The sequence below is a fragment of the Rhodamnia argentea genome, chromosome 8 (assembly GCF_020921035.1).
Source record: "Rhodamnia argentea isolate NSW1041297 chromosome 8, ASM2092103v1, whole genome shotgun sequence".
NCBI lineage: Eukaryota > Viridiplantae > Streptophyta > Magnoliopsida > Myrtales > Myrtaceae > Rhodamnia > Rhodamnia argentea.
In genome coordinates, this window is record NC_063157.1 from 13,552,639 (window position 1) to 13,624,727 (window position 72,089).

General features: G+C 38.8%; 4 protein-coding genes and 1 non-coding gene across 7 annotated transcripts in view; 1 reads left to right on the top strand and 4 right to left on the bottom strand.

The window, feature by feature from the left end:
* Nucleotides 1-1,260: 1,260 nt before the first annotated feature.
* Nucleotides 1,261-9,429, bottom strand: LOC115752890 (SNF1-related protein kinase catalytic subunit alpha KIN10). Its single transcript, XM_048283885.1, has 11 exons — nucleotides 9,111-9,429; nucleotides 8,661-8,845; nucleotides 8,392-8,574; nucleotides 8,087-8,218; nucleotides 7,361-7,546; nucleotides 6,092-6,181; nucleotides 5,928-6,011; nucleotides 5,124-5,276; nucleotides 2,050-2,286; nucleotides 1,516-1,723; nucleotides 1,261-1,473 (listed from the first exon to the last, which is right to left on the bottom strand). Exons 1-10 carry the CDS (start codon nucleotides 9,295-9,297, stop codon nucleotides 1,610-1,612), a joined length of 1,551 nt encoding a protein of 516 aa, XP_048139842.1. The 5' UTR covers nucleotides 9,298-9,429; the 3' UTR covers nucleotides 1,261-1,473; nucleotides 1,516-1,609.
* A 3,227-nt stretch (nucleotides 9,430-12,656) lies between these two features.
* Nucleotides 12,657-15,131, bottom strand: LOC115730610 (transcription factor MYB106-like). The gene is made up of 3 exons (XM_030661219.2): nucleotides 14,866-15,131; nucleotides 14,501-14,630; nucleotides 12,657-13,993 (listed from the first exon to the last, which is right to left on the bottom strand). Exons 1-3 carry the CDS (start codon nucleotides 14,996-14,998, stop codon nucleotides 13,123-13,125), a joined length of 1,134 nt encoding a protein of 377 aa, XP_030517079.2. The 5' UTR covers nucleotides 14,999-15,131; the 3' UTR covers nucleotides 12,657-13,122.
* Nucleotides 15,132-28,635: 13,504 nt separating this feature from the next.
* Nucleotides 28,636-36,475, bottom strand: LOC115752885 (thyroid adenoma-associated protein homolog). 2 transcript variants are annotated; one of them, XM_030691293.2, is made up of 5 exons: nucleotides 35,638-35,775; nucleotides 33,152-35,275; nucleotides 32,796-33,055; nucleotides 31,965-32,561; nucleotides 28,636-31,237 (listed from the first exon to the last, which is right to left on the bottom strand). In XM_030691293.2, the coding sequence occupies exons 2-5, from the start codon at nucleotides 35,207-35,209 to the stop codon at nucleotides 28,795-28,797; spliced, it is 5,358 nt and encodes a 1,785-aa protein (XP_030547153.2). In that variant the 5' UTR covers nucleotides 35,210-35,275; nucleotides 35,638-35,775; the 3' UTR covers nucleotides 28,636-28,794. The 2 variants fall into 2 exon arrangements, with proteins under 2 accessions (XP_030547153.2, XP_030547152.2); XM_030691292.2 differs by having other exon boundaries at nucleotides 33,152-36,475.
* A 113-nt stretch (nucleotides 36,476-36,588) lies between these two features.
* Nucleotides 36,589-36,669, top strand: TRNAL-CAG. Its single transcript has one exon. It is a non-coding gene; the product is annotated as a tRNA-Leu (tRNA).
* Nucleotides 36,670-71,972: 35,303 nt separating this feature from the next.
* Nucleotides 71,973-72,089, bottom strand: part of LOC115752881 (KH domain-containing protein At4g18375) — a 6,937-nt gene continuing 6,820 nt past the window's right edge. The window contains exon 7 of one of the 2 annotated variants that reach the window (XM_048283880.1): nucleotides 71,973-72,089. This exon is cut by the window's right edge and continues 603 nt beyond it. The gene's annotated coding sequence lies outside the window, so the exon portion shown is untranslated. The other variant, XR_007199509.1, reaches the window with a different exon arrangement.

The following is a 72,089-nucleotide window of genomic DNA, read 5'->3' on the forward strand; positions in this document are numbered from 1 at the left end:
TATCATACATTTACTTTCTTCGTTCAATTTCCATCCTCACATACTCTAATATATTCTCACTTCTTTTCAACAATCACTTAAAACTCATTCGTCCACCTCACGCACCATCACCCACTAGCCTAGGGGTAGGGATTAAAAGCTTAAAGTTAAAGCCATCCCGACTTTGTCGATGAGAGCCAACAACCCTCGCTAGGGCCTCAAGGGTGGCGCTGCAAACCGTCTGCCTTTGCTTGTAGTTTTTTTCTTTTTCCACCTTTTCTTTGCTTTTCTTTTAGTTTTCTCATCCGCTTGAGATGCCTACACTTGGCACCACCAGACGTCATAAGTACACTGTACGTCCTTTTTATTTTGTTTGGTCGGAACACTATGCGTCCTTGGAAAATAATAAAAACATCACATTAATATTTTTTGAATTAGACAGAGCTAATGGAAGTATTTAATTACAAAGTTGGACAAACTTTAAGACTTAATCACACTATTTGAAAAGTTTAAGACTTATAATTACATTATCCCAAAAAGATTAACAAATTTTAGTGCAGCTATCCCTCTTATATTACACGAACATGTGCTATTCACCAGCTCGCATATATAAGGGAAGGATTTGAATAAGGACCAGCCTGAATTGATTTTGACTTGTTATTTGCTTAATCAAAATTATATGGGTTACACGCTTTAAATTTTTTTAATCCAAAGAGCTGAAACTTATATTAAATGCATATATTATCTATAGATTCAATTAATTTTCAATTATTTGTTTTGAATTTTAAATTTGGGAGGCTTTAGCTTAAACAGTCAGGCCCTAATTAGGTTTCCAGACTACTCTTCTGGTCAGAGCCCATACGAGAACAGACAAACAAGTGCTCTTGTTTTTTTTTTTTTTTTTTTTTTTTGGGGGAGGTGGTGAGAGCTCTTCTAGTTTGACCACCAATCAATTCGTCAAATTTGTTGATCTGAAATTGAGCCTTCAGCTCAAATTTGTTGATCAGTCTCTTGATAAACGTTGAACGCCTGAAGTAGTTCAAAAACATGAACACAAATAACTCATATGATTCCAACCCTTTTTTGTCATGTTCCAGATATGATGCTCAGCACGAAACTGTCTATGTTTGCGAAAATAAAAAATTAAAAAGTGATACATCTGACGCCAACAAAAGGAAGCATCATCGGACCAGATAGACTACGGAAAATCTAAGATACTGGTAAAAGTAGACTGACCAAAAGAAAGAAAATGCACTCCAATTCCAACAAAAAAATTTCTAATTTGACTAAAGAAGACGATTGAACTAAATACTTTTCATCTTAGCAGAAGGGAAAGAAGAAACTACATATAATAGAACTCCCGGGAATAGTCTAAACGCCGCTTGCATGACGATGTTACCAGTCTTAGGGATGGTCGATTCTTTCGACATAATTAGTAAATATCCACCTCAGTTGTGCAGAGACATTGGTCAACTACACATCCCACGAGTTGGGCTCCAATTTGAAAAAAGATCAAACTCAATACAAAGAACAGACAAGCTCAGGGGCAAAGCTATATATACACACCTCCAATGGTTATTCACAAGTTTTATCGGCAGGACTTGTCGTGGACACTTCCACCCTTCTCTTCCTAAAGGACCCGGAGTTGGGCAAGAAAAGCAGCACAGAGGTCCAAAAACAGAAACTGGGGTCCCTGGACCCTCTGCAAATCGAGTAGATATTTCTCCTCTGTCGTTTTATAAAGCTATCCAAGGGCAAATGCAGGTATTAGCTATATGTACAAGAACTCAAAGGAAAAAACAAAGAAATATCAAACCAAAAGATAAATGTGAAGCATGCTTAGACTGATCTACTAATTTGCACTCTCTATGACGTGGCAAATTTTTAACACACAACCCACTTATTTAAAGACGACAATCAGTCATATTACTTAGTATACCAATTCAGTTAAACTGGTCCTCGCATATCGATATAACCGATAAAAATCAACTACAAGCACTCATCTCCATATTTTGCTTTAATATTTTAGAAGCACGATCATAAAGATTCTCGTCGTTTAGTGGACTGTACCTGCACCTCAAACTTGACCACATTTCTGGACTTGGTTGCACCGTCATTCTCAATTATTGTAGATTCATCACCAAAATAATTACTCTGGACAGGATTGCCAACCATGCCTTCAGTACTTGGAACACAAGGATTCCACAAGCACTTCATGTTATAGTGCCCAATCTTCTTCCAGCACACATTTAGTTCTCGCAGTGCCTTAAGAACTTCAGTCATTATTTCCCGAGGATGGGCTCGAGACTGCATTGTATGAATTTATGAAATTTTTATCATGCAAAAGCATCAATAAATGCCCAATGAAGATAAACAAGAGGCCATTCATCTAAAAGCAAACTGACATGACGAGTTTCCCATGATATGAGTTTTTCCCATCAAACAGAAAGCACCAACAAACATCCAACTAAGACAATAACATGCCAGTCGACAAATGTATGGTGACAAAGCAAATTGACTCCACAAATACAGTCACACTATTACTTTTCTTAACTCGACACTCAGTCAGCTACATTTGTTTCAAGGTCTATTCTCTATGCTCCTACACCCAGATGGAGTCATCCCCATCTCTATTTTCAAGTTCTCTATTCATTCTAACTCACTGCTGCAAAAAAAAAAAAAAAAAAGGAAAAAAACACCCATCATAATCCTACACCCGGGTGGAGTCATCCCCATCTCCTACACCCGACAAGTTGAAAGCTTACAATAGGGTGAAATAGAATGCCCTAAACCAGATTCTGAGTAATAGCTACTAATGAGCAAGTTTGCCAGAGTGAGCAGACACATCTCGTCGGGAAATAAACACTACTACCAAGTGGAAGATGGTTTTGAACACCCACCCACCCCCCACCAAAAAAAAAAATGGAAGATGGTACCATAACTCCTACAAGGAGATCACATTAAGGCTGAAAAGTTGAAGCTTATGATAGGATGGAATGGACTGTTGAGTTAGGAATTGGTGATTAGAGGATGAGTAGAGCTCTTTTCTTTGTTAAAACAGGGGATAAATATCCTTTCCCTATTAAGTATGATATTAGAGGTTTCCCATGTGAATTATGTCTCTCATTTAGAAGTTTCCTCTTCATCTAGGAGTAGGCCTTTTTCAGATTAGTCTATGTATCGTTTTGTAATCTTTTCCTTCCAATAAACTAGCAAACATTGTTGAATTTCACCAGCTTTTGCTTCAAAACTGTCTGATGCAATTCTTCTTTTAAGTGTGAATGATGATGCTTAAGAAACCGCGAGGCATGATGCTTAGGAAGTTTTTTACATACGATGCCTAAAGGGATAAACTAGCTTTTGCTTATCATTCATCTTGATTGCCCCTTAAGTTGTCTATCAAATCAGCCTCACTGCAATGCAACTAATTGTCCCACGTTACGTCTTTGCTTATCCATCGCTATGGGGATTTTAGTCGAGCAATTCTAGTCCTAGAGAGGGGTCTAACTCTGTGATGTTCACACAACAATTTGTAATTGCACTTCTTTTTGCTGGAATGGCTAGAAATCATGGGTTGGAAGGGAGAGAAGAGGGGGCAGTGCTGTTAATTTAGACATGTACAGAGCGTACCATGTCAACCAAAAAAGATAAAATGAATGACAAATCAAAATATGGAATATGACTCCAACTTTAATAATGAGTAGCCGTCTGTTCCACGGTATTTTACTGTAGCACATTGACAAAAGCTGTCCATGCTGAACTATAAGAGCAACATCATACACATATGCCTACTATATATAAATCTAAAAGGTGCTTATGGCTAGGGGTGTCAAAACTAAACCACAAACTGAACCAAAAACTGAACCGAACTGAAATTTCGCACATTTTCAGTTCAGTTCGGTTTTCGATTCAGTAAATAGGAAAAACCAAAATTTTCTTAAAAGTTCAGATATTTTTGGTTCAGGTGCAGATCAGTTCAGCTAGTGAATTGCCTCTTGCCTCTTGTCTCTAAACTCAGACCTGTACCCCCTCTCTCCACTGTCACTTTCTCTCTCTCTCTTGCGGATGAGCAACAAGTGAGACGGGCTTCAAGTACGGACTATGTCGCAGCAACAGAACAAAGTTAACCCTAATTTTCCGGTCCAAACCCACAAAGGAAAAAAAGCTGCTGCTTTCCCTCATCCGCCATTGATGACCTCTGTGCCCCTTCATTCAAAGTGCGCACCGCTCATTTCCTCCTACTTCCATCCGGTTTCAAACGGCTCAAGCTTTGAATGCACCCTCCGGGATCGATTCCTGAATCTCTCCGTTACCTGACGAATCTCTCTCTCTCTCTCCTCTTTTTTAGCATCTGATTCAGTTTGCTAGTTCACACCTGTCCTCCACCTACTCCGCCTACTCCACCATGCTCGCCACGGCGCGAGGGCCAGGTTCCGAGACTTCCGCCTCCACCAGCTAGGCGACATCGGCACCATCTGCCTCTATCGCGTCAAAGGCCGCGACGGCACCAGCGTTGACCCGGCAGATGGGGGGCCGCTGTACCTGGTGGACAAGGATGTGGTGGGGAAGAAGCAGAACAGGGGTGTGACAGGTGCAGATATTGGAGAGGGTCTGCAGCGAGGAAATGGCAACAGCACGAGCTAGCAATGTTGAGCAAGAAAATGGAAAACGCCGTGGATGAGAGAAATCAGTGAGAGGCGTTCATGAGGTCGGTCTGGGCATTTCCCAAAATCAGGCTGTTTTTTGTGGCCATCATTTAGCAGTGAGCAGCAAAGGACCAAACAAAAAAAACTGAAAATAACTGAACCAAACAGGATTTGCAGTTCAGTTCATCTGCAGCTCAGGGTGAGAATGGTTCAGTTCAAATGCAAATCTTAATGGTTCAGTTCATTTCGGTTTTTCAAGAAAACTGAACTGATCTAAACCATTGACACCCCTACTTATGGCAATACCGGCTCATCTAAATCTTTTAAGGGTCCTACACCTCCTCATGTAAACCATAGACATCTAATGAGGAAAAAAAAAAAATAGCCTGTTGGCACATTCAAATTACTCGGACAATAAAACGAGTAGTTGCATTTAAGCAAATTTATGGGGCAATGTAATCGAACTTAACATTAAAAAAAGAGAACAAGTATCTTCACCTGGAGACCAAGAGCCCATTTCTTCTCAGCACTGTAATATGCAGGTTTTGAATTCACTCCCTGGTAATCCACATATCCAGGAAACGCATGGTAGCGAGGCCCCACCGTTGAAACGGAGAGCTCACCTGGATTTCCACGATTAAAGTTGCACTCCTACAGAGGAATTTTGAGATCTAACATTTTAGAAAGCCTCAAACACTTGCTCCAGATGGCAGTTCCTGAATAGCAAACTCTCTACTTAAAAAGAAAAGCAAACATATATGCAGCATAAAAGTCAGCCTCACTGATTAAAGTTGTGCTACCAGGGCGACACAGTTTAAAAGCCAACATTTTAGGGGCCTCATTCAAATCACACCAGAAAGCAGTCCAGAATATAATTTTGTGCTATGGACTGATAGAGCAAGTATATATGCAGCAAAAAATAAGAACTGGGTCCATTTAGAAGTTGAGAATAGGGCACACTAAAATTGATCGATAAAATAACCCTCATCTCATTAATGTCTCCAAAACATGTTCTTCTCACAAACCATAAAACAGTAATAATATTTCTCACTACCAAAAAGAAAAACCCACAACCAGATAAAGTGCTAGAGCAAAAAAAACAATTCCAAAGGAAAATGATATTGACGCGCCATTGTTTCTTGAAACTCATCTCCGAGGTATCTCATTAATGTCTCCAAAACATGTTCTTCTCACAAACCATAAAACAGTAATAATATTTCTCACTACCAAAAAGAAAAACCCACAACCAGATAAAGTGCTAGAGCAAAAAAACAATTCCAAAGGAAAATGATATTGACGCACCATTGTTTCTTGAAACTCATCTCCGAGGTAGCCATTGGAAGGTCGGAAACGGTTATCCAATAACAAGTAGTATGCAACGGTACCCTGAAACATCGTGCATTCAACATTTTTTCCAAAAGAAGCACAAAATCAATTACAAGAAGCAGAAGAAGAGAAGATCTAACCTCATTCTGAATTCGGTTGCGAAGTGATTCAACAAGTTGATTGCGGTCAAACCCCCTCTCAACCACTTCCTGGAGTATTTCCTCATCAATCTACAAGATAAACTCTGAGAGTAAGGTGGAAGCATTATGAAGACATAACAAGTTGAACAAAACTGAAATGCAGAGGTTTTAATATACAAAACCAAAACAAGCATCTACAAACTTGCAGCTCACATGAAAAAGGATTAATATCCTATAATTCATAGTAAACATATGCATTCAGCCATGAGCTTCATTTGACAGAGAAGTAAATAAAGGACCCATAGCTGAACAGGAATTCCATCAGCAGCCCCTTAGATGTCGGCAACACAGAAAACAAGTACTTCCTATTAAGTGATCATCCTATGAACAGATATACATGGAAATTTGAATAAATCCAATGGCCCTTCAGGAACAACTCTCCAAAATTTTGGCATTTTATTCGCTCCACTGAAGTAAGCACTGTTTTTCCTTCCTCCTAATTCAATGCCATATAATTTTATACATACTTTTCCTACATGCCTACACTGAGAACCAAGATCATTTCCTCCAGATCTACTATAAAGACGGAAAAAGAAAACCAATAAATAAGGAAACATCAGATTCATCCAGAGTCGGACATCACTTAGCAAAAGAACACATACAGAGAGAGCACTCAACAACTGGTAAAATTCGTATCATATAAGAAGGAAAATTGCAACAACCCATAATGTTACCAATGCTGTTAGCATCATTTTGCTCTCTTAGAATACATTCTTCTTTTTAAGCGGAGAATTTCGTTGTAATGTTTCTTATTTCTACTTATTTATCTGTCTAAAATCTTGTTTCATTATTTTTTATCTTCCTGTGAGAAGGAAGGGGACAAAATGCACAGATCAAACCAAGGATTATTGATAACCCATTGAAAAATTCAGAATCAAGGATACGGAACAATAAATGTGCAACTTCAATAGCTTCATTTACAGAACATTGTCTCATATGAAAGTATCTTTCAAAAGATCTGGATGTAGCATTTCCTGAAAGTTATGCATCAAACCTCTTTAAGACATTGCCTCATTGGTAGCGGCGCCAATTTTCACCTAATGCAAGGTATCAGAGAAATCCACACTACAATCTTCAAGTAATGGCAAAACAATATTTCTATAGTTCATGTAGGAGAATCCAAATGCTATCCAAGACAATCGAAGCTGAAAGAAAGTGTAAGTTTCCTTTTCAGAACTGTAACTCCAATCATCATTATACTAACCATACCTTTTTCGCTTGCTGCATAGTATCAGGTGGAGGCACGGCCAAGTAACGTGGAAGATGAGCTTGAAACCAAGGATGCTGACGGATCTCTGGAATGGTAATTCGTTTCATCGGATTAACTATGAGCATCCTTGGGATCAAGTCCTTTGAACCGGCCGATAAATGACTTGGAAGAGTGTACATCCCACCCTAGAGTACAATGTCAAATCCAAGCTAAGGTTCAAAGTTCAAGTTGCAAGATAAATTAACATGATTAATCTCTTCAATGTCCTACTATGATCAAAAGAAAATTTGATTTGTTTGAAGCACTTCATGGGTTCAGAGGGAATGTCATTTAAAATTATATAGAGATGAGTTCCCCCAACCCCCAAGCAAATTGCTATGTATTTGCAGGGTATTAGCTCACTCTGCATCAGAATGCTTATCACTCAAATATGACCACCTCCCTCATCCAACATGTCATGTTGTCCAAGAGAATAAGACTTGTATCATATGTCACCTCTGAGATATTGGACATTATCAATCGCAGCAGCATTATTGCTAGATTAAATCTAGAACTCTTTAAGTATTGGTTTTCGAATGATGCTGAATTACTTCCAAAGTAGGTTTGGTGAATAACAAACCAAAGACCAAAGATTCTTTGCACATAGAGTTTAAAGAGGTGAGAAACCTATTTGTATCACCTAATAAACTATCTGACATGGCAGTCTGATAAACCTGACAAAGTACCTTAATTTTCTTGAAAAGGTTCGGTATGTTTTCATCATCGAAAGGGAGGGTGCCACAAAGAAGAGCATATAATATAACTCCACAGCTCCATACATCTACTTCAGGCCCAGCATAAAGTTTACCAGAAATAACCTGCAGGGAAAGCAATGAAATACTATTCATAAACAGAGCCTGTAGTGACTACATATCATCCTATCACCAATACAAGCCAAAGACTTTCATTAGACAATATTGAATTAGAACAGCTATCCAAATCTCAAAAGTTTGAAACTTTCACTGCAGGTAAAAGAAGACAAATACTGAACCTCTGGGGCGGCATAGTTGGGGCTCCCACAACTTGTCTTCAAGAAATGCCCGTCACGCATTATATTGCTCAGACCAAAATCTGCGATCTTCACGTTCCATTTAGAATCCAACAGCAAGTTTTCAGGCTTTAGATCTCTATGAACGACCATATTCCTGTGGCAGTATTCCACACCAGAAATAATCTGACGAAAAGCAGGAGAAGAAAACTCGCATTATATAAACTGTTGCACAAGGGAGACCTCCTAGTACACGAGTCACACAATCCTACCTGCTGAAAAAAGTTACGAGCTTCATTTTCCTGCAACCTGCCCTTCTCAACAATGTAATCAAACAGCTCTCCAGACTTCACGTACTCCATCACGACATAAATATCCGAAGGCGTCTCAATGACTTCATAGAGTCGGATGATGTGTGGATGCATAAAGAGTCTCAGAATTTTTATTTCTCTCCTCACTGCACCACAAAGCGAAAAAAAAAAAAAAACATGCAAATAAATAAAATGATCGACTTCGCAAGTCTCCCACAAAGTCGCGCTACAAACCTACACGCGTCCAGGGCCAAGGTTCAAAGTAGAATTGGCAAATCCAACAGAAGGCAGTGCAGAAACAACTACCCAAATTCACATAAAACTACATGCCCGAAAATTGGCAGCGACAGAATTCGGATACTGGGCACTATCGGACTAACTAGATGGGAACTCAGAGACAAATCTCACTACCTTTCTCTTCCATCTCCATGTTCTTTATCTTGCGCCGGTTGAGGATCTTAATGGCGACCTTGTGCCCAGTCAACACATGTTCCGCTATCTTCACCTTACCAAACGAACCAATGCCCAGAGTCTTCCCAAGCTTATAATTCGGCAAATACATATCCGCATTATTGGCCCCTCGAGTCGATGCATCCATCTCTCTCCTCCTAATTCAACCGAACAGAAAACGATTTCAGCCGACCCCTCGAATGATCCACGGTTGCTCGGATAACCAGGGTCACAAGAAACCGCCGAGTCGCCCGGGCGACCTCCGATCTGGACAGGAAGTCCCAGATTCCGAACGATCCGGCATAAATTTAAAAGGAAAGGCCAAGAAAACAAAAAGCCAGTCGTTAATTACTGATTGCACCTGGGATTCTCCTATGGCGAGAGAGGTATCAATGGGGGAGAAGAGTCGCGCCCGTCTGCAAACCCTAGGCAAGAGAGAATGAGGATGACGAAAAAAGAGAACGAGGATGACGAAAAAAGAGAAGAAACGGGGCGATGGACCAAAAGTTACTTGCCTTGTGGCCTGGGCTTTTTTAAACTCGGGGCCTTGATGTAGACAAATTGCTGTACAAAATATTTTCTTGGGCCTTGATCTGGTCTTTATCTAGTTTATTTTTCGACCCAAAAAAAAAAAAAAGTCTAGTTTATTTTTTTATTTTTTTTTCATTTTGTGTTAAGAAATCATTATTATGAAAATAACCTAGGCACAAGTAAGAGGGAAAAGAATCGTCTACTAGTTTTGAACTTTTAATGAAAGCATTCGATTTTGTTATAACTTTATTATGTGTCATTACATTGTAATTTGTGTATTTTAACCGCTCGACTTTCGTCTTATTCGATGGATCTAATAGTTTGATTTTCATTTATTTTTAAACCGATTTTAGCACTATTTTATAAAAAAGATGTCTTTTTTAAAAAAGAAAATTAAACATATGACAGAATCAGCTACATTAAATGTTCTAAACATCCATTCTTATCAATACACATTCAAAAGAAAATGCTCCTTAAAACATTGTCATATGTAATATTATCTTTGCCTTAACAGTTAACTACATGAAATAATTAAGTTTTGATAAGATAATTGTTGCAATTGTAATTGCATTATAAGACAATCCATTCAAACCATTTGTGAAATACGGTTTTTTTTTTTTCTCAATTCTAAAGGCGTCAGAATTTTCATAGAGCCATTAGAGATAACAAAAGCATCTTCGAAGTAAAAATTTACTATGCTAATAACAAGTTGCATGTAAAGGCTACTCCCTTGGAACAAATTGTTTTACCTGAATCGGACAATTAAAGGTTTCAATCATATCGGTAAGAGTCGTCATTTACCGAAAAGCAAATGAATATCGGGGAATAATGTTAATTGTCATAGTGCGAGAAGCTCCAACCGTAGAGTATTTCTTTGAGGTTGAATTGTTGCACGCTTGAGTCGTCTCTGCCTATATTATCTCACCATCATGCCAATGGTCCTTGGATGTGTTGATTTGAGATTTTTGCCTTTTGCTTTACATGGCCGACTATTGTGTGGCTCTTCCCCTTTTCAACAATCTCAAATGCAAAAGGATCTCGTCATGTAAAAGTTGATTATCCTTTAACTTTTGAATTAAAAGAACGACTTGTATGAGATGTAGTACAAGATTCAAATAAGAAATGAAGCAGATGGTTCAAATAAGAAAGGATCGCTTGCTCATGCAAATTGCCCAATTTGCTTTGAAACAACTTCCTTTCTTGAAAATAACCATTCTTGATACTTCCTTTCCGCCTCATGAAACAGTTACACGAATGAACTTCTTCATTATTTTTAGCAATATCATGGTCAATAAAGGACCTTCCATCAGGCCTCTATTGTGAATTAAATAAATCTAGAGGCAAATCATAAGAATACCTAAATCTTATCTCATGCGCACCTAGAAGTCTCGTGGATTGCATAAAATGCTCAGTCCTAGCAGGTAGCTAAACCCAACTTTTAGCAATGTGATATTCAAGAACTTGTTTAAAGCAAATTTTGACATGCGAACAATCAAGTTCTTGAAAAAAAAAAAAAAAATATGAAGATGGTGAGGAACTCTTACCTTTTTATTTGACAATTTGGTTTTGATTTATTGAAACTGATTCTCTTACAAGGCATACTTTCTTTTTCTTCTCAATGGGGAACTTGTAGATATGCTTTTAAAATTGAATGTGGCCCTTGAAGTAACACATTCCCAAAATGCATGTGCAGGTATATCCAAGCTGACACAAAGAACTCTTTGAAAGGAAGCCATGTCTTTTGAATTAGGAAATGATACATGCTTTTTCCTATAATGTTTTTCAAATTACTAAATATATTCATCATATTCCGCTTCACTCTTCGAGTTCAAAACCTTGGACCAATCAAAAACATAAAAGAATCTCAATTTGTTCCTTCTTCAAACTAAGATTTAGATTTTACCACAATATCCTTTTCAATGTGCCAAATGCACAATAAGTTCGCACTTTTTGGAAAAATGAATGGGACTGCATTCATCAATGCCAACTATCTCTCAATGATGATAGTTAAAGGTTGACAATTAGCACCCAATAGTTGCCAAAATTGTCAACAGCCCAAATAACATGGTGGGGTTTCTTTACTGACAAATGAGAAAACATAACCTTTTGCTTCAAATCTACTTCTCAAAATATTAATTTAAATGGTGCCACACTAGTTGCCAATCAATAACTTTACATATGTGAAAACATTATTTAGACCATTAATCAAGCAATAGGGCTTCGAAATTGTCTTGTTGTGAAGATGAGGATTATTCATCATAAAACATCAACTTCTCTTACCCAATAACATCATGTTCCTTTCCAAATGCACACACTATATAAAACTAACCGTGCAGAATTTCTTTAATATCGTTTCAGCTGCCTCGACAAATTTCTATGTGCGGTTTAAAATATCTATGTCTTTCCTCATTATACAGTTTTAACTTTACCTACGTGAAATGGTCATTCCACCTCTCCGGTATTCGATCTCAGGACGTGCCCAACATGAAGGCATATGCCCAATTTTCATCCTCATCTCTCTATACTTCAAGTGTGATTTCGAACCATTTCTTTCGAAATTCGTTTGGAATTCAATGTCGCCTCTCTTTTTTTTCCCTGAAATTGATGATCGTGATTGTCTGTTCCCTGAGAACAAAGGAACAGCAATCGAGTTCTATCTCCTTGCATTAACACTCTTTTTGAGTCAGAATGTGACATATAACCAACCATCAGAGGCAGACTCCCATCATAAATTCTTATGGCAGATGGTCACTGCATGAACTTATAAAAAATGGAGCACATATTTATTAATGTGCAGTGAGCTGTTCCCGTCATACATCCCTACTTAGACAGCAAAAGTTTCTATGTGAAGCAGCTGGACCACGCACACCCTCAACCCATCACAAGCTAAGATATGGAGAATATGAGATCAAGAAATGAAACCCTTCTTTTTTCAAATGGATAATTGCCAAACCCGTAAAAAGAAAGTTGTAATAATGGTGAAGAATTTGCTGCTGAGTTCAGTTTTCTTGCCCAAAGAAGAAGCTGAGTCAAGTTTTCTTACATCGTTCTGAAGAGAAAAACAAGCAGTAGTGAAGGAAGGAGAGGCTGAACTTAAAACTATTAACATTTCGCTTGAGAGACAAACTTCCACAAGCAGCTTTTGGACTCAACTAAGAGCTTGTTGGCTACCAAATGATTTACCTTTCCTATGAACCTTTCTCACTTCACTGAAATTACAGCTTAAAAGTCACTTTTAGGGCTCTCGGCTGTGCAGGGGTTGAGGAAGGAAGGACCTGCACAGGAGTTTTCCCTCACACACACATCAGGGAGAAACTTGTGAAGCTTACTAACTTATGGTTTCTAGAACATTGGGGACTCGGATGGCGAAGAGTTCACCAAATTTAGAATGCTATTCCAGTAATTCTTGTTATCCTCATAGTAATCACTATGTTTGTCGGACTCACCGCTGCGCGCTGCCGTCGTCCGATAAACTCTGGTTGCCGGAGCTATTAAGCAAAAGACTAGTGAAACCCTCTTCCATGTCGTTATTTTCCATGTTACCATGCGAGTTAGTCGCCCTCAGCGACTCCGGAGTCCATGGACCTTCTAGGGGCAGTGTCATCTCATGGAATGTGGATGTGAATAAGACCGCGTTGTTCCCAATACCCTCTTTGAACTCTGGCAAATTAATCGAGCTTTCGAGGCCTTTCCACTCCTGTTCACCTTCTTCTTTGATCATCCCGGAGTCGGACGACCCCGACGCACCCACAAACTCGATCATTTGCTTGGGATTCTCGCAAAGCACATTCATAGGCTCGGAGAAAGTTAGTGTAGATGTAGGAGACTCGAGATCGCCAGCGATCCTGTTGGCTGAACCTCCGGTACCGCCACCACCTTCGCCGGACTTGGTCGACGGCCATGAGTTACCGGTCCAAGCTTTGAGGACGTCGAGAGACTGCGGCGACGATGGTTGCAGTGGGGTGGCGGCTTTTTTGACGAGGCTGGGCGGTGCAGCTGAAGCGGAAGCCTCGGGATAAACCTGGCTGCTGTTGCCGCTGCTGTGGTGATGCTGGAATGACTGCGAGCGTAATTTCGATTCTCTAGCCAATCTGGCTTCAGCTTCGAGCCGAGCGCTTTCCCACTGAGCCATGTGGCTGAGCTTAGCTGCGCTCTTGGATTGACCATCACTAGAGACTAGGGCATCATGTTTAGGCTTATGGGTCACTGGGTCGATTCCCATTTTCGCCAATCTTTTCTTCAGATGCGTGTTCCAGTAGTTCTTGATCTCATTGTCCGTTCGCTTCGGTAAATGGGTTGCTATGGCCGACCACCTGAAGAGAAACAGCCGCAGAAAGGACATTAATAAGCAAAAAGAGGGAAAAAAATAAAAATAAAGACACGACAATTTTGCTAGAAGCTGAAACAAATCATCTGAAGGATTTTTGTTAATTTTTTTTTCAAAACTTTAGTTTAAGAATGCTTATGAAAGAACAAAACCTTTTTTCCTTTCTTGGTGGAACAAATTTAGGCATCAGACTGAGAATCAGGGTCTTTATCATCAGAACATTCAGGCACCATACAAAATTGTTTTCTTCCACTCTTTTGGGACAAAAACAAAATTTGTTCGTTGGTAAAACAAATTTAGCAAGTTCTCTGGAAATCAAGAAGCTGATCTTTCCATGAGAGTTCGTGTAGGTCGCCATTCTGGTCGTGGGTAGCTGAGATTTACTGAGAGAGGATCAGGCTATCACATCCATCTCCACAAGTTGCAGTAAATAAACTGCTCATCAGCTCCCTTTTTGAAGAGGAGAGAGAGAGAGAGAGAGAGAGAGAGTTACCTGTTGCCAAGAAGGGCATGGAGTTGAATGATGGTCTGTTCCTCTTGTAAGCTGAACTTTCCTCTCTTAATGTCAGGTCTCAAATAATTAGTCCATCTTAGCCTACAGCTTTTCCCGCATCTCTGAAGACCTATGTTTTGTGCAGGACGAGGAGCAAGAGGAGGAGGAGGAGGAGGAGGAGGAGCAAGAAGAAGAAGAAGAAGAAGCAGCAGCTACTATCATTAGCAAAACCAGCAAACTTGGGGGTAAAAATGGAAAGAAAGAAACCCTAAAAGGAAGAAAGATGAAGAATTTCTGGGATTCTTTTATCTTTCATTTTCTGCCAGTAATTTGGAAGGAAAGACGGCGATGATGGCAGACAATACCAGCTTTGGAAGGCAAAGCACGCCAGCTTCCATGGCCGTGCTCTTCGATGTAAGCGAGGAGCTTCTGGTCTTCTTCAGGTGTCCACGGCCCTTTCTTCAATCCCACCTTGTCACAGCACGGGGATCTACCCATTTGCTCCTCCCCCTACCCCCAACCAAATCACCAAAAGCCGATTGAGCCACTTTTCTCTCTGTTTAATATAAATTGCAGCAATCACTCCCACAGAGAGAGAGAGAGAGAGAGAGAGAGAGAGAGAGATGAATAATGAAGGGGAATGGGCGTGGAAGAAAGGGCAGCGACATAAATGGGATAAAGATATTAATACGGTCGCAGAGGATACCGATGTTTTGTATGTACGCGCGGGTGTGTATATATATATTCCCCCAGCAAAAATGCTAAACCGTCTTCCTTCCGATCCTAAATTGTTTTCCGGGTTGGTCGTCCTTGGAAGCACCCCGTCAAACATGTCAGATCACTTCATCTCCACCATTGATAGCACGGGGACTCGAGTGAAACTCATGTAATGTAAAAGTACGCTGAAATTGGATTACATGCACGGATTCGTTTATTTCACGAAAAATAACCTTTAAGATACATATTTTTTGATTTTTCGGCATATGATTAACAAAAAATATATTTTCCTCGCCTTTCTTTGCTTAACTCCCTCACATTCATTTTCTTTTTATTTATTTCTTATTGTTTCTTCTTTTTTGTTTTTATTTTGAATTTTTAAATAATTTGTGCTATTACTTTATTTTCTAGTTTTTTTCTATTCTCTCTTCATCTGCCGATCGCTGGCCACGGCGACCGACAGAGCAAGAAAGAAAAAAAAAATAAAAAGAACAAATTAAAGAATTTAGAAATAAAAAATTTATTAAAAATTCAAAATTTTTTTAAATTACAAAATGTTAGAGCAGGTTGTACTACATAGGACGGTCGGGTCCGGGTCGGTAATTTTCTACCAAACGGCAATGCAGAAAATTAAATGATATTTTTCTTATTAAACGATGGAAAATATTTTCAAGCTCATTTTCAGGTCTCAGTCAAATACCGAAAAGTATTGTCTTTCCAAAAAATATTTTCTAAAAAACGTCATATTTTCCGCGAAAGCTTGCCCCAAAAGAATGAAACAGAGTGCTTCTGTCGCCACCAAAGTAACAAAACACTCTTTTGTTTCTTAGTTGGATGAGGTTAGCTAGTTTGCGAACTTATTTGGGATGAATTATACTTCTGACTATTTGCAAAATTCACACATTTCGTCAATTGAATTTTATTTAACACGAAAACATAGAAATGTAAAAATATGTAAATCCTCAAAAGTATGCTTGTATATTTTTTTTTTCATGATTTTCTTAGACTAAAAAACATTTCTTTATCAAAATTTGAAGAACATAAATATACTTCACAAGTAATTTGACTTCCAAACTCCAAATTACTTTTAGTACTTCCCCACCAAAATTACTTTTATTTAGGCTCCACGTTTTCCAAGTGGTTGATCGGGACGGAGCCCCATGATGTGGAAGTCTCACGTACGGTTCCCTGACCCAAACAACAAGGAGGAATCAACTACTAGTCTAGTCCAGTAGTTGTGTTTTTCTATTAGTTGCGATCGTTGATCGAATATGAAGTACGATGCGATCAAGTGGAAGTAGTGCCAGAGTGGGGATAGCATTTCTCTTCTACATGTCCATGGAGTATTGAAAATTCCAAACATCTCAGAGATAGAAAGAGAGGTAGGTGAATTTGTTCACGGTCCATAGGACCAACATCATTCGAAGGTGGGGAATAATATCAACCACTTGACGTTCATATGCATCATCCGATATGGTTAGCTATCGTTAAACCAGGTAGAATACTTTATGAAATGGGCAGAGTAGCGAAAAATATAGCCGGAGCAGAGCATGCAAAATCGAGCAATTGATCTTAGAAGAATTCAACTATCTTTAATAGAATATATCATTTCTTGCTACGAAAATAACTTTTATTTAGGTTTCGTTTGTTTCACGAAAAATATAGCATTTCTGAAAAATGTTTTCCAACAACTCATTTTTTGGGAAAATGACGGCATTTGGTTAAAATCTGAAAATGTACTAGAAAATATTTTCATCGGCTTGGTATGAAAAATCTGATTTGATTGTCCTCCATGCACTCATTTTAATAATTTTTTTACTTTTATTCTACTTTTGGTTTTTTATCTTGAATTTTCAATTTTTTTTTTAATTTTTTACATTTTTATTATTTTTTCTTTTCCCAACTCTTGCCGATCACCGGTCACGATGATGATCAGCAAGCATACATAGGGGAGCTCGAGCATTGCCGTAGGCCAACGAGGCTCGAGCTCGCCAATAAGGCCTAGCCTGGCCTCGCCAGGCTAGATCTCGTGAGGCTTAGCCTTGCTCGCCGGCGCTCACATGAGAAATTGATGTTGTCGTAGATGCAGAGAGCATATGATGGGATGCTCGGGCTCTCTACTTCTTCCCCGTTCTTTCGCAAATGAAGAACCTGTGTCGATAGCACGACTAGGCCATCTCCTTCCCTCTTTGAGCCGGCGTCATCCTTAATCATTGCGTCCGGCGGCTCCCCTCGCTGGAGGATGGTGACCTTCCCAACATAAGGCCGTCCCATTAACTTTATTGAAATAATGAGGAGATGTGATACTTGCCTTAAAATGAAAAACAACCTAACTCTAGGTGAGATCAACCTAACACCATCGCAATTTCTTGAGAGCAATTCGAGTGAGATGAAATGAAGATCAAGAGAGTGTGAGGGGGCTGAGAATTTCGGCCATCGGGGGTTAAAATGAAGAGGAAAAAGCTTGAGTGCAAGCTTTCATGTGTCATAAGATCCCATTGGACGTGAGGGATGGCAAGAATGACATTTCAATGAGGTGAAATCATGAGCTTACTTAAATAAAATTTGGGTACAAGTCCCTATAGTGGTCGGCCATAATTATGGGGGTAAAATATCTATTTTTCTCTCATTATCTTAATTATGTATGTTATGCACATTAAACTTTAAATTAGACTATAGTTTTCTTTATGATTACTTAGTGTTTTTGGTTAACATAAATATACAATATCAACTTCATTATCATATAATTAATCACATGACATGCTCTAATTATTAGAATACCAGATTAATCCTAATATCATATATTGTGCTCTTGATAATATTACTTTAGAAGTTAAATTTATACTATAGTCCTTTAATTGAATTCTTAATATAATTGATTTAGTAACAATTACTATCAAATTTATACCATGGTCGTACTTGATTGGCTAACTAACATTCCCGAGTGTCCCATTCATACAATGGTAACTTACTATTTCTCATCCGAGAAATTAAGCTAGCATAATCGACCCTCAATAATTACATGACATTAGTCAATTCTAAGTCGAGTAATTTGACTATAATATCTCAATCGCCTTTAACTAGCTAGACGACAATCAGGATGTCACATTAAGGTACCTTTATACATATTATACAAGAAAAAGATATATAAAAAAATCATACATGATGCAGAATGTGATCTTAACAATTACATAGATATATTCACATAGAATTATATCTCCAAAAGCTTTTATTTTGAAAATGTAAGAATCTCTAACACCCTACTCAAATTCAAGGTGATTGCCAAGAAATCACTTGGAATTTGGACGATAAATTAGAAAATAAGGTGGGATGGGGAGTATCCGTAAAACCGTTCGCGATAGCCGAAGAGACATGGACAAAATCAAGACTCCGGTGTTCCTCGATCAAGGTGTTCTACCAAAATAGGCATAAGGATACCTCAAATGCCAATAGTTGTATACGGCGCTCACTTTGATGCCAATATATATATATATATATATATATTTAATCTTTTAAGTGCCAAATAAAAAAAAATGATCATTTTAGTGCTAAAAGCAAGAAATTCCGGCTACCTCACCGGAGCTGGCACTTAAATAAACATTTTTCAAAATTTTTGGTACTTAAGTGATCCAAAAAAAATGATCACTTTAGTGACAAGTCAGAGAAAAAAACGACCATTTTAGTGCCAACAGCAAGAAATTCCGGCAACCTCATAGGAGGTGACACTTAAATAATTTCTTTTAAAAAAAAATTGATATTTAAGTGATCCAAAAAAAAAAAAATATTGACACCAAAGTGAGTGCTTTACACAAATATTATCACTTAAGGTGTCCTTTTGCCTAATAAAATATTTTCAAAGGCTTAATAGGGTTCTATGAAAAAGCATAAATGAAAAAAGTAACAACAACATTGTATTTTCTTAAAAATATGACATTACACTAAGATGATTATCTCAACATGTATGTCCCTTAATTTCAATGTCATAACTAAGAATACAACAATCGATGCACACAGCTCATGTTTGACACGTACAAGAAGTTGAAGAAGAACAAAGTGTGCCAATAAATTATAGAGAGAGAGAGAGAGAGAGAGAGAGAGAGAGAGAGAGAGATTAGATTAGTATGATTTGGAGGATTACATATAGTCGTTCAGCAGGAGATTGGTTATGAATAACCGATGGAGGACAGATTTCTTGGGATGGGCTAGCATGAATTAATGTGTAATAAGACCCTTTTTTCCACTAAATTGCGTAAGTTCTTCACTGGATGGATGTGTAATCATGCGTCAAATAACATTAATTACATGCTTCAAGTAACATTAACTTCAAGAGCTTGTGCTTTTATTTCGTAAATCAGTAATGACCACTAAAGTACTAATAAAGAGATTTTTAGGGATAAGTGCCTCAGATAAAACTTGTACCGAAAGTATAATCAATTCCTGAACTTATAAATAATTTAATTAAGCTCTATTATGTTTGCAAATAATAAATTCAAATCTCTTCGTTAATTCTTTTAATATTGGATGATGAAAAAAATTTAACATGGTATTTTTTATTTTCTATTATCCAGTTCTTATTAACTTGATGTGCTGCCAAATACATACAATTCACCCTCACAAAACTTATTTCGACTACCAAATTTATGGTGCGTTTGTTTGAATAAAAGTGTTTTTCAGAAATTGGTTTTTCGTATTTTCACCCATTTCGTTCGCCGAAGATAACTCAATCAACGGAAAACACTTTTCGGTCAATGGAAAATTCACACTTAGTGAAGTGAATACCAATTTGATAAAAAGAATTCCCAAATCTAAATATGCGAAAACACTTTTCGAAATTTCTCATCTCAAATTATTTATTATTTTATTATATCTTATATTTTCATCATACTTATTTTCTAGTTTTTTGTCTTCTTCCTCATCCCGTCACAGGGCCCCTCGGTGACGAAAAAGAACAATATAACATACAAAAAGTCATATAATATATATTTACAATTCGATTTTTTTTTACCTCCCATGAAGTCATGAAATTGAGATCATTTTGCAAATGATATGTTAGAAAATTTTTTGGGACACATATAACCAAACAAAAGAAAATAACCGTTTTTTTAGAAAACGATTTTTCGAAAATCTTTTTCCTTTTTCATGGGATTTTCGCCCAAATAAACATATCCATTGTGGCCGCACGAGTCCTAGTCACTACCACCACCATTACCACCGTTGACTGATGACTATCGCGAGGACCTCTGTTCTAGGGCGAAGACTACGAGCATGACGGGGTCGATTCTTGAGCAATGTTTACTCGTGGAAGCACTTTTTTGAACGCATTGGCCGAGCAATTTGGGCATTTAAGAAAACGAAGAAAACAACAAAGAAAAAAACGTCACGTTCGATTATCCTCTCATCGAAATTTAACATGTTTAAAAAATGAACACTGGATTGAACCATTTTTTTATCAGTTTTGAAAAATTAATTGTACTAGTTAAAGTTTACTTTCAGCACAAGCTATTATTCCCATGTGTCTCTTTCACTCATTAAGTACAAAGTTATTCAAGAGTCCTTGATCAACCGATCATAATAAACTAGAGCAATCAAAATGACTGACACGAGGTGGATCATATGATTATTTGATGAACTCCATTTACATCGATGACTTGTTTCTGACTCACGTTTGCACTATGACCGGTGCAAGTTTTTGACTTCCCACTAAACCAGTGTAGCCTTTCATTCATACTTTTACGACTTTTCCTGCGATGCCCTAATTCAAATTACACTTTTCCATATTCTATACCGATACAAAAAGGCAATATACATGTGACTTTTCGATCGATTCATAACGTTGCGCACACTTACGGTAAAAAGATGCGGATCACATCGATCCTAAACCATGCTAGAAGATCCTAATTCGGTGTCAGCTCCCACAACTTGATTTGGGTTTGACTTGCCACTGACCTCTTTAACTCTGAGCATTTCCCCCCTGCCAAGAAAGGTTGACAATTTATGGTGATGATGGAGACCATAGGCATCTTCCATTCAAGAGACTTCTCATTATAGAGAGAACATGGGGGGTGTAAATGGTGGTGCTGGAGGGAGGAGGAGGACGATAAGGGGGGAGAGAATTTATTATGGTGGTGTGGGGGGGAATCTTGATTGATTTGGTGCATGACAAAGACAAATTATAGGGACCCATAATTGGGAAAATAGAAATAAAATTATGGGTCATCATGGAAAAATATTCAACGTTGGCTGTCGGGGGTGTGATTGAGAAGAGAAGGCAAAGGGGCTCGTTGGTGTGAAGAATCGTATTGGGTAAAGGAGGACAATGGGGACGACAGTCTTAAATTCGCCTCTTGATGATTGCCAGCTCTGGCCTTGTGAATGGTCCAACATGGAGTTAATAACCCTATTGAATGGCCTCCTGTTTTTTTTTTTTTTTTTTGTGGGGGCGGGGGGTATTTTCAAAGGACAGTACACTTGTTCATCGTTCACAGATGTAACGTGTCCGCTTTCTCCTAGATGAACATTTACTTTGATTTCGACCTTTTCTCTTGATTGCAATGACCAATTAGATTGCACGATGGAACAATTTGTGACCTACAGGTATCAATGGACCAACAAGGGTTTTGAATATTCAACGGACAAAGAAGGGGTTTCGCAAGTATTACCTTCGATAGCATCCCGCCCGTCAATTTAGAAAATTGTGTATGACCATTTCGTATGGACTTAATCTTAAAATTTGGAGAAAATTACCAACTTAGTCCTAAATGTATTGTACATATGTCAATTCAGCCCTATACGTTTGTATTTTGCTAACGTAGTCCTAAACTTTTACCCAAAAATTCCGTGTAATTATTCTGACAAATTGCTGTTGGAAACCGATAACGTGCCACAAGTAAACTTATCAACGTCAGCATGCCACATATGACGATCGACAATGACTAAACGCCACGTCAGCAACTATGATTTTATATATTCCACAAACAAACAAGGGGTTTCATAAGAATTACCTTCGAAAATATCTTAGAAGTCACAAAAATTGCGTATGATCATTTCGTATGGGCTTAATTACAAACTTTGCTCAAAAGTACATCAAACTAAAGAATCGTTACATGTTTAAGTTTGGAAGACAAGGACACCACAACGGAAGCACATCATTTTACATAAAATTGCACCAGACATAGTAGACCTTATGTGTGAGTACAACTGAGTCATAAATATTTACTAAAAAATGCAATCAAGTTCTAAACCTTTTAATTGGTTAAAGAACTATGTTGTAAATGCAATTTAAGGATGCCACAGTCATGTAAGCAATTTTACATATTGTTCATTGAAATGAATTGATTGTACCTTTGAAGAAGGTTTAGAAATTGATTAAAGAAACTATGTTGTAAGTGCAATTAAGGATGCCACAGTCATGTAAGCAATTTTACATATTGTTCATTGAAATGAATTGATTGTACCTTTGAAGAAGGTTTAGAAATTGATTGAACCAATTAAAAGGTTTAGGACTCTATTGGATTCCGTACACAAGGTTTGGAAACTCCTATGCAATTCTCCCCTTCATGTTATTTCCAATTAAAGTGAAGCTCAAGCATTATTGCGAAAAGATTATCAAGTTTTTTATGTGTCAAAAAATATTAGTTGCAAGCAAATATGGGCTATTCAATGTCCGTATACTGCGGAGAATTCTAATAAAAAGTATCTCTATCTCTCCTATTTGTTATTAGTATTTTGCTAGCATAATGGTCTTTTCGATGACTGCGAGAATAACAATATATTGTAACCCACAAATTATTAAAAGAATAAATGGCCCATGATCAACGGAATCCCTTGTCATAATAAGTTGGTAAGCTCCAGAACCGGCGGAATCACCAAATCCTATCTTTCCTTGAAGGGACTAGTAGGAGATAGCTCTGATGGAGGAATTAGGCTTTTCTTCGCCAATGAATCGATTATATTATGTACCTTCACGAGATTCATTCACTAGTATAATGAAACTAAAATGGATACAATAAATTGAATACTAGCACATGGCGCATATGGGTGAGCGAGTAATGGTGTTTTCCTTTCAGATATAAGCTTTTCCTTCTCGAGTTAAAGTAAATAATTTCATATCAATGATTTATTAGGTGATAAAATACAAATAATGGATTTGCTATATTATATTTTGTCTTCGGCTTTATCTTTTTTTTTTCATAAAAAAAAATTAAAAAAGGACACAACTTTAATGCATTGAATTAAATGTCACAAAGAGATAATCAATGATTAGGTAAAAAGATATGGAGGAAGAAAAGAGAGAGAGAATGCAAAATATCATACGGAATTGACAAGATGAAAACAATATGGACCCGCCTAACTAAGCTTGTTGAGGAGCCATTCAAGCGTAGATAATAGATATTATTTCATTTCCCACGTTTACATTTAGGCTTCGTCTATTTCAAGAAAAAATAAATTATTTTAAAAATACTTTTTGACAAAAAAATGATTTAGAAAATGTTTTTCGAAAAAAATGAATTGTATCCCGTACAAAAATGGATGAACGCAAAATATTTTCTTTGTCTACGAAAATGTATAAATGCAAATTATTACCGATAATGCAAATTTTTTTCACGGACTACTTATTTTAAGCGATACAAGCGGTCATTTTTTCGAAAACATTTTTCAAAATCATTTATTTTTTGCGAAACAAATCGAGAGAAATTGGTTAGAGCTTTAGAGACCCGATATCCTTAGAGGAAGACAGCTCGTAACGTCAAACTCTACAAATAAATATAATCTTTCGGTGATTATCCTAGAAATAACTAACCATGAGAGTATGCATATAATGGAGTCGGATCAAGTAACAAGCAATATTTTATAGGATCACAACTAATTGTATAACATCTAAATAAGCTAAGATCAAGGCGATGGGCAATATTTCTTACTGGATAACTGCATTTGCTCTTGCCAAGAGAACCATTAAGACAGTAGGCAAGTTGCCTATATATCTCCACGCTACACGCATTATCAGGCGTCAGCAGACAACCATCAGGAGTTATGCACCAACACACCCCTTCTAGTCACCTAATGTTTTTACCAGGGTTTGACCAAATTTGGACGAAAAAAATCAACCTCATCTAACGACGCCCGATTTGACCATAAAATTTTGTCTACTTAGCTCCAGTTGTGCTAAGTAGGACGCTCGATGTCCAATTTAATGTTTTTTCGGCCAAAATTGACCTATTAGACTCAATTGATGAAATGTGAAAAGATTTAGAACTCAGTTGACAAAATAAAAAAATTTTAAGGCTGAATTAACAAAAGTCCAATAAATTTAGGACTTTTTGAATAATTTTTCGAGATCATGTAGAGCTGGTCGCAAGCCCAATGCCTCAAGAATCACTTCCATGGTATTTTTTTTTTTTTTTGGGTCGAACACTTCCATGGTAGATTCCTAAAAAAAAAAAAAAAACATCATAGCTTTTCATCAGGCTTGTTTTGCTCGGCCATACATAAATTTTGCAATCCCGACACTTCTTGGATAAACCGGTCGCGAGTCCGAAAAGTTTAGGCTGTGACCTTTCCAAGGGCAAAAGAGTTTGTCCAATCCAAAGCCTGACGGAAAAGTTATGATCGGTCAAAATTTTGTTAAAAAATCTAGGAAAATATTGTTATTTTCAATTTTTCTGATGAAAAAAAATTCTGATGTAGGCCCGCCACTGCGGCAGGGTATTACGTGACACTTTCCGGCGACGGGAGGACTTGTTAGAGCACAGGCCCGGCGAAGTCTCACGCGTCCAAGCAAAAGGCCTGGGCCGTACATGCCTAGTACAGGACAAGGCCCGACCGTTCGAGCTTGGGTCGTTAGTAGGCCCAAATCGCACGAGAACAGGCCCGTTTAGCCCGAGATAGGTTTTCCTCCCCACTTTGCATTATTTTGGGCCCATTTCGCATCATATACCTTTTACTATTCATCATTCCCCTCAAAATGTAAATCATTTCCCTTTTGAGCCAAGATTTTGCTAATACATAGGCTTCAAGTTTCTCCTTTCAAGCACGGTAAGTTTCATCAAAATTCTATCTTTTGTGACTTATCTCTCCTGAATAGAAAATCTCTCGGGTTCGCAGTTTGCTTGGTTTGTGGTACCTGTTTTACAAATGTTGAAGCTCTCGGGTGAAGGTATGCACAGGTCTCTATCCTTAAAATTAGAAAATTTGCATGCGCAAGTCATAGATATGTTGAAATAGTTTTCAAATAGCATTTTATACGGGAATATTGTCCAAAAACTTTTAAGCCTATTGCACTTTTATCAATTTAGTACTAAACCTTTTAATTGGCCAATTGAATCCTAAACAATTTTACTTTTTCCTAATTGAGTCCACTAGCCCAATTTTAATTGAAAATTTCTGACGTGGATGTTGATCATCTTATGTGACAAGATTGGTGCCGACATGGACAATTTTCTAGTTTTTTAATTCTTTTTCAAGTTTATTATTATTTTTATTCTCTTTTCCTTCATTTTTTTTTTCTTTTTACTATGGCAAGCAAGGGCAGCAAAGATCGCTGGCCTTGGGCGAGATCCGCCCTTTTCTTTGTCCAATTCAATACTGAACTTTTTTTTTTTATCAATTTAGTCATATACCTTTTACATTTGTGCCAACTTTGGCCGACCGACCACGATGTGGCATTGATGGGTAGACTTTTTGAAATAATATTTTAATCTTTTTTTAATTGTTTATATTTTTATATTTTATTTTTTATTTTCTTTTTTTTTCATTTCCCCTTCACTTAGGACGACCAACGGGGGCATCCCGACCCTCACTTGCCCTAAATTCAGGAGAAAAAGAAAAACTAAAGAAAACAAATTATAAAAATTATAGAAAGTTTAAAAAAAATATTTAAAAAGTTCACCTCAATGATGACAGTGCCATGTCAACGCTAACCGATCAAAATTGGTCGGATAGACTAAATTGGCACAAAAATTTAAGACTGAATTAGCACAAAAAAAAGTTTAGGACAAATTGATACAATTGCAATAGATTTATGACTTTTTAGTAATTCTTCCCCAAGAGAAGACCCAAGAAAATGAGGATAAGTGTGCTTAAACGAACATTGGTGACCATAGCAATAACGATAAATAGACCTTGAGACACTTGCTAAGAATACTAAAAACAAACATAATGCTCATCAATACACTTCGAAAATAGGAAAAAAAAAACTACATATTTCAGCAAATCTACCCATTTAAAGCTAGAAATTACATTTCGAAAGTGTAACAAACAAGGAGCCTCTTCCGAGTGCCCTAAGAGTACCTCAGAATGATTCGTGTGATATATCCCAGCGAATTCGTACTTTCGAATATGATAGATTAGAAAATTCCAATCTTTGCATGTTACCCCAAAACAGCTTCCATCTGCAAAAATCCCCACAGAAAGAGAAAGGTATTATTACACATAGTAACTGTCCTTGGAGAATCAAAGAAATTCCTACAGCAGCTAAAGAGAGAGAGAGAGAGAGAGAGAGAGAGAGAGAGAGAGAGAGAGAGAGAGAGAGAGAGAGAGAGAGAGAGAGAGAGAGAGAATCTACTCAGCTCTATGAGAAGAATCCTAGACGTTAGCATTCCTTATTTGATTTGTGAAGTCCATCTTCACCAAAACCTGGTAGAAAAACGTCACACTTTTAACAAATACCATCTTGCTCGAGACTCGCTAGCTGCATCATTCTCCCTTGGTCGGAGAAAACTCGTCCTCCTTGAGTTTCGAAGTGTCGAACAATTTGAGCTTTTTCCGGCTCATCCGCATCGTGCTAAGTCGTCCCTCGAGCCGGAAGAAGTTCAATTAGGGGGCGTTTTTGAAGAAAATTCATGATCATGCTTTTTTGTAATGATCAAAGTTGGATGGCGTCATGTAATTCATATCCTCAATTATACTTGTGCAATCTTCATAGCCACCTTGAACCATCCTCCTTTGCTTGATCCGTTTTTTAGTTTTTGATCTATTTGTGCAATCAACAACGTCATGTGATTCGAGTTCCACCTTCTTGATTTCGGAATCTTGAAAGGCCTTTAGTATTTTCATGTGAGATAATTGTCTAAAAGATTCTAAACCTATTATATAATGACCAATTCAGTTCTAAACTTTTCAATTATGTCAATCTAGTCCCAAATCTATTGTACTTTGGCCAATCCAATACCAACTGTTCGATTATACCAATTTAGTCCTAAATCTTTTGAAATTTGTCATAAATCTTTGAACGATTTGCCAGCATAGTTCTTCCGACTAATTTTACCTTGAAATCGTTGATGTGATGGTTCGATCAGTGTCGACCATTATACGTGGCATGACCAATACTAATGGGATGTTTTTTTCTATAATTCGTACAAATTTTCTAATTTCTCTTTTTTCCTTCCTTCTTTTTTTTGGGCTTTCTTTTCTCTTTTCCCCCTTGGAAACATAAGGAAAAAAGTTTTTTTACAAAATTACAAAAAATCGTCCACGTCAATGCCAATCATGCCGCGTAGGAGAGCCGACGCCGATTAGATAACCACATTAGCAAATTTTGTTTTTTCAAAATTAACCGAAATGACTACATTAGCAAATCATTAAAATGTTTTGTACTAAATTGGTAAATTGTCAAAATGTTTAGAACTCAATTAGTAGAATTGAAAGATTTAGAGCTAAATTGGCAGCCGTATAAGAGGTTTGCGATTTTTGTGACAATTTCTATTTTCAGGTTATGGAGGGACTTGATTGACAATAATTTCCGTTGGCTGCACTCGTGGGGCTATAAACGACTCCTTTACTTGCTCAAAGAGTCCATCAATCTTTTTTTTTTTTTTTTTGGTTGCTTTAAAGAACGGTCGCGATCTTGGTCAGCACTGTGGGAGAAAGCGTGGGAAAAAGTCCCACAACGAAAAAATAAAAATAAAAATCTTTTGGCTCCCCACCCCACAGCTTCGTGAGCATCGCGTCTAAGATTTCTTAAGCATCATGCCTAAGAGAAGAAAAAATAAAATAGAAGAGAGAGATATAATGTCCAACTTCGAATAAAAAGAAACTCAACGAATTTCTCATAATAATCAAATCCTAAATTATCTATGAGAAGAATTTTATTAATCCCTCAGGTACAAACATCAGTATTTGAACAAATATCATCTTGCAAACTGTCGGCTACGTCATGCTTGCTTTCTTTCGAGAAAAACCAGGCGAAGAACTTTTATTTTTGACATTTTTTAAGGTTCAAAACCGCAAAATCTATGCACAAAACATGGAAAGATACTAAGAATTAATATGTTAAGGATCCCATGATTTCACCAAGATATAGCCTTACAAAGCAATCCTCTTTGCGGTATTCGCTGATACTGCTTCCACCTGAAAGGTTACATCTCAGGCAGTGTTTTGACCCTATTCATTGGCAATGGGAGAAGAGATGAAGAGATATTAACTAGCAAACTAGATTGAGATCCTTTACATGGCCCAGTACAAGTGTTTCCTTACACCTGCCCAAATAATATATTACAACAAAAAATATATATAGCAAACCAATTTGCACCAACTCATTTGGAGTCTGGTGCTTTAACTTGTCTGTTACTACTTTTCAGTTATCACTTGAGAAGAAAGTAAGGATCAAAACTATCCCACAGCAAATCATCAGTCCTACCCGTAAGAAGAGAGATATCAGCAGAGAGGTTGAGCTTTCTGTCATGTAATTCAACCACCAAACAGAACAGGTTGAGAATCAAAGGGTTCCTAAGAAACAAAGAGAGAGCTTTCGCAAGTTTAACCACATCCGATGCTAACTCCGGATCACTAGGAAAACCATCCTCACTTAAAAGGCACTTGGAGAGGGCATAAAAGCCAAGAAGATTAGCATACAGCGGCAAAAAGGCGTCCTTGTGGTTACCGACCCCACCAATCCAGAAAACATCATCTTCTTTGGTCATATGATCCTCGCCAAACATTATCAACTGAGTGAAGAATCTCATTCTCCAGGCATATAGATTCTTCTTGATACTGTCTTCTTCAGTCAAGTTCAGTGCCCAGGAACTAGATATGAACAGTTTCTCCATATGTAAGCAGCAGATTTGACAAATCAGCAGTTTTTCTTCGTGATGGTTGTCAATTTCTTTGTCGAAAACACGTCTGACTAGATCCCCTCTTGACTTTTCATATTTTTCCACATCAAGCACCCACAGGGCAAGATAATTAAAATATTCGACCCAGTGACCAAAAATAGATGAGAGATGCTCGAAGCTCGATTTGAGTACTTTTTCCACTTGCGTAGGAACACTGAAAGCACTAGATCTTCCCAACAATTGTCTCGTCGCAAAACTTTTTTGGACATTCGAAGCCAGCTTCTGCCTGATCCCATCATCTTCATCCTCCAACAGTCTTACACAAGTAAACCACATCTTGAGTACTTGATGAGCATACATAATTGCAATTTCTTTTGTATCCAAAAAGGAAGGTCTACTTTCTGCTGGCATTTCGTTGCGGAACAGAGGACCAATAACCTCAGCTTGTCCCAGCATACCAGATGCTATGATGGATTCAGCGGCTGCACTGCGCATGCTTACGGGTTCAGATGAGGTACTGTGCAGTTCAATTAGCTTGTTGAACATAGAGATGCATCCGTATAGTTGGTTCTGTCTCTCCAGTTGAACCAAACACTCATTTATGGTCTTCCCTAGACCATCAAAAATAGAGTTTGCAAGTAGACCTGCCAACCGCTTTATACATACACCCATGCAGCATATAAGGGTACCCCTCGTTTTAGCATGTCTTACAATGTTGTACAAGGAAAGTAATCTGCCCCAGATTTGCAGCACGGTATCACAGTCCATCACACCCACGAACTTAGTACCTACGTCTGTTTCACTGCCAACTTGGTTATATTGCTGTAAATTCCAAGTGAAGAAAATTCGTAATATGTAATTTGTGCACTTGTGGTTCTTCTCCAAGGACAGAAGCTTCATTAGTGTATCCTGGAGGTTAACATTCATCCACTGTTGAACAGATGCAATCTCTCTGCGTGAGAAATAATGGCCATGACAGCCAGATTCCATAATCCTCAGGAACTTCAGCAGCCACTTCAATGTTGCAAGCCGAACTTCATATAATGAATCTGAAAGGCAGCAGACTAGCTTTTCCTGGAGCTGGCAAGAAGCAGCAAGTGTTTCGGGTTCCAATAAATTGATGTCAGATGGGCCATTTTTCTGGGACAAATGAATATTTTCTCCAGTCTTCTCATTAGATACTTGGAAGAAACAGCTGAAATATGAGGTAGCTGACTGTTCGCGCAATTCAGGAACAGCTGGATCATAGTAAGGAAGCACACAAGAACCGTCCAAATCTAAGCATTCTGCTGTCAGCTCCAAAAGTAAATTTCGGATGTCAAAAATGGTTTCACCTGATCGGCATCCCCTGGCAACACAGAGCATGTGATCCAGGACCCTTAAGAAAGTAGTGTTGACAGGAGGACAAGGACACCATCTAGGGCTTCCAATCCATGAACATTTGGCCAAAAGTTGGATTAGATCACTGAGAATTTGCTCCTTCTTTGAGACATCAACGAGGTTTTTACAATTTGTATCCAGAAGACTACACAACTGCAATAGCATTCCATGAATTAAATTGAACGGAGTGTGCTGTGCTTCATTGGTGCTGCTGAACATATGGGGAATAGCAATTCCAGAGCAATGGTTCTCTAAACAAGACAACTCAGTGGCTATGTTCACTATGACACCAAGCAACTTCTCATTAGATACCAAGCCTGTTAAAGCTCTAGAAGCAAGAACACGAATCCTCATATTTCGCTGGGTTGAGCACCTTCTAATAAACGGCATGAACAGGAAAGGATCCAGGTCATCGCCAATCTCACTCGCTATGGCTGATGGCTTAAGCCTGGAAAGAAGGATCAGGACTGGACACAAGCTTGGGTGCACAACTTTGGCTAAGCTGGATTCCGAATGTCTGGTGGATCCATCGTCAAGCAATTCCGTTGCAACTTTAAGTTCCTCTAATAAGAAGAAATGCAAAGAGGGATACCTAGAGCATGAAGACTTATTATTAATGGTTACTCAAAGACTAATAAAATCAGCAAGCATGCATGATTAACAGGAAGTTGCAATGACACAGCATGTAACATGAGGGATTTCATGGTAATGTTGATAAAAAAAACTCATACCACATGGGAACTTTCGAATGATGAAGAATACCTCCTAGGAGAAGAATTGATCTCCCAACTTCAATAAAGCTATATAAGTGGAAAATGAAAGAAAAATGGGTTGAAGTAGCGAGTGAACAAAAAAAGTTTTAAATTAAATGAACTAGAAATGACATGTCAGTTAAAGCATGCATTAGGAATTGAATACTGTTGCCAACAATCAGCATCACATTTTGGAGTGATAAATCACATATATCTCATTAATGAACAAAATGTGCAACTATTCCATGTCGCATTTACGTACAGAGCCTGCAACCCATTCTATTGAACACGATTCTTACCATCCAGGCAGAATTTGTTTGCTTTTGGCCAAAAGGCTCAAACTGACCAGAATTTATGTTTAAATTTTGTGACCTGAACCATGCCAGCGTAAACAGGAAGTATTTAAATTAGTCGAACTGCCAGTTTAGTTCCATTTTGGTTCACAAAAATTTCCTTACCTTATACATTTTACAGTAGAGCAAAGGATTATGTGAGCAACAATCAACTTAAAACAACAAAAAACATCAAGTAAAGAGAGAGCATATTGTCTGCTATAATACACTGTACCTGTGAAAAAATTCTAGCCCTGTTAAGGAACGTCGGGCAGATTCACGTTTGTGTACATTTAAGAATCCAATCATCCTTCGCATCAGAGCAGTATATGCTAGACAAGCACTGTTTCGAACCTCCCAATAGGTCGAAGAGAAAGCGCGGATGGAAACAATCAACGCTTCAGCAGAAAAACCAGATGTATCAGTGGCAAGGTTGGTGTCATTGAAAGCAGTCCTAAGAACATTGAAAGCATGAACAGTTGGGATAACGCCCTCATCTCGAATTTTCGATGTCCTTTCATTTGCATTTGAATCAACGGGTAATGCTGACTCAGCCTTATGGTCTATTTTTTCTGGCGAAGAGATACAGGGGCCACCAATGGCAATGTTGGATGCCTTAAGATCCTGCAGGGACTGGTTAGCTACATCAATTAACCATCGCAGAGCACATGGGAGAAGCTTCTTCGGTGCTCCTTCTGGCTCTGAGAGGAACAGAGCAATAAATGCAGCAGGAATGCCTGCACTTCTCCTCAGCAAATCATCAACTACTTGTCCTTTCGCCACAGTCCTTTCCATAAGCAATTCCATCCAAGATTCAGTTAACCTGCAGAGTCTGACATGACAAGCAGTGCTCAGACTTCAGCTTTTGGAATACGCATCAGGCTTCTCCTACAGACATGATTAAACCGGTGCAGTAAAAGACAAAGAAAAAAGCCACATTCTCTTCATACAATTTTTAAATAAAAAGTTAACAAAGGACACAGTCATTCATATGTTGAGTGCATTTAAAAGTTTTGTTTTCAAAGGCTTTAGTACAATAACTCCTTGGTTGAAAAAATGTACATACTCTGGATCATTGGAACAGAGCAAACGATTGCAAAGAGCAGTAAATCCAGCCCTTGTCTTGTCAATTGCACCATTATGCTTCATTTTCAAGAGGACTTCCAAAAAGTGAGAGCCCATGGCTTCAAGTTGCTTCAAGTCAAGTACTGCCTCAGGTATTTTCACAGCCGAAATATCAGCACCATCATTAGGCTCTAGAGAGTCAGAACATGTACTTGTTGGTAAAGGAATTTTCCTGATGATGGTACCAAGCAGAAGACTCACCTGAAAAACAGCATGCCATATGGTTGTCCTTGAACTAAGGGCTAGTCTTACCTAAATTAAGTAAGAAGGGACTATCAGAGAAAAGCAGAAGATTACCTCTTTCATGGCCAACCAGCAACCAACCATTACTACCTGCTCCAGACCTACTTTTGAACATTTATCCGACTCTGATGGAGGTGCTAAATCATTCACTTCCACAGGAAAATCTAGGCCAAAATTATCGTCATCAACAATCTCATCCATGTCTTCTGGCAGATACCAAGCATCGGCAGATACCACCCAAAGTGCCAAAGAAGTAATTTCCAAAACAAGGTCCAAGAGCTTGTTCAATGCACGTCTCATCTCTGACATACTAAACACAACAGCATCAGAATTCCAGTCCAATTCCTCAAAAGTGTACCGTAGAGAAAGCAGTATACCATGCACAAAGCTGTTCTTGCAAGCTTCAGAAAGATCCCTCTTGCCATCCTCTACAGCCACATCCAACCAATAGATGAGAGACCATACATAGTCCATCACAGGATGCATCGACTCACTTGGTTGAGAATGCGAGTCACACATGACATTTACAGATGCTCTCACTATCCATCTTTGTTCTAATACATACTTTCTGAATATAAGTCGCAGCATCAGAGCTCCAGCATCACTCTCCCTCACACGTGGACTACAAACTAATGTTTTGGCCCATTCAATTATATTCACCACCATTTCATCACTTGAAAGCCCAGGAAGGGGGGTGGGGAAATGTAGCAATATGCGGAAGGAATTCTCCCTCAGCCGGTCCCAACTATCGATAATTGATCCAACTAGTAGGAATGTCGAATCTGGAGATGTAATTCCTCTACTGTAAGGATGAAGACTTTCAGGAGACAAAACATGGTTCTCTTGAGAAGGAGCAACGGCCCAAACATCCATCATTATCACTATGAGCTCCATTGCCATTATCTTTCTCTTGTATGGAGCAGATGGATAGCAGGAGAAGAACAGAAAAGCACTCAACCATCTCATAAAACAAAATAGATCATCGGCTCTGCTGAATGAGGTGTCCTCACTCCTAACGGAAAGACAGATTTGTGTGCCTTTATAATGCAGTCGAGGTCGCCATGCCTGCTGCTTTAACTGCCTCTCCAGAGCTGTTCGAACCCGAGCAAAGAACTTTCTGAACAGACTACACCATTTCATCTGAAAAGCTGTTGAGGAACACCTCATGTTCAATGGAATTGCTTCTTTCATCAAAACCAGTTCCAAATGCGAAGGAAGGCTAGCCGTCTTGGGGTTCAAGAAAAGGAACTCCGCAGCATCTACACGCAGTGAATCATCAACATGGGTCAATGCCTGCACAAGCCATTCAACAAGGATTTTCATCCTTATTCCCTTTATGCACACAAGAGCATAGTCACTGACATATTCTGCTTCTAGCCCATCCACTGTTCGATCAAAGCAGGCTTTTTGAAGCCAATCAATGTCCCCTTCAATCAAAGCAAGCAGACGAGATACTTTGAGCAAGGATACCACAACTGCAACTTTTTGCTCAATTGACAAGTCTGCTCGTGCGCCATTAAGCCCCAAATGCGAGAAACCATCGTCCTCTCCAGTTGGTGTAACCGAAATAAAAGCAAGCATTGGAAAGATACTATCTATGTCAACTTCTAATAAAACAGGCAAAGCGTAAGTGTTTAAATTTGACCGGAGCTTTGAGGCCCCAGATGCAAGACCATACAAAAACGGGTGCAGGCAATGCTCTCTATACAGTATGTATCCCCTCTCAATACCATCAGTCTTCCAACAATCATCCCGCAGATTCTCAAGAAAACATTTCAAAAATGATGTTGCAGCACAGCACACATCATCGTCAATGTAGGCCTGTACCGTTTCAGATAGCAGACCTGGACTCATGCCTAACAGAGCTCTCGCTCCCAACCTCTTGGTCAGGGAAGCTAAGGGAACATACCTTCCCTTGCAGCGTGGCCCTAAATGGAGAAGATCTGAAGCAATCTTCCTCAAGAATAATTTTATTTTGTCACTACTATCTCCCCAGTGAAGGGTGGACTGGATGTCTAAGAAGAGATCAAAAATCAGGTGAACTTGTTTGACAGTTTGACTAAGTGGATCCTCCAAGTTTTTCCATAAAAGTCTCAGTATCCTGGTCCCCATTTCCTCCTTCAGTGGATCATAATCCTCCGAAAAGTTGGCAAGCTTAGCGAGCAACGATGTCTTTATCTGTTGCAAACAAATTTGCATAACCGTCAATGCATGAAAGTTGAAGTGGCTGTCGGTGGGATTCTCGCAAAAGTTACAGAGCTCAGGCAAAATTCCATCATAAAGTATAGTCTTAACAACTTTATTGGCAGCCTTAAAACCGTCACATCCATTGAACTTATCACTTGCTACAACAAAATGCATGTTAAGTACATTCCTGGAAACCGCAGTAAGAATTCCTCTGATCAAGCAAATTCTACTGAGAGCAGAAAAGCTACAAATTTCATGATACAAATTCCCTCTATACTGTATCTTCAGAATAATCTCACTAATCTCACTTTCACAAATAGCACCAGAACAACAAGGATTTCCTTGAAAAATACCTTCTACGATAAACAACCCGAGTTCTTCAGCACTAAGACACACTTGCAAAGCCGCACAGAAGCTGACTCCAGCAGCCACAAGACAATCCCGTGAAAAAGACGACTGCTTCAGTATGCTCAAGACTACATGAACAATCATCTCCATAACACCTTTATCATCTAAATCATTAAACTGAGATGGGAACTTTTGCAGCAAATAATACAAGCAGGACAAGGCTTCTTGGCATTGATCCATCACAATGGGCGAAGGCCGCGCCCACCCAGTAGTCTCCAAAACCACACTGCTCAACCCGTAAGCTATATCGCGAGCCACCACAACCGCACAATCTTCCACAACACCCATCAAATATCCCAACTTGGGCATACCCATTATCGACAAGGCAGCACGCGACACGCAGAACCGCTTCCCTTTGCCCCGGGAACCTCCATACTCCTCACAGAGAGCTCCAAAGCACCTACAGATCAAGTCCTGGTGATTGCGCGCCTTGGCTAAAGCGGAGACGAGAGTCCTGTGCAACGGCGCGGAGTTCTCGAAGAACATGATCTCCAGGTAGAGACGCGCCGCTTTGGAGAGGGAGTGGTCGTTGGGGGCCAACGAGAGGACGTCGCCGAAAGAAGAAGCGACCCGCTTGACATGGTTGACCTGGGAATAGGTCGAGTTGAGGGAGGTCAGTTCTTGGAGTTCGGCGTAGAATCTGGGATGGCTCGAGGATTGGTCGGCCAAGGAGTCGACGAAGGGCTGCGGGAAGACGACGGCGCTGTAAGTGTAGCGATGGCGGTGCTGCAGAGCGCGCCATTTCGCGGACATGGTTGGGGATAGAAGCGCGCAAGTGTAGATGAGAAGGTTTTCTGCGAGGGTTTAAGAAAGAATTGCTGCTACTGATCCGAGAGTACTCTCAAGGAACACATTTCTTTCAATAAGTAAAATCGTGGTAAAACGATAAGCCAAAGGTCAAGATGGCCGAGTTGGTCTAAGGCGCCAGTTTCAGGTACTGGTCCGAAAGGGCATGGGTTCGAATCCCATTCTTGACAAGTCATTCTTTTTCGCTGTTTCCTTTTCCTCCTTTTTTTTGTTTTTTGGCCCCTCTCTTGTGCTATGTAAATTCTAGTCTTGTTTGTGCTACTTCAAAATATTTTCAGGGGAAAACACCACCAAAACTTATAAATTTGTCCACTATGACATATTTACCCTAAACTTTTTCTTGTGACACCAAAAATAAAAAACTTGTACTCGTGTGACAAATTTACCCCAAACATTTTTTTTATTACACAAAAAATTTCAAACTTATATTCATGTAACACATTTACTCCAAATTATCTTTTTGTAACACAAAAACCCCAAACTTGTAGGCTTATGACATATTTACCTTAAATTTAGAGGTAAATATGTCACACTGATACAAGTTTAGGATTTTTAGCATCATAAATAAAATTTTAAGGTAAATGTAGCACATTAGTATAAGTTTTGAGTAAATATGTCACATGGATAAAAGCTTGGGTTTTTTTGTGACATAAAGAAAAGTCTATAATAAATGTGTCACAATGGATATAGTTTGGAGTTTTTTTGTGTTTTTTTTTTCTATTTCTAATGACAAAATTACATGTAGGAGAATCGAAATTAACAGTTTCAAGGGCATTCGACAGTGGAATATTTGACACAATAAGGTAAAAAAGATAAGTAATAAGATGGAACTATTTTCGGCGTAAGGGGTGGTGCTTTAAAGTGTGAATTCTAACTCAGTCGTACCCTTTGAGATTTTAAGAAGAATAAATCTTTGAAGAGCACACTACAATGCAAGTTGTAAGCTGTGTTTGGGGGGAGTTTGCTCTCATTTTCCTCATGCAATTTGGAATACTCGAAGGGTCGATTTTTTTTCCCAAATGACAACAAAGAAATATCTCATTCATTATGACTTGGAATGCGTTTATCCATCTCATAAATGGAAGAAAGGGGGGAAAAAAGCAAGGAATAAATTCGTAGCAATCCAAGGAATTGGTTTACTTTTGGATATGCTTCATTTGCTCTGCTCTTCTTCTTCGGACACATTTGGCATGGTGCTAGAACCTCCCTTTTTTTAAATGGGCCATGTTGTGGAAGGGTCAATTTTTTTTTTCGCCCCAATCCTACCCATCACCTATGCATGTACAAATAGCATAACATCCATTTATTATATCCACATACCTTATTCCATTTAATTTCCTCCCTAGTTTGAGTGCCCAAGATCTGCCAAGGAAACCCGTAAAAAAAAAAAAAAATGTCAGAAAACCTGTTAACTGAAGATGCACAGAAGGTGGCAAAAGAAAATGGACGATGTGATTAACACGATAAGTTTCTACCATGAAATGAAGAAAACGGAATCTAAATGCCTAAACTTACAGCTAACTATATGTCGCACTTACTTTGATCATCTCCACCAACCGGTCAACTCCACTCTCACTCAGGAAAGAGAGGCTGAAAGAAAATGTCACGCATTTGAGATTACCATACACCAAAACATTAGTGCCATGCAGAGGATTCTCTAGAGCATGCCATGAGTTTGCAGTCCATCGGGCCTTTGAACCAACTACATTCTATTTTTCATGTTTTAGTTGCAAGAGATTTTTTTTTAGTTTAGAAATTCATTTTTTTTATAAGGTGACAGGAGCAAAGCCAAATAAGGGTGCATTTACTTGGGAGAGAGTGTTTTTTAGGGAATTGGTATCTTGGACTTTCATACGTTTAGTTCGTCAAAAATGGCCGATCAATCGAAAACAATTTTCAATCAACCAAACGTTCATGCATAAAATTAGGAAAATGAGTTCCTAAATCTAAACAGGCGAAAACACTTTCTAGAATTGTATCTCTCGAATATTTGAGTATTTTTACACTTAATTTTTTATTTTTATTTTTATGAAAATCAATTTTTAAATATTTTTATATTAATTTTCTTTTATTTTTAAAAATTTTCTTTTATTTTATTTTCTTTTTCTTTTTCCTTCTACCTCGGTCAATGGCAGGCTACGATGACTGCCGGTGGCCGACACAGGTGAGGGATGAGCTCCCCCAAGGCTCGGAAACTCAAGCCTCGTCAAAGGTCGATGACTCCGCCGAGCACGCTCCTCCAACTCGCCTTCTTCTCCATTGCATCCATAGACTCGCTCGGCGCTCGTAATCCAGCTCAAGTCGGACCGTCTCCGATAAGAGTTGGCCGATCGAGACGTCATCGCAACTTGGAGGAGCGTGCTCGCCCGAGTAGCCGACCTTTAGCTAAGCCTCAAAGCTCAACCTAGCTGGCCACAACCATGGCCACGGCCGGCCATCGACCATAGGTGAGGGATGAGCTCGCCGGCCTTGGGCGAATTCCTCCCTCTCCTATGGTCGTTCCTCGGCCGAGGAAGAAAAAAATAAAAATAAAAAACATAACAAAAATAAAATATCTAAAATTTTGATTTTTTTTTTTGCTTAAAATAAAGTCATGTGAAATCATTTTCCAAATAAAAACCAAACATCGAAAAACTTTTTCTGTCACATATCACCAAGCATAAAAAAACTAACAATTTTCGTGAAATGTAATTTCCTAGAAAGCATTTTCCTCTATCATGGAGTTCGCCCCCAACCAAACGCAACCTAGGTTGGCTTCTATTTTCTACAACTTTTAGATATTAGATTTAAGAAAGCGAGCATTTTATTCGTACTTGTTGATAATTTGCAAATTTTATGAATAAAAACAAATAAAACGGAATCTTTGCATTTGATTATATTTATCATTTGATTTTAACTTAAAATTATGCTAAAATCAATTACATACACTGTAACATTCTTCTTAAATGTTAAACTACATTTAATTTATGCATATGATCCAAAATTTAAAGAGGAATCATAGTCATATTATGTACATGTTATTATTGGAACTTAAAATTCTTTTTCTATACTCTTTTAAAAAAACAAGAATAATGAATATACTAAAATAAATATTTTTTAATCACGAAAATGGAATCTTACTTAGTTTGCATTAGGGATGTGTAAAGGAACCGGCACTTGCCCAATCACCCGTAACCGAACCATACCGACCCTGAATAAGCGGGTCCCAAGAGAATCGGTGGGTAAGGGTTCGCTTCCCTGTTCCACACCCGGAATCGCCCCCCACCCACTTGGCCTATATATATATATATATATATTGAAATCCTAAATCCCTAAACACTTTATAACGCCCTAGATTAACTCATTATGGTATTGTCCGCTTTGCCCCATCCATACAGAGCCTCACAGCTTTGTCTTTTAGCATACATGTGGGCACCTTCCGTTGAGGAAAACGCTAAGAGATGCGCAAATTCAAGCGTGAAATAGCGAAGAATGAAAGTAAAATAAAAACGCACGAGACACCATATACATGGAAAACCCACAACGGGAAAAATCACGGGAGAGAGAGGGGTTTCACTATCTTCAATAAAGAGTACAAGTGTACAATTAAAGATCTAAAGATCTAATAAGAAAAAGTGAAAAACAAAAGTTTTCGAAGCATAAGCGAAAAGCTCGAGGCTAAAGTGAAAACAAGTGTTACAATATAATATGCAACATATTCTTTTTATAGGCCCCTCTAAAAAATCTTAAAATAAAGTGAATAGTCCAAAATAACCTTATCACTAATTTGAAAGTCAAAATATAATAAAATCTCTACCTTGACTTCAAATCTCCGTAAGAACGTTTAACCAAATGCTATAAGACCTCTCTCCCTCACTACCAAGAGTGAACACACAAGGCCACCTGCCAAACGGCGGAATCAATGACGCACACCCCTAAGCTTACGTGAGCATACTCGATGTAGGAAACTAGAGATGAATCGCCATCAACACCACCTAAGCAACTCAAACGGTAAGAGCACCAACCAAATTCAAACAATTCTTGAACTTGGTCAAAGGAATTAATTTGGTCAACATATCTATCGGATTATCAATTGTAGGTACTTTCTTCCTTGTAACTGTACCTTTAGCAACCTCATCACGCGCAAAGTCATAATGAATATCGATGTGTTTCGTTCTCTCGTGATACATCACGTTCTCGGTCAACTGGATTGCACTTTGGTTATCGCAAAAGATAATAGAGGTCCCCTCCTACGTTACCCCAAGTTCTGTAACCAAACGCTTCAACCAAAGAGCTTCCTTTGCTTATTTCGTTGTTGCCATGAACTCTGCTTCGGTGGTAGACAAAGTAATTGTGTCCTGTAAAGCTGCTCTCCAACTAACCGCGGAACCATCAAGTGTAAAAACATAACCTATCAAAAATTTCCTTTTATCGAGATTACCTACATAGTTGGAATCAATGAAGCCAATGGCTAAATGCCATATATCACAACATCTATCAAAGATCAAACCAACATATGAGGTACTCCGAATATACCAAAGAATCCACTTCACTGCTTGCCGGTGAGCTTTACTTGAATTTGCTATATACCTGCTCACAACATTAATTGCCTGGGAAATGTCCGGACAAGTGCATACCATAGCATACATAAGACTATCCAAAGCACTAGAATATGGAACTCGGGATATCTCATCTTCCTCTTCTTTGGTTTTAGGTGACAAAGAAGCAAAAAATCTAAAATGGGATGCCAAAAGAGTACTTACTAGTTTAGCATTCTACATGTCGAAATGTTCAAGTACTTTCTCAATATACCTTTTTTTGCAAAATGTATAACTTCCAAACCTGTCTATTTTTGCGAATCTCCATACCTAGAATTTTCTTGATAGTTCAAAAATCCTTCAACTCAAATTCCCTACTAAGTGCCTCTTTAACAATTATATATCTGACATGTCATTCACTACAATAAGCATGTCATCCACATACATTAGCAAATAAATAAAAGAACTATCACTTGATCTCTTATAGTATGCTTAATCGTCATGCGCACTTCGCGAGTAGCCATGACTTAACATAAAATTATCAAATCTCTTATACCATTGCCATAGAGATTGCTTGAGACTATAGAAAGAGTGTTTTAACCTACAAACATTATCTTCCGTACTCTTAACAACAAATCCCTCATGTTGAGACATATAGATTGTCTCTTCAAGCTCGCCATGTAGAAAAGTGGCCTTGATATCAAGTTACTCAAGTTATAGTTCATAAAGGGCCGCTAATGCGAGCAACACACGAATGGAATTATGTTTCACAACCGGAGGGAACACTTCATTGAAGTTTATCCCCTCCTTCTGACCAAAATCCTTCGCTACCAAACGTGCATTGAATCTTTCATCTTCAACCCCCGGAATTCTCTCTTTTCTTTTGAAGATCCATTTACATCCAACAGCTCTTTTGCCCTTAGGTAATTTCACAAGATCCCAAGTTTGGTTCTCATAAAGAGACCATATCTCTTCATTCATCGCAACCAGCCACTTCTCAGATTTAGAACAAATAGTAGTTTCACGGAATGTAGAATGTTCTTCAATACCAAGCTCTTCAGCAATCGTAATAGCATATGCTACCGAATCATTAAAACCATATCTTTAGAGAGGCTTAATTTGCCTTTTAGCTCTCCTTGTAGCCAAAGTTTGAGGTTGTTCAACTTCTTGTACTTCATCTTAAATCGAATCGGAGTCTTGTTGTTTCTTGTTACTTTTCGGCTAAATAGGAATGTTTTCAAAGGTTTTCCGTGGATATTCTACACTAAATTCTACCTCTTTCGCTATATTCTTTTCCTAAATATTTGTAGACTCAATAAATTTTCTCTAATCAAGTATAGAATTTTCATCAAAAGTAACATCCCTACCGATTATAAACTTTGATGACTAAGGGTCAGAACACGACAATCTATATCCCTTAACTCCATCTGCATAACCAACGAAAATATCTTTTTTAGCTCTAGGTTTAAGCTACCATCTTTTGTAAGATAATAAGCGAGACATCCAAGTACTTTCAAAACAGAATAATCAGAAGGTTTACCAAACCATATCTCGTTTGGAGCCTTACATTCAATTGCGGTAGAAGGAGAATGATTCACCAAATAACATATCCTATTCACGGTTTCAGCCCAAAATAATTATCAAGGGCAGCATTAAAAATCATACATCTAGCTCTTTCTAAAAATGTTTGGTCCATGCGCTCCGTCACCCTATTTTGTTGAGGTGTATACCTTGACTATTTGATGTTAGACAATCTTTGAATCTTCATAGTACTTGTTAAAATCACCTTCACAAAACTCAAGATCATTATCTGTTCCGAGACACTTTATCTTCTTGGTAGTTTGATTTTCAATCAACATCTTCCACTTCTTGAATGTGTCAAAAACATCACTTTTACACTCCAAGAAATAAACTCAAACTTTCCTAGAAAAGTCATTAATAAATGTTAAAAGATAAACCGCACCACCTTTAGATGTAACCTGTGCGGGTCCTCATAAATCTAAGTGAATGTAGTCAACTCTGCCCTTCATCAAGTGCACGACAGATCTGAAACCAACTCCGTCCTATTTCCCAAAAATACAATGCTCACAAAAGTCAAGTGGGATTGTATGCTCCCCACATAGTAAACCACGCTTACTCAAGATAGTCATTCCTCTTTCGCTCAAGTAGCCCAACTAAATATACCACAACCTTGATTTATCAGAATCTGAATAGGATGATATATTTAAAGAACGCATAATGGTACTTCTTTGTAGAACGTAAAGATCATTCTTCTTGTTACCTCTCATCCATTTGAAATTTTTAAAACTCTACCTCCACGGGTATACATACATCCGGTGGAAGCCAAGCTGCTCAAAGAAATAAGGTTCTTCTTTAAATCTGAAATGTGCCTAACATTTGTCAAAGTTCTTACTATATTGTCATGATATTTGATCCTCACAGTACCAACACCCATAATCCTACAAACTGCATTATTGCCCATCAAAACTTAACCCCATTGACTTTCTCATATATGTGGAACCAATCTCTATTTAGGCACATATTATATGAACATGCTGAATCCAAAATCCATTCATCGTCTACACGACAATTCGAAGATAAAACAATAAGAACATTATATGCATTAGCAGGCTCATTATCTTCACCGGACTAGCCGAATTAAAACTCTCCATCGAATTTTTCCCCTTAGCCTTGAACAAAGGGCACTCATTTTTATAGTGTCCGAACTTGTAACAATAGTAACACTCAACTTGTCTTTTGTCCTAGCTTTACATTGACTTCGAACGCCATTTACTATTACAGTGTCTATCCCAATGATTCAACCTTCCCCTAACAACTACTACTCGCATTCAACTTTGTACGTATTTTCGCGGAATTAGTGAGGCCTTCACATCCTCTAGAATTATGGATTCTCTTCCACACAATATAGAATTCACAAAATTTTCAAACGAGCTTGATAGAGAGCATAACACGCTTAGGGTTTGATACTCATCATCTAACTTCAAATCTACATTTTTCATATCTATAATGATTTTATTAAATTCATCTAGATGTTCTTGAATAGGAGTACCTTCTTGCATCTTTAGCGTGTAAAGACACTGCTTTAAGAGTAATCTCTTCGGAAGAGATTTCTTCATATAGAGACTTTCTACCTTTTGCCACAATCCCGAAGTTGTTTTCTCATCGGCGACGTCACACTCCGATCCCTTGGCACGCAATAACCCTACCAAAAAGCCTCGGGTCTTTAAGGATGACGTTCCAGGTATGTCATTGACCCATTCATTTTATCTTTGATTAAACGTATGTAAAACGTGCAACTTCCCCATACAATATTTAAACGATAGTAGGGATAGACTAGCAGGTAGTCAAATCAATCAACATCAGCAAAAGATTACTTTGGTTTATTTATCTCTTTAACCTTGGGAGGTCGACATTTATAAGCCCAACCTTAGGGCTACTTCCTATGACCACCAAAAGATTCCGGTTCGGGGTTGAGGGGTAATGCTACTTCCCAAACCTACACTAAAAGGAACCACTGTCACAGCCTTGCTCTCTATAGCTAAGGTCTTGAAAACAATTAACAACAATGGGTGAGATATAAAATCTCGGTGAGTCAACGCCTAAGTCCGATTATGGCATTGATTCACTCAAGACGGCCTAAACATACATAATAAGTCGATAACATATCAATAGTGTGTCTCACGCAACGCTCTAGCTACTACGGAGGTAGGCACAACCCAATAGTTTATCATCAATCACATACAAGCTTACATCGCTTTGGTTCACACATAATGCAATACCCGATACCAATCAACAATTATACGGACAAAGGCACACAATCAGAACATTCATCACGGTTTGCATGCACAATACACCACACATGTTCCGGTTATTAACCACTGATCCCGATCACACCAAAATCATGCTCTTTCCAGCGGGACCGGGCATCGTTTCTTTCCTTCGGCAACGGCTAACGATAAGCCATGTGGTTCAAGTACCATTAGCATGGACTAATAATCGGGCATTCCTGTAAGGAGTGTCGATCCGCACCTTGCTGCGACCGGTATCCGATAAGCCCGTGATTCCAAGTATCCTTGACACGAATATACCAAGCTCGACCCCAAGTACTCTTGGCAATCGGCTTCATCCCCAAGTATCCTCGGGATGATCGTAACTAATTATATGACCACACAAGTACATCAAGCAACCAGCCAATTCCTATTTTTGCATTTAGTTAAATGCTCACATGGCCGTGCTCAAAACTTGGCTTAATGCCATTTTTCATGCTCAAATATGCAATTTGACTCTACATGTGGTCACATGAACAAGCTTATCCACCGGATTTTGCATCCATATAAGGGTGATTAATCTTCTTACTTGTACATATATACATAATCAAAGTATATAGCAATCATCAAACAACCACCAAACAATCATCCAATAACAATTAATTAATTAATTATTTGGCCAATGTTAATTAGCAAAACTGTAATTAATTAGTCCAATTATCATTAATTAATTCCATCTTAATTAATTAATCAACTTTAGTTAATTAATCCACCTTGATTAATTATCCCAACTATAGTTAACTAGGTCCATATAAGTTAATTAACCTCCCAATAATTAGTTAATCCGGTCATGCTTAATTAGCCTAATTATAAGTAATTAATCCACTTATAATTAATTAAGTCCATCTTAATTAATTAACCCGACAAGAATTAATTAGATCCGCAATAATTAATTAACTCGACCTCGGTTAATTAACCCGACTCCGGTTAATTGGCACATCAACATTCAATCAACTCGACTTCAGGCAAATAAATTGATCGCAATTAATTAAAGTAACTAGAGTTAAATAAACTAACCATGGCAGGTTATAAAGTAACTTCGATTAACGAATAGTAACTATAGTTAACTAAAAGTAACTACGGTTACTTTAACTAACTAGGGTAAGCGTAAACTAACCGTGGTCAACTAACTTAACCTTAGTCACTAATCTAACTTGACCACAGTTAACTAAACTAATCCATAATTAAACTAATCTAACACATGATTAACACTAATTAAACAAACTCTAAGTGTAATTAACATTCTAATTAGAAATTAGGGTTTAACTCATAACAAATGATCGGAGACGACGGGTGCGCGGCGATGAGTGCTGGGATAATAGCGACGACACGCATCGGCTCAAGGGTCTCGGTTGTGGGTCGATGGTCGAGGCTTGCGGTGGTGACGAAGGACGGCTCAAGAAAGACGAAGAAGCCGCAGCCTAGTGGGCTTAGGTTCACAGGTTGTGGAACTCGAGTTGCGGAGGGTCTAGAGGGTTGGAGGGCTCACGGTTGAGGGTCGCGCGGAGGGTAACCACTCGCGACGGGTTGGGCGACAGGCGGAGGGTGGTTTGGCGCGATGCGGTGGTGATTGACGGACCTTCAAGGTGAGGTGGCTTTGGAGAAAATAGGGTGGTGGATGTGGTGGCCGAATGAAAGGAAAATGGGAGAGGGAAAAAAAAGGGTGTCGTCGGCTAAAGGGAAAAAAGAAGAGAGAGAGAGAGAGAGAGAGAGAGAGAGAGAGTGAGTGAGCAAATTAATGGGGGCCCATAGGCTAAATTCCCATTAATTACTTTCATCCTATATGCATAATATCTATGGGCAAAATGGTAATTTGGCTCACGGGGGTAAATTCGTCTACCAGTACTAAAAATTGAGGGCTTTTTGTCAATTTACATCTAGGGTTCGATTAAGACTAGGCTCGAGCGCGAAGGGTCTCCGTACTATTATTTGATGGCTTGATTGTCCCGATTTAATTTTCTCTGACCGACGCTACCGGATTTTCTAAATCCGTATTAGAAAAAATAAATCAATATCCAATAATTTCCTTTAAACCTAAAAAATCCCATCCTATTCACTCGATTGAAATTCGAGACTAAAATTCATCGAATTATATTTTCTTATAAATCTTGAAATTTTGGGGCATCACAACTCTCTACTCCTTAGGGAATTTCGTCCCCAAAATTATACTACTACAACTCTTTAAAACCTCTTCACTTTTCCACGTTGCACCCTTTGTCCCATGGTGTTGCCAAACCACTTTGACCAATGGGACGGTCTTGTTTAGAAGCACTTGCTCTATCCTATCCATGATCTTCATCGGACGTTCCACGTATGAGACTTGCTCATCCAACTCGATCTCTTCAAAATTCAACACATGAGCTAGGTCAAGCTCATACTTCCTCAATATCGACACGTGGAAAACGTCATGAACTTAAGCAAGTCTTTGCGGTAACGCAAGATGATAGATCCGATTCTCAATCCATTCCAAAATCTCAAACAAACTAACATACCTCGGGTTTAGCTTTCCTTTCTTGCCAAAATGAGATGTCCCTTACATAAGTGACACCTTCAGGAAAACGTGATCACCCACTTGAAACTTAAAGGCCTACGCCTCCTATCGGCATAACTTTTCTGGTGACTCTAAGTTGCCTTAAATCTTTCTCTAATGATCTTGATAGTATCCAACGACTGTTGCAATAAATCGGGACCGGTGATCTTTCTTTCACCAACTTCCTTCCAACACACTGGCATCCCGTAGGGCCCTATTGTATGGTAGGGCATCTTGATACTCTCCCGATAACCGTTATTGTAGGCAAATCCAACCACACGAAGTTGCTCCTCCCAACTTTCTTTGAAATTCTAAACACAAGCTTGCAACATATCCTTGAGCATCCGAATCGTCCTATCAAACCGGCCATCTATCTGCAGATAATAGGTCGTACTGAACTGCATCTTCGTTCCCAACGTAGTCCGTAAACTTTTTCAAAATATGGCAGTGAACTTGGGATCACGATCCGAAGTAATCGTCACTAGCACTCCATAAAGTCGCACTATGAGGTGATATATAACTCTGTATATCCGTCCAAAGCGAAATCTTTTTGCACCGCAATGAAATGCGTAGACATCATCAATCTATCCACCACAACCCAAATTGACTTCTTTCCTCTCTGACTCCTTGGCAAACCCATCACAAAGTCCATTGTGATATATGCTCCCATTTCTACTTTGGAATCTCAAGCAGCTGCAGCAATCCCCTAGGCTTACAATGTTGCGCATTGACTTGCTAGCATGTTAAACATTTCGCTACATGATTGGCTATGTCAACCTTCATACCATTCCACCAAAAGTATTGCCTCAAATTCTAATACATCTTCGCGTTGCCCGGATGAATACCGTAGTTGCTGCGATAGGCTTCCTACGGGATTTCCTCCTCATCGAAAGTAAAACCCTTATGGTCATTATCTCAATCAACTTTGTGGCCTTACCAAGCTTTCGTTGCGTACTTTGATCATTTGTCTTCCTTAATTACCACATCTTGCAATCTTAACCTTATCCTGGGTCATCTCCGACCTTAGTAACTCATAGACTCATCTAGCAAACCTCACTATATCACTTGTTCATAACTTGCCATTGCCAAATCCACAAGCTATGCCTGTGGTTCCGTTGGGTTACAGTTCTCAAACAGTACACACTCCACCACGACATTATTGGGTCACTGGTCAATTAGCTCGTGTGGGTCTCAAACCATTCCAAGGCTATCCTAGTCACATAGTAGGGGCTCTCTTTATGACTCACACTGGGAAGCATAAACCAATCTTTACTAATACCACAAGGCGTAGAAGTATCACTTAATTGCGACATCTCGATCCACTCATCATCTTTCATCCGTCGCTCAAGATACAATGCTATGCTTTTTCGAAAATATTTTTTTTTCACTTTGAGAACCAACTTTAATGCTATAAACACGTGCAATGCATGATCGTCCTCACTATTCATTAGACGTCACTCAATTTCACTTCGATCCTTACCAATCCGAACTTTCTAACTCCATAGGCGATCATCACCTCTCAAATATCAATTGCCTATGCTCAATCTATATACCTCAAGTTCGGTCATTGATAATCCAAAATTACAATCATATAGTCCAACTAGCCCTTCGTCCATAAGAAAATCACTAAACCTCAAGCACATTTGCCAGCTCAAATCTCTGCTTATAAATTCTTGATTCCCGTTCGCTTCTTCGCAAATCTCAATCATATCACCACTCGGGGCCATTAATGAAAGTCGATAACTAAGACCATCAAAACACAACACAAGTTCAAACTTATACTCAAGTACATATCCATAATTCAACTATATCTGTTTCTTGCAACCATCTACAGCTAATTTACAACCGGGACATGTTACTGCAGACAATACATTATTGCTTAACGAGGTCAATTCATGTTGTCTCGCGGAGCGTCCCCTTATGTTGTCCTTCTTACAGCGGCGGTGCTTGAACTCTCCTTTGCCTCTGCGGGCAATTTCTCACTTCGTGGCCATGCTGACCATATTTGAAACAAGCTCCTCCTTGGAAATTCACGGGACTATTCCATGCCTTCGTTTACAGAGTTGGGCACATACCATTGGGGTTATATACTGATTTTCCAACAGTATTCCTTCGATTTAGCGGAATAGGATGCTTTTCTCCTATCATCGATCCTTTCCCGAACCGATGACCTTCCCTAGCATGAGGTAGAAATCGCAATCGAAATGCGACTACCCTTTCAGCTATGCTCCTCTCCACAAGCCGAGCCCTTTCGTACAACTCATTATAATTTTTGAGATTCAATAGTACCAGCTCATCCTTAATCTTGGGTTTCGGTTCATCCCGAAATCTCCTTGCCCTAATCACGGGGTCTACGATCATTCTTGGCGCATATTTAATAGCTTGGCAAACTTCGCCTCATACTGATCCATTGACATTTGATTATATCAAAGACGCATGAACTCAACCATCTTCTACTCTCGCGCACAGTCTAAAAAGTATTTTTCATAAAAGGCTTCAACCAAGGCATCCCACATCGGGACAGTACTTTGGGAAAGATCATTCCTCGCATGACTTCCCACCACATGCTAGAGTCACCTTGTAGTTGGTAAATGGCCAGCGTCGCTTTATCCTCTTCTAAGCATCTCAAGAAAGCAAAGGCTTTCTCCAACTCTCTAATCCACAAGGTTATAGCCTCTGGATCACCTGCTCCCCATAACTTTGGTGGCTCGAGCTTCAGAAACTGCTCCATCAACTTAAGCATTGACTTTCCACCATTTCCATGTCCAACCAATGAGTTTTCACGCGGGGCTGCGGTAGCAACAGCAGCTTGATTCCTTACTTGATGCCCTACGATATCTCCCAAGGCTTCCAATGCTTGTAGAATCTCATCCACTTGAGGATCCACCTGAGTTGCCCTTCCATTAGGCACTCTCGGATTACAATTTCTCATTATACATGCACATTACGGGGTCCTACTCACCCCAAAGCAATATGTAATGAGAATTCATGCATACGATCTTAAAACCTAAGTAACAAACACATGCACAGAGTTTTCAATCCTACTAACTATCCCTAAATCTAGCGCACCTTATCACACCAAGCCATGACCGGGCGGTTCTGATTGACCTCACTCTGATACCACCTTGGGTGGGCATGTCACACCCCGATCTCCGGGTACGCAACAACTCTACCAAAAAGCCTCAAGTCTTTAAGGACGACGTTCTAGGCACATTGTCGACTCATTCATTTTATCTTTAATCAAACACATGCGGAACGTGCTACTTTCCCCAATAATATTTAAATGACGGTAGGGATAGACTAGCGAGCAGTCAAATCAATCAACATCAATAAAAGATCACTTTATTTATTTATCTCTTTAACCCCGAGAGGTTGACATCTACAAGCCCAACCTTAGGTCCGCTTCCTATGACCACCAAAAGATTCTAGTTGGGGGTTGAGGGTTAATACTACTCCCCAAACCTACACTAGAGGGATCCACGATCACAACCTTGCTCTCCAAAGCTAAGGTCCCGATAATAATTAACAACAACGAGGTGAGATATAAAATCTCTATGAGTCAACGTCTAAGTCCGAGTAGGGCATTGATTCACTCAAAGAGGCCTAAACATACGGAATAAGTCACTAATAGATCAATAGTGTGCGACTCACGCAATACTCTAACTATTACAGAGGCAGGTACAACCCAATAGTTTATCATCAATTACAGGCAAGCTTATACCGTCTTGGTTCACACATAATGTTGTACCCGACACCAATCAACAGTTACAAAGACTAAGGCACACAACCGGAACATTCATCACGGTTTGCATGCACAATACACCACACGTATTCCGGTTATTAATGACCGATCCCTATCATAGCAAAACCATACTCTTTCGATAGGATAGGGCATCATTCTATTCCTTCGGCAATGGCTACCGATAAGCCATGTGGTGCCAAGTACTCTCGACATGGACTAACAATCGGGCATTCCTATAAGGAGCGTCGGTGCGCACCTTGCCGTGATCGGCATGTGGTAAGCCGTGTGATTCCAAGTATCCTTGACACGAATATACTAGGCTTGACCCCAAGTACCCTCGACAGTCATCTTCATCCCCAAGTATCCTCGGGATGACAATAACTAATTATATGACCACATAAGCACGTCGGGCAACCAGCCAATTCTTATCTTTGCATTTAATTAAATGCTCACACGGTTGTGTTCAAAACTTTGCTCAATGCCTTTTTCATGTTCAAATATGAAATTTGACTCCACACACGATCGCATGAACATGTTTATCCACCAGACTTTGTATCCATATAAGGGTGATTAATCTTCTTACCCGTACATATATACACAATCAAAATTATATAGCAATCATCAAACAACCACCAAATAATCACCCAATAATAATTAATAAATTAATTATCTGGCCAAGGTTAATTAGCGAAACCGTAATTAATTAATCCAATTATAATTAATTAAGCCCATTTTATTTAATTAACAAACTTTAGTTAATTAATCTACCTCGATTAATTATCCCGGTTGTAGTTAACTTGGTCCACATCAGTTAATTAACCCCCAATAATTAGTTAATCCGGCCTTGTTTAATTAGCCTAATTGTAATTAATTAACCTAATTATAATTAATTAATTCCATCTTAATTAATTAACCCGACCGTAATTAATTAGGTCAGCAATAATTAATTAACTCAACCTTAGTTAATTAACTCGACTTTGGTTAATTAGCACATCAACATTCGATCAACTCGACTTCGGGTAAATAAACCGACCACGATTAATTAAAGTAACTAGAGTTGAATAAACTAACCATGGCCGGTCAAAAGTAACTTCGGTTAATGAAAAGTAACTACAGATACTTTAACTAATCAAGATTGACTTAAACTAGCCTTGGTCAACTAACGGAACAATAGTCACTAGTTTAACCTGACTACGGTTAACTAAACTAATCCATAATTAAATTTATTTAATCCATGATTAACACTAATTAAACTAACCCTAAGTGTAATTAACGACATAATCAGAGATTAGAGATTAACTCACAACAAATGATCGGTGATGATGGCGGCGGCGATGACAGGCGCGCGGCGGTGAGAGCTCGGATGACAGCTGGGGCGGCGAGAGCACACGAAGGCTCGCGGGCGTGAGTGTCATAGGTGGCTCATGAGTCTCGACCGCAGGTTGGCAGAAGAGGCTCACGGCAATAACGATGGATGGCTTGGTAACAACGAAGAAGGCGCGATCTTGGGGACTTGGGTTCACGGGTTACGGAGCTCGAGTAACAGAGCGTCTAGCGGGGTTGCAGGTGAGGGTTGTGCGAAGGGTGGCTTGGAGCAACGCGGCGGTGATCGGCAAAGCTTCAAGGTGCGGCGGTTATGGAGGAAATGGGGTGGTAGAGGTGGTAGCCGAATGAGAGGGAATTGGGGGGGGGAAGGGGTGTCGTCGGCCAAAGGAAAAAAGAAGGAAGAGAGAGGAGAGAGAAGGGGGAAAAAGCGAGGAAATTAATGGGGGTGAGGCTCACAGGCTAAATCCCCTTTAATTACTTTTATCCTATATGCATATTATCTAGGGGAAAAATGATAATTTGGCTCACGGGGTAAATTAGTCTACCAATACTAAAAACTGAGGGTTTTTTGTTAATTCACATCTAGGATTTGGTCAAGGCTAGGCTCGGGCGTAAAGGGTTTCCGTACTACGATATGACGGCTTGACTGTCCCGACTTAATTTTCTCTAATTGACACTATCAGATTTTCTAAATCCGTCTCAGAACAAATAAATCAACGTCCAATAATTGTATCTTAAACCTCAAAAATCACATCCTATTCACTAGATCGAAATTGGAGACCAAAATTCATCGGATTATATTTTCTTACAAATATCGAAATTTCGAGATGTCACGGGCGACCTCACGAAGCACCTTGTTAGATAATGATAATTGGATGGTGTCGTGTGCCTTCTCTTCTATCTCCTTGATCTCTCTTGTAGTCATGTCCTCGAGGTAATTCCCATCCGAGGTCATAATCGAACCTTCCCGACACAACAAGGCCTTCATCTTGATCCTCCATAGCCTAAAATTGTTTTGACCATCGAAAGGTGCCACTTCGAACTTGATAGAAGCCATCTCGAAGAAAAAATCAAAATTCCTTCACTCTGATGTCAATTTGTTGAGGAAAACGCTAAGAGATGCGCAAATTAAAGCACGAAATAGCGAATGATGAAAGTAAAATAAAAACGCACAAGACACGATATACGTGAAAAACCCAAAACAGGAAAAATCATAGGGAGAGAGGTGAGTTTCACTATCTTCAATAAAGAGTACATGCGTACAATCAAATATCTAAAGATCTAACAAGAATAAGTGAAAAATAAATGGTTTCGAGGTGGAAGCGAAAGCAAGTGTTACGATATAACATGCAACATATTCTTTTTATATCCCCCTCTAAAAAACCCTAAAACAAAGTGAATGGTCCAAAATAACGTTATTACTAATTTGAAAGTCAAAAAATAACACCTTCTCGGGAGGTCACCATCTTGAGAGTGCTTCCACTTAAGCATGCTTAATTTTGAATTCCCAAAGTTAAGCATTGTTATGAAGTCAAAAGGCATCTCTTGTCCAAACTCTTTAGCCCCGACAACCACTCTCTACCCTCGTTGGATTGGATCGGTACAAGCCCAGTAGTTTCTATCCGATTTGTCCTCGAATCACCCACATATTGGAGGGGTCCCACTCTGATACCATATTATGACGCTCTAGATTAAATCGGTGAGGTATTGTCCTCTTTGGTCCGTCCCATATCGAGCCTCATAATTTTATCTTTTGGCGTACATGTGAGCGGGTTTATTTTTTGGAGTACATCCGAGCACCTTCCCAAGAGGTCATCCATCTTAGGAGTGCTCCCACCCGAGCACACTTAACTTTGAAGTTCCAAAACTAATCATTGCCGTTACGTTAAAAGGTGCCTCCGTGAGTTAATTCTAGTTTTCATACATATATTTCATAATCGTTCTCCCCCCCCTCCCGGTTCGGTGCACGCCTAGGTTCATTCCCGCCTACTTCGCTCACACGCACGCGCACGCGCGCACACACACACACACACACACACTCTCTCTCTCTCTCTCTCTCTCTCTCTCTCTCTGGAGCTAGCAATGGAGGTCCCAATAAGGTTCTTGGCCAAGTTATGGAGCTTCGTCACTTTCCTTCCCTTCTTCTTTCTCACTCTTCATCCTTGGCCTCCTCCATGGTAATGCCGATCGCTTCTCCTTTTTTGTCCATTGCGGTTCATCTTGTCCCTATGAGCTATGGCGCAAATGCTGGCATGCTAGCATTCACCGGCTCTTATCCACGGAGAAATAGAGTTTAATCGATGATTCTTGCTATCCATATTGATGATTCGAATTGACTCGTGTTGTTGCGATAATTGGTCCGATCGTGGTGTGCATCATCAAGATAGGAAATTCGAGTGTGATCATAAGGCTGTGGATTTCTATGGACTTACTATTGCATGGCAAGGTAATGTTGCTGGCAATTCCCTGCGTCACGTGTGCAATTTTAGACTCCTCTGTTTTAATGCTTTGAACTTGGGGTTTTACGGTGCCAATAACTTTAGGATCAAGAGACCTGGTGGGACCGATTTAATGGATCCACCTTAAAATTGAATCGGACTGACGGTCTAGTTCCCTATTCCAATATTCAAAACCGATCCTTAGTAGATGGTTCTCCGAAATTGTAACAACTAATTTGCATAGATCTTAGTTACATAATTATCGGTCACATTTCTTCCGACTCTTTCGGGCTGCAAAAGCTGTGAATTCGTGTCCACAAGATGGATAGAACTATTATGTGTCCATCCAAAAGCCATTTACTGACACGCGAAACCAGTAAAACAATCGTTTAAAAGGCGACATGGAAAACATTAACACACTAAGGGAAAAAAAGGGATAAGTACGGTACAAGTGCCATAACTTTTGTACGACGTTCACTTGAGTGCCATAACTTTCAAAACGTTCACTTAAGTACTATAACTTTCACAAATCGTTCACTTAAGTGTCATCACCGACGTGGATGTCGGAAAAGCTAACGTGACACCGGCGAATCGATTTTTTTGAATTTTAATATACACGTGGAAATTTTCATTAAATTTTCATTTTTTTTTTCAGATTTTATTTTTATATTTTGTTTAATTATTGATTTTTTTTAAAAGAGAAACTTGGACCTTCGCCGGCCACCATCGACCGGCCTAGGGGCTAAGGTTGGCTCGCCCTGGGTCGGCGATATCGCGATAGCCGTCGGCTAGGGTGGTATGAATAAGGCAAGGAAGCGGTGGCAACAACAGATCGGGAGCGGGGTAGGTGAATCCGAACAAAGCAAGGGGAAGTCGAACTTGCACGGGTTGTCAACGACTACGGGTCGGGCGAGGCTGCTCGGTGGGTGAAGTTGGAGGTGTGAGGTGGTCGAAGGGAGGCCGGGACAGCTAGCAGATCTGATGTCAGAAGCAAAAATGGAAGCTGTAGTGGCGGTAGAAGCGGAACAACTCGGAATAGGGAGTCGGGTTGCGGGGGCTGCTCGAGCCGGCTTGTGGCGTGGCTGCTTGATGAGGTTGGTTGATGACCGTCGCTGCCTCAATAGCAGAGCGAGAGGGCCACACCCTCACGCCCTCGCCCAAATCTTGCTAGGACTTCAAGCCCTCGCGCGTGCTAGCCGAGGCCGCGATGACTATCGGCCAGGGCTATCGATGCCTCGCCGGCCCAGGGCGAGCCAACCCTAGCCCCTAGGTCGGCGGGTGGTGGCCAACGGCGACCTTCGCCGGCCACCACCGAGAAACCTAAGGGTTTTTCTTTTTTTTTTTAAATATTAAATAACTATAATAAAAACAAAAACATCAAAATGAATAAAAATAAAAAAAATCAGAAACTATTAAAAACTGTAAAGAAAATTCACGTGGCTCTCAAAAATCAATAAAATAATAGTGACAAAGTCTACATCAGCTTTTTCGGCAAAAATGGTACTCAATTGAACGATTTTCGCCGAAATTGGCACTCACTTGAATGTTTTTGCTTCGATGTAGCACTCAAGTGAACGTTTTAAAAGTTATGGCACTCAAGTGAACGCCGTACAAAAGTTATGGCACTTGTACTGTACTTATCCCGAAAAAACAAAAGTCCACTAGAACAACAACACTAACTAATCAATGTAGTCACCATGTGTAGCAATCCAGTTCATGATCTTAGCTACCACCTCCGGTCCTCCGGAGACTCCCCCAAGGGCTTGATGCTCCTGTTCGGCTTCTTGAGCTTAGGCGCCACCGGTGGTGCTTCTTCCAACATCCACTCAATGCCGCCACCGCAATTGGACCCGATTAGCTAGCCTACGATCTCCATCTCCATGTTCACCAAGTTGTGCGCGCTCAATGGCGGATGTAGCATCATTTGAGTCGAGAACGTCCTCAACACAATCTTCCAATACGTAGTCATGCTCATCTCCGGATCGGAAGCCTTCTGAACCAGCTTCTTGCAATTTCTCGGATGGTGCACGTCGACCCGCCCGATCCCCTCGAGGACCATGTTAGTGGACTTATACTCGTACATCACCTCCATGAACTGGATCTATTGGGTCATCAACTTGTTCCACTCCAACAGGCACTTAGGATTGCAAATGTATCAATGAGCTTCTCCATTTCAACAATCTCCATCATCCTATTCGGTGTTTTCTCTTTCATCTTATTCATCAGATTGGATACTGCTCTTCACGTCCACGAGTACAAATTATTCGAGTGCCCATCAGCTCCCGAACTACAACCCTCTCAAAAAGCATTTCACCGGCACTCATCCCTTCTCCCCTTACTCCAATAGCCAACCTCTATTCCTTCAACAGTAGTTAGGCCTCTTTTATAATCCTACCGCCTTTCTCGGATGGCTCAACCGGCATTGCAAACCTACAAAACTAGAAAAGATGAGTGAAGATTGTCACCGGGAGGTCCCCAATATGATAATAGGATAATCTTACATAGACCTAAAAAATCAATGGAGAGGTAGATGATACAATTCTTTCATAGAGAAGGTTATGACTAATAAAAAAGAAAGAAAGAAAAAACCACAAGAGAGGGGACCTTCATAATGTCTAGATTAATCAAGTTCAACCACATAGATGTGTCAATGGATATGGTCGGGTCGGGTTACATGGGACCCGAACCTTAAGGGTTTCGTGTTCTCTCTTGCCCGAACCCGATCTGAATCACATATGACCCAAATCATCGGGTCGGGTTCCGTGGGCTTTTTCCCCACTGAATGACTAAGTTCTACCGACGGTAGTTGAAATTCGTAATTGTGACCTTAACCCTCCAGTACTCGTTGTAATTGAGTTCAACATGCCGGTGCACTTGATTGGGCACATATGACTCATACATTGAATAAGATTGACTATCCCTTCCGGCATTTCAATTTATACAAAATGCATGTGTTCCACAAGCAAAATGTGTTCCTCGAAATACACTTAAATGCATAATTAAAGATCTTTATTAAAAAAAAGATTTACACAACTTTTTTTATGAATTTTAATGGATGTGTGCATATATGTAGCGATATTTAGAGTGATCATTTGCAAGTTCATTCTTATATGAGTATAACATGTCATTGGATGGATGATGATTGGAATATTCAAAAAAGAGTTATGGCATTTAGAGTTTTTGATGGTAGGTATACGGCAAATAATATTTATAGATTAATTACGCAAATTTTAAAAGAATATTATTTGCTTAATAATTTTTTTTCAATTGATTTTGATAATGCCGCGGTAAATACAACTTTAATTGTTGAACTAGAAAAAATTTGTAAACCTGTTTTTGGTGGACAATTTTTTCATGTTAGATGTGCTTGTCATATTTTAAATTTATGTGTACAAGATGATTTAAAAACTCTTGATATTTTCTCGACCCATTAAAAATAGCAATTCAATTTTTATGGAAACATTCCCAAAAAATGAAAGAATGGTTAAAATTTTGTAGAGCAAATGGAAAAAAATCAAAATGATTTTCAAGAGATGTTCCAAATCGTTGAATTTACTTACGAGTTGCTTAATGAATCTTTTGCACATAAAAATTTATTATGTGCATTTATGCAGATAATATAACTCAAATTAATTTATACCCACAAGAACGGGATATTTGCAAAAAAAATTAGATATTTTAAAAGTTTTTAATGATGCAACTTATACTTTGTCCGGTGTTTATTATCATACTACACATTTATTTTTAATAGAATGTATTAGTATTATTGGAGTTTTTGAAGAAAATGAAAATGATGATAAATGAAGTGACATTACTATAGCAATACGAACAAAATGGCTACATTATTATAGCAAAATTTCTATTATTTATTTAGTTTCTTGTGTTTTTTATCCATGTTGTAAATTAGATGGTTTAGGTGATAATTTAAATACGTATTATGAATGTTTACATTTAATTGATTGGGTAAATATTAGAACTATACAAAAAAAGGTTAAAAACGTAATAATAGAATTATATAATGAATTTTGTAGTAAATATAATTTAGGTGATAGTGGTTCTTCTCAATCTAGTGACATACAAAGTGGGAGCATAGGTAAAATAGTAGATGGTACCACCTTATGATGCTTAGGCAACAAAACAAAAGGGAGCAATAAGAAGTAATTCTGAAATAGAGAGCTATCTAACCTTTTTTTTTTAGTTTGATGAATCGGAAGGCAACACAGATTTCACAATATTGGATTGGTGGAAGAGACATTTCACCTAATACCTAATTCTTGCTCTAATTGCAAAATAAATTTTCACAACTTCTTGTTCGACAATTGCAGTAGAACAAGCATTTAGCACTAGAGGCAATATTTTGGATGAACGGCGTGCAAGATTAGCTCCCGATTTGGTGGAGGCTCAAGCTTGTGTTGATGATTGCATAAAGGCTCAATATAGATAATAAGAGATAGATCGCAATATTGAAGCCGAATTCTTTGATGACGAAGATACCATCGGCACCGGTACCGGAATGAATAGCAACGATTGAGGATGAGGTAAGTATGGGGTTATCAAAGGTAAGAGAACTACATGGACTTTGATTCTTCTATCCCCAAGAAGATATGTAGGCACTTAATGATAATTCACTAAGTACTCGTTTGTACTTTGAAGTGCTTGAAATATTCCTTTTATACTTAAAAAGGATGAATATGGCCCACCCCAAATAATGGATGAGGCTTAGTTGTAATTGATGTTCTAGAGATCTTTCCGAGATTTATGTAATCTAATTCCTGGAGTTGTTTGTAGTGCAGGTTGGGATTTCAAGGGGTGTGAATTGAAATCTAGATTCTTTTTTGTGAAAAACAACTTTAAAAAAAAAATTTGAATTTTCTGACATTTAGTTCGCGAAAAATAAGTTAGTCTAGAAAAACATTTTCCATTTATAGAAACTCATTCAAAAGTATGGAAAATATTTTCCTCTTTTAAGAAAAAGAAAACATTTTCCTCATCTTTTCTTCCCCCTCTTTTTCACATTTCTTTTTGTTATAATTATTTTTTTACTTTCTTTTCATTTTTTTTTGAAAATTATATTCTTTTCTTCTTCTTATTTTATTTTATTTTATTTTTCCTTCTTCTTCCTCCGCCCGCCGCTACTTCTTCCTGCGGACCTCGGCGACAACCGGCAACCCAATGATTAGCAATGACATAGGTCGGCGAGCTCATGGCTCGGCCGGTCTTGGCTATCTCGGGCTCGCCCGAGGCCAACAAGTCCTGAGCCTGCCGGATCTAGGCCCGGTTCCAATATTGTAATCACCAAAGATTACAAGGCCTAGTTACAATTATTATTTAATTTTCTTTTGAAGGTTTTCTTCCTCTCAATGGGGTCACTGTTCTTATTGTGGACGATTGTTCTGATCATCTTTGGAAAAGCTCTTTCTCAATTCGGTAATAGACCTCATCATTGTTCTTTCCCCTGCATGTCATAATATATGCCTTTTTGTTTTTTGGTCGAAGTCATAATACGTCCTTCATTTCAGAATGATCATAAGCAGCTTTACGATTTTTCAAACATAAGGAGAGAGATTAGATTTTCTGTTTGAGTAATTTGATAGTGTGTGAAAGATATCTTGAGCATTTTAGGGTACCTGATGCAAGAGAAATGCATTTTCCATTCGGCATTGTGTAGCATCTGATCAAATATGGCGAGCCCGAGATCGCCGAGATCGGCTAAGCCTTGAGCTCGCTTGTGGCAAGTCATTGGACGTCATTGTAACTAGCGACCAGTCGAAACTAGAAGGAAAAAAAAAAAATAAAACATAAAAAAGATAAAGATAAATAATTAAAAATTTTAAATTTAAAAAAAAAGTAGAAAAACAAAAAATTATTAAAATGAGTCCCTGGAAGACAATCAAATCTGATTTTTCATATCAAATGACAGAAGATATTTTTCGGAGCTTTTTCATAATCCGGCCAAACACTGGAAAACATTGCCATTTTTCCAAAAAATAACTCCCCAAAAAAAATTTCCAAAAATTTGTCATTTTCTATCGAAACAAATGGAGTCCTAATTGGGAAATTGGTTCTTCTTTGGTAAAAAATTTCTTACCATCGTGTGAGTGGTAATTAATGCTTTGAGCATTGCCCCATGCCCTCCCCTCCTCTCTCTTCTTTGATGAGGAAATTATCAAAAAAGTCCTAAATATATTATTATTTTGCCAATTCAGTCATAAACATTTTTTTTTTACCGATTAAGTCATAAAATTTTTACAATTGTACCAATTCAGTCTATTTTACCTTCGACGCTGACATGACAATTTTTAATAAATTTTTTTAATAATTTTCAAATTTTTTTAATAATTGTTTTCTTTCTTTTTTTAAAATTTTCTTTGTTTTAGGGTTTGGGTGGGGGCGTCCGTCGGCCACCAATCGAGGGTCACGGCCCTTGCTTGCGGTGGGATGAGGGCTCGCAACCCTTGCCGGCCGCCGGGCTCACCGCAACGTGGTTGTCATGGCCATCGCCTAGATTTGGGTGATGACCGCAAGCCCTCACCCAGTAGCTGCGGTGAGGTCGCTAGCCCTCCATCGCTGGTCGGCATGGCTGCATGTCCGAACCCCAAAATAAAAAAGAAAAGTAAGAAAACAGACAAGAAAAAAAGTTATTGAAAAATAAAAAAAAATAATTAAAAATTTTGAAAATAATTAAAATAGCATTTAAAAATTGCCTCGTCAATGTTGGCGGGGCCACATAAGTGTCAACCGGCCAAATAAATTGAATTAACATAAGTGTAAAAGGTTTAGGACTCAATCGGCAAGTCACGGCTTGCCTTACGTATAGTAGTGTCGTCTCGCCATGGGGAACAAAAGCTTTTAGGTTTTTCGGCATTTTGATGTTCGCCGGAGATGGATTTGGCGGTAGAAGTTCCCCGGATCGGGGTTTGCGTCCAAGAAGTATTTTTTCTCTATTCCGGGCAAAATTCTTCGCTGTTTTCGTTGATTCTTGGACCTATGTCATTGAGTCGGCATGTTGAACAAAACCCACCAATTATTTTGGTCCATGGTGGGCTGTCGGAGGAGAATTGGCCAGTAGTTGTTGCGATGAAATCGAACGAAAAATGCACTGTTGGCGAAGGGGCTTCTGCGCAAGTATTTTTGGGGTCAGAAGATAGGGTGTGTGCATAACACGCACTCGTTAGGGCAGCACCTTCCAAGCGCCCACATGGGAGACTATGCCTAAAAAAAAAGAAGAAAAAGGAAGTGCACGATCTGCACTTGATTTTGGTAGAATACGTGCCAATTCTTTTAATAATATAAATATGTATGTATACATATTTTTGTCTCTTATCCTGCACCTAAAATTACAATTCTACACCTGCCCACTTTGTTTTACAGTTTTGCCCTCCGATTGTGCTAGAATTTACGGTTTTAACCCCCATTCAGTTTATTTACGATTTTACCCATTCAATTAATTTACAATTCAGTATCCGCCCATGTATATTTATAGATTTTCCCTTATATGCAATATTATGTAGTCTTGGCCATGGGACGGAAACGCTGCTTTCCGGTTCATGAACCGGTGACTCCAATTCCAATTTAGGTGGAACCGGAACCGAGCCCTTAAGTGGAGGTTTTAGTTCCGATTTTGAACCGGTGATTCCGAGCCGGTTTCGGGTCCTGTTTCGGTTCAAAATTGAAAATGGAACCTCCGGTTTCGATTCCCATTTCGGTTACGATTTTTGAGTTTAAAAATTAAATTGTAATGAATTTGTAATAAAATTTGAATCAAATTATCAAATAATGAATTATGAAATAAAAGAAAATAATGAATTATGAAATTATGAAATAATGAAATAATGAATTATCAAATACAAATTGTAATCAAATTTGAGGGGAAAAAGGGAGGGGGAAGGGACTTGCACTTTAAAGTACAAAAGAGTATCTACTATAGCACCTTTCTAGTTAGGGCAAAAGCCACCAAAGATCACAAATTATGATCACTGTGATATATTCATCATTAAATTTTTTTCTCCGACACTAAAAATCTCAAAATTATACATATATACCACATTTACTCTTCATCAAAGTTCTGTCAATGGGAATCGTTAAAAATATACCTACATAGATATCGGAAAGCAAACGTGTTTGTAAGGTGTCTACGTGGTTTAAGTGAAATAAAAACGACATTGTTTTGATTGACAAATAATTTGACGAAATCTTGACGAGGATAAAAAAAAAAAAAATTCAGGGTAAAGCCGCCATAATGAAAAGGTTGATCAATGGAAAGGGTTTTCGTTTATATTCTGTTTCACCTTTTCCACTTTGTAATTTTTTTTTGCCCTCTTTTCACTATGTATTGTTTGTAGTTGGATAGTCTTGTTTGTACTGCTTCAAACTATTTTCAATGGGGAAATTACACATAGGCCCACGAGTTTTAGGATTGTTTCAAATTGCCCCTCAACATTTTGATTTTGCAATTTGCCCCCTAAATTTTAGATATTGATTGCAGTGTGTTCCTAGTGCTGACTCGAGCTATATTTTGCTTGAATCTCTAACAGCGCGACTCATTATTGAAATGGGCTCGTTATATAAGTACATACACAAAAAAAAAAAAATGATAATTCAGAAATATATTGCATGCAAAAGCATGTAACTAAAGCTCCGGTAAGAACTTTACCGGAGTCAAGGCCGGATGCACATCTATCTATAGTTCCAAAGCAAAAAAAATTGGAAGTTCTTATATTTATTCTCATGTATACTGATTAAATATACTGATCAATTCGCTTTTCATAGCTAACCACGTCCAATCACGTGGTTAAAAAAAATTTGTAACAAAAATATAGCTAGAGTCAATGATGGGGAACACATTGCCACAAATTTCAGAAAGTCAGGGGCAGATTGCAAAAATTGAAACATCAAGGGGCAACTCCCACAATCCCAAAAACTTGGGAGTTAAAATGTAGTTCTCCTTATTTTCACAATAAGATCTTTTTTTCCACTCTATATAGTCTTTCTTTTTTCCAAGATTCAGTGACGAACTACTTGTTGAAATGCACGTGTAGGTTGTACTAGAGAAGTCTCACATCGGATAATTAATATAATGTGGGATAATTAATATATCCAAATTGGCCCATAACTCAATAGTTTAAACTTTGAGTGAAGTTGGATTCAACAGAATATGTTGACAGACTTAGATTTGGGCCCCCTCTTAGCGATTTTCTCCGGATAAAGGTATCGGACTTCTGCTACGCGCTCCCTATAAATGGTATTAGAGTCGACAGTTAATTAGTGGGCCAATCCCAATATGTATTGATGTTTGATAAATATATCAAAGAATGAATCTAGTGACCAATGTGTTTTTCGGGCAGGTGGGTGTGTAGCAGCGTGGGCCCAATAGTATATACTTCATGGTTCGATCCTATGAAAGAGACCAATGTTGAAGTTGGGTATTGGAGATTCAACTTGAGATAAGTTGATGCAGAAGAATACTTGAATTAAAGGGAAGCAAACCTCACGTGAGAGGGAAGTTGTTGAAATGCACTTGCGAGTTGTGTTAGAGAATTTTTATAACGGAGAATTAAAGTAATGTTGGGCGGTTAATGTATCCAAGTTAGTTCATAACTCAATGGTTTAAACTTTTGAATGAAGGTCAGTCAAACCGAATATGTTGATCGGCTTAGACTTGCGGAGTTCTTGTCGATCTCCTCCGGATAAAGATATCGGACTTACGTTGTGCGCTCCCAATACTATTTACATGTTCCACATTCGATCAAACAACATTAATTTAGTGATTTACCATTTTCAAAATTTAATCGGTTATTAAAATTAAGCTTGGAAATAGATGAAAAGAAAGTATCTTCAAATTTATTCTTAAATGTGTTCAATCAACAAAATCAATAAACATAGAGGTGGCAAGCACATTTGGTTTTGGGATCACCTATCGAGCTTGAGAAACTTTTAAGACTAGGTGTGGGTTTTTGTCATTTTTCACGTATACACATAACAAAACCGCATGTGAACGCGCTTTTGAAAAATTAATCAATACATATCTTACTTTACTAAAAAAAAAAAAAACCGCATGTGAACTAAAAACTAGAATATAAGAAAAGACCCATGGTCCTTGAAGTTGATAACTGGCTGTTTGGAAGTACCTAAGTTTTTGAAAAAAGAAAACGAAAAAACTTTTGGTACTTTACTTTTAGGGAAAATTTCAATTAAGGGTCTCAAGTGCCCTCGTTTTCTCAAATAGAAATTCGAAGTGAATTTTGTTTTAAATAAGGGTTTGAAATGCCTTCTTTATTTCAAAAAAGGGCATGGTCGAAGGATATTGTTATCCTTTATACTTTTTGGCAGTTTTTTTTTTTTCCTTTATTCTTTTTCGTTTTCCCCTCCCCTCCCTCAGCCACGGTCCACCATTGAGGTTGACCTGCGCAGGTCAATCCTCCCAAAAAGAATGACACCTCGGTCCCAGCAAGAAAATACCCAGTCCACCAATATCACATCCTCCGCGTCCCGGAGCTCTATCGGCCTTCTCCCGCTGGCGACCTCGAGCAAAAATGCTCCAAAGGCATACACATTGGTGCTCGTGGTGGCCTTGCCGGTTCGCGTGTGCTCAGGCGCGAGATAACCGAGCGTTCCCACCACGTGAGTCGTTTGAGGGTCGGTTCGCTGGTCGTATAATCTCGCAAGCCCAAAGTCTCCAAGTCTTCCATTTAAGTCACCATCTAGCAAGATGTTACTCGCCTTTATGTCCTTGTGGATGGCCACTTGCTCCCACCCTTCGTGCAGATAAAGCAACTCAGATGCCACTCTTTTGTCTCTGACCCTTCTGCGTTGTTTTGAGTGCGTTTGAGCTGCGATTTGCGGCCAAGTTCTAGTCATTATAACTCCTTCCCCGGCCTACCAGCCCTCGCTTGGGCTGGGCGAGGCGAGCCTTCGGTTGTGGCCGGTGAGGCCACCCAATCTGGTGGATGGAGATCGCGTCGCCATCTTCCGGGACAATTGGTTCTTGGCGAAAATGAAAGTAGATTGGTGCGTGCATTCCGGATATGACCTCCTCGATGGAAGCGGTGAGGATACTTGGGGCTTTTTAAAATAAAATTCAGGCCTTTATTTAAAATAAAATTTACTTCGAGCTCTTATTTGAAAAAATGAGGATACTTGGGGCTTTTTATTGAAATTTTTCCTTACTTTTATCTTGTGCAGCTGATAAATAAAAACATTATGGGAAATTGAAAAATTGTCCGCATGGCAACCTTAGAAGTTGTCGTGTTGAAGAAATCGGAGACCTGATGACAGAAGAACTTGCACTTTCTCACAAAGGTCTGCGAGTATTCCAGATAAAAATGGTTATCACTTAATTACATTCCGTACATGAAATTTGGCTTCATGGTCTACTATTTCCGATAAAAATATAAGGATTAATATCCCCATTCCATAATAGCAGGTATTAAACTGCAAACAAAATGTCTTCCTTCGAGGATCGTGGATGCAAATTTTCCAAAACGAAACATTGAATTCTAAAGACATATATCGGAGTCATGTTTAACTATTGTACGTTATGCAATGCTTGGAATCAGAGGTGTCAAATGGGGTCGGGTCGGGTTTGAGTCGGATCAAATACAGTCCGATTCATATTGACTGATTTTTTATGCTATACAAATCTATTGATTCATACTCGACCCGACCTATGTCGTTAAAATACTTTACTATTAAAATCCAGTTTTGAAAAAATTGTTTCTTATGCATTTTTAAATCCAATTTTTTTAATAGTTTTCTTAGCTAATTTATTTAAGATCTATTTAAAATCTATTTAGGACCCATTAAATTTCTAAGTAGCCCTCCCCACTTCTAAAATTTAAGGAATCCATTTATGACCTACCACCATAAAATATGTGTGAAATACGTACTCTAGACCTATTTTGCTGCATCTACTTAGAATATTTGGTTGTTGTAGCAGTGACTGCACATAACATGAGAAAGTATAAAAAGGGGTGATCCTCGCCGTGATTATAATTTAACGTCAAAATAGACAACAAATTAAAAAGGAGAATCCATCTCCACTAGGAGTTGACTTTCTTTCCTGATGACTATCATGAATGGATGGAAATGGGTTTCTCACAAATCACAAAGGGTCTTGCAAAACCTCTCTTTCGGCAGAGAAGAACAAAGGGAGAGAGAGACCATGAATCAGAATCTGAGTGCCCTTCTGATCGGAGCGGTTGGAGCAGTAATCACTTTGTCTGCATATTCTCAGACGCTGGTCTCTTCCACTCAGTGCATCACCATCGGCTTCCTCGTCCTTATGTTTGCTCTGCTACTTAAAGAAGGTCTTATCTCACTTTGATCTTTGCCGTTTGGATGAACTCAGAAGTCAGAATTATCCTTGACTTCTTCAGTTAATCTTGTGGTCTCTTGCTCCAACACCTCTTGTTTCTCTTTCTCTTATAAAACTTTGCTTATGTTATGATTGTTGTTGCCTCAAACTCAGCTGTTTCCTGTTTGTGTCTTTCCTTTATTAATCTGTATTTGAGAATCAAAGGGTTTTTAGCCTTCATTGTACTTGTTGCCCTCAGCTGGTTTCAGATTCATTGGTTGCTCTTTTGACTATGGTATGAAGCCGGTGAGAGCAGTGATCCATACATTTTCTTCTTCTTGTTGAAGATTCAGACTTTGATATATGCTCAGAGATGGTGATCAGATTGTGAACATGGCTTCAAGTTTTTGATTAACTGACAACTAGGAGATGCCTCTGCTCATAAGAAATCGCAGAGTCAACCATTAATTGTGTTAAATGTGATTTAAGTATTTGACAGTGTTCTACCAACAAGGGGCTATATCCACTGTACAAGTTAATCTTCAGGCCAACTGGTTTTTTGATTCCTTAGAAGAACGGCATTGAGAATTTCTTATAGACACCGATCGTCTAGAATTTACTAATGTAATTGCTCGTTCGTCATGGGCAAATGGTAGAGTCCTGCAAAAAGAACTTCTGGAAGAAGATGAAATTTCAATGTTTAAACAAACTGGCTGAACTCCAAATACTGTGATGTTGCTAGATAACTTCCACCTTAATTACCCCTAGTTTTCTGTGTCTTTGAAGAAACCGACGCTTCATTTTTTTTCTAGCGTGAAGAATGAATCTTGTATTTGACATCATAAATTCGAAACAGATGTGGACAGTCAATGTTCTTTACCTTTCGTTAAAGAGCCCTGCCCCGATATTAACCGAAATGTCATCTGTTCATGCCCGTAAACTCGATAAGGAGTTGAAAAATAGTAAGTTTTCCCAAATGGGTTGTCCTTGTTTATCAGGAGAGTAGAGTTCCATCACCACAATTATGAGTTTCTCAAACCAGTAGGTTTTGAAGCCTAATTATGGTATCGCACTTCAATAATTCCTTCATCATAGATTATTAGTAGCAAGAAAACAGCAAGCGACGAGAACTGACATTGAATCAACAATTGATTGGATCAAAAAGAGATAAGGGGAGTTGTTCACAGACCTATTGATGCCACTGTCATTTTTCGCCTTCTCATTCTCCTCAAACGTGCGACGTGCTCTTGGTTATCATCATCATGAGTCTAGCATGAGAAAAGGAGATGGCAATGTAGCCAGGGACGACTTGCCGGCAAACGGTGATTAAGTCAATGTAAACATACCGGCTATCTCCGATGTTTTTGAAATGGCTAATGGTCAAAAAAGTCTTGACACGAGCCATGGGCCGGCAAGTCATCCTTGGCTGCAATGCTAGACCTCATTCCCACATGCAAGACATGTGATGAACAAGTGCAATGAGCAAAAGATGTGGATCCTTCACTATGTTAACAGGGCCTTTCCCTTGAGCCCTATATTGCATGAACAAGGAGTATTTCACAAGTCCCGACAGACCTAAACAGTCCAGAGCGTCATCCAATCAAAACTGGAGGTGAAGCAGCAGGAATTTTTCCCACCAGGAATTAATTTAACGACCCTTTTAGACCAATAATGTAATTGATCAGACAGTGCATGCCTATCTATTTACTCTGACCAGAAAACAAGCAGTTTTTGCCAGAAAAGAGAGACATTAGACAAGAAGAAGAAGAAGAATCAGGAGAAGAAAGAATCCCACTGGACAGCAGAAAGTTTTCTTGACAGAGGATGGACGAATTGGGCTTGAAGGGAAGACAGCTTTAAGGCAGTTCATATATATACACGAGGATAAGAATTGAGTATTTCTAGCTTCTTCTTCTTCTTCTTCCGTGGGGGAGTGAAACCTAAGCTTCTTGAATGATGCCTACATGATTCACACAGGAAATGGCAGGCTCTGTTGAACTGTCCAATCCATGTCCCTAGTTATCACTCAACACTAACAGGACAACAGAGTAGAAAAGGTAAAGAGTTACTTGGGGGGATGCATTAGGCTTTGGATGTGACCATTGCATGGCTTCAAACGCCGAAAGGAGAATTCAAAAGGCCTTCAAAGATCAATCCCATTCAACTAAAACTCGTCTTTTAGCCCTTTTAGGACCAATCAGTGTCTGTCTGTCTGCCTGTTTTACCTTTACCCCTTTACTTTCCTCCGTACTTGTACTGAAGGATTTGCTTTTTACCGGTCGGTGCTGATTCTTTTTCTTTCCTCTTGAAACGAAGTGACTTGTGCTGGTGTTAGGTGAGAAAATTAACTAGATTCAGCTTTTTGCCAGAATCACTTTCTGGTTGCAGCGTTTACCACGTGTATTTCGTTGGGATTGGAGCGGCACATGGGGTATTGGAGCATGACGATCATTTTCTTCACTGGTTTGCCTTCCGGACGGATTTATGATTTATCCTAATCATTATCATGGATATAGATCGTATATGAGAACTCGCTAAAACATAAGGTATGTCGAATGGGTCGAGTGTTTTCGTACTTCAGAATTATAAATTCATAAAAATACATTAAAACGATGGAGGGACATCGATAGTAACCAAATTGAAGAAACATTGAAAATGCTTATATTGGTCATCATATAGGTAATAACACATAATACTTACCTATGGATACCATATTGAATGGGAGGTTCTGCAAACATTTTGTTTTCTCATTTGTACATAACGTCATTATGTTCATACCATCATGTTCCAAAACAAAACGTTTGCAGAACCTCCCATTCAATTTGGTATGGACATAATGACGTTATGTACAAATGCTAACATCCAGTATGACACAACCATACATAATTAACCCAACTTTACAATGATATATAAATTTTTTTTTTTTGGGTCAAATGAGATATAAAATTTACATCGTCTCAAACTAGTCAATTTTGGGACCAATGGCCGATACGTGGGGCAAATTGTACATCACAAGAGTTGCTCTCGGTAGCGGGGTTGGTTTTCTTAGGAGACGAGCATTTTCAACGGCCGAGCAAGAGTTTAGCAGGCATGCAGTGTATTAGACCCAAAGGTGTAGCCGGGTCACTTTTCGGATTCAGGTTCAACTGAATGCAAATCAAACGTACATGAAGCCCGTCGATTGTCCTTCTCCAGTAATTTTGGGAAGGTACGCAGTCGACTTCCCTCATTTATTCTTCACTTGGACCTTCAAAAAGTTAACCGCAGTGAAGACAACAAACACGCTCCCTGGGAATCGTAATGACCACACTTGGTTCTTTGTTGGTGAACTCTTTGCTATTATCGCATGCCCATTACGTCAATGTTAGCTCCTGACCAAGATATTCGTACCATGGAGCGAAGTCTAGTCCGCTCACGTAACATCTCAAATGAGGAGAGACAGATAAACAAACATTGACAATATAACGTCACGCAACATCCTAGGAAAAAAAAAGTTTGACCAAAAGAAAAAATCCTAAAATAGAAAATGATTCCCATTTTTTTTTATCACTTCTTCAATTTTGATTTACTCAAGAATTTGCCGTTGGACAGGTGGACGAAGCCTCGTTGACAATCAAAATTGCTATTGCTAGAACGTCCAACGACTTAGTGTAAGTTCGGCCTCATAGAGAGAGTAGCCCCGTTAGGGGATATGATCCAAAGAGCCGTTCAAATGATCAATTAACGGAAAGGCGTATCGTGTTCCCTGATCTTACAGACCAAGAGCGTCATTCAGGATATTGTGTTGGATTTCTAAGTTGAGAGAGTTCATGCAAGAATAGTATCGTGATTTCTAAGGATTTTTTTTTTTTTTCCGGTCAAAATTGTGTTTTCTAAGTTAATTCATCAGATTCTATTCCCCAATTGATTAGGTTCAACCACAGACGCTCGAAGGTAAGGCAACCAGCACAACAATGCTGCTTGGACATAGTACGTGCTGATGATTTGTTAGGAAGTTGGCTTCACCAGGTGAAACTAAACAGGATGTGTTTTCCAGAAAACAGATCCTCAGTTCCTTAATGTAAAATAGTTTAATGAACATTCCATTTCAACCAATATGTTCATTCCCTTTAGCATCTTGAAATAGGGTAGTACTCGGGGATCTCAAAGCTGACTGATTTCAACATAGATCAGACCGAAGCATTGCTGATCAATCTGTATAAATACTTGATCAGAGTTTGCACACATTCACAGAATATATCAAACTCAGTCCAGAATTGCTCTTGGAAATAGAAATCGTGACTGGTAGTCAAATCGGTTAGGACTGCTCCAACGATTTCACTATACAAGAATGAATTCATTATGAGATCCAACAATCTCTCTGCAGGACAAAAGTCCAAGTCTCCAGAGTAGCGACAACTTCTTTTAATCAAGCAATTACACGAATCCACAAACATCTATGCAATATTAGACAACCATTCACCACTTTTCCCAACGGAGACTTATGTATCTAGTAATAAACACGTCAGTAATACACCAAGTACTGCAACAGCTTCACGACAATCCGAGCAATTCCACCTAACTATGCTTGAATTAAAGACCAGAGTACTCCAAGTTGTGCTATGTAAATTCCTAGAGACACTAGAGTAGAAGACTCCACAGAATCTATATCATCATAGATTTTCCCACATCAGATAAAAATGACCATGCCAGTTTCTATGTCCAACTTACCTTAGGAATCTCTGTACAGAATAGTGAATTGGCAAGCTAAGCTTCCCCTCCAACAGAACACGCTTCCTCATTTTCAATTAAAAAAAAAAATCTATCTCGGTTTCATACCCCTAATGCTATCATTACCAACATCGATCAGTGAAAGAAAAAAGATGAGAAAATCTTCACTATAAATACAAACCAGACC

Coding starts and splice junctions, on each gene's coding strand:
- LOC115752890 (XM_048283885.1), bottom strand. CDS start 9,297: ATGGATGCATCGACTCGAGGGGCCAATAATGCGGATATGTATTTGCCG. Junction 8,575..8,660: donor CTCGTAACTTTTTTCAGCAG/GTAGGATTGTGT, acceptor GCTTTTCGTCAG/ATTATTTCTGGTGTGGAATA. Junction 6,012..6,091: donor GCAACCGAATTCAGAATGAG/GTTAGATCTTCT, acceptor ACGATGTTTCAG/GGTACCGTTGCATACTACTT.
- LOC115730610 (XM_030661219.2), bottom strand. CDS start 14,998: ATGGGTAGATCCCCGTGCTGTGACAAGGTGGGATTGAAGAAAGGGCCG. Junction 14,631..14,865: donor TGCTTTGCCTTCCAAAGCTG/GTATTGTCTGCC, acceptor CACAAAACATAG/GTCTTCAGAGATGCGGGAAA. Junction 13,994..14,500: donor CATGCCCTTCTTGGCAACAG/GTAACTCTCTCT, acceptor GTTTCTCTTCAG/GTGGTCGGCCATAGCAACCC.
- LOC115752885 (XM_030691292.2), bottom strand. CDS start 36,445: ATGTCCGCGAAATGGCGCGCTCTGCAGCACCGCCATCGCTACACTTAC. Junction 33,056..33,151: donor GCTGGTTGGCCATGAAAGAG/GTAATCTTCTGC, acceptor GCTGTTTTTCAG/GTGAGTCTTCTGCTTGGTAC. Junction 31,238..31,964: donor GGGCTAGAATTTTTTCACAG/GTACAGTGTATT, acceptor TTCATGCTCTAG/GTATCCCTCTTTGCATTTCT.